This window comes from Nicotiana tomentosiformis, chromosome 11 (assembly GCF_000390325.3).
Source record: "Nicotiana tomentosiformis chromosome 11, ASM39032v3, whole genome shotgun sequence".
NCBI classification, from domain to species: Eukaryota; Viridiplantae; Streptophyta; class Magnoliopsida; order Solanales; family Solanaceae; genus Nicotiana; species Nicotiana tomentosiformis.
The window spans coordinates 108,003,115-108,075,203 of record NC_090822.1 but is presented as its reverse complement, the minus strand read 5'-3'; the positions used below and the strand labels follow the sequence as shown (position 1 = coordinate 108,075,203).

The 72,089-nt window shown below is 35.7% G+C and overlaps 4 protein-coding genes across 19 annotated transcripts; 1 reads left to right on the top strand and 3 right to left on the bottom strand.

Annotated features, from left to right (window-relative positions):
- Positions 1-9,783: 9,783 nt before the first annotated feature.
- On the bottom strand, positions 9,784-10,324 carry LOC104103337 (uncharacterized). The gene is made up of 2 exons (XM_009611237.1): positions 10,103-10,324; positions 9,784-10,005 (listed from the first exon to the last, which is right to left on the bottom strand). Exons 1-2 carry the CDS (start codon positions 10,322-10,324, stop codon positions 9,784-9,786), a joined length of 444 nt encoding a protein of 147 aa, XP_009609532.1.
- Positions 10,325-30,662: 20,338 nt separating this feature from the next.
- LOC104086305 (heavy metal-associated isoprenylated plant protein 3-like) lies at positions 30,663-31,892 on the bottom strand. The gene is made up of 3 exons (XM_009590543.4): positions 31,725-31,892; positions 31,380-31,616; positions 30,663-31,257 (listed from the first exon to the last, which is right to left on the bottom strand). The coding sequence occupies exons 1-3, from the start codon at positions 31,882-31,884 to the stop codon at positions 30,938-30,940; spliced, it is 717 nt and encodes a 238-aa protein (XP_009588838.3). The 5' UTR covers positions 31,885-31,892; the 3' UTR covers positions 30,663-30,937.
- Positions 31,893-43,439: 11,547 nt separating this feature from the next.
- Positions 43,440-56,824, top strand: LOC108945506 (uncharacterized). 16 transcript variants are annotated; one of them, XM_018771523.3, is made up of 5 exons: positions 43,440-43,705; positions 44,177-44,230; positions 44,776-44,824; positions 54,330-54,407; positions 56,343-56,824. In XM_018771523.3, the coding sequence occupies exons 1-5, from the start codon at positions 43,608-43,610 to the stop codon at positions 56,442-56,444; spliced, it is 381 nt and encodes a 126-aa protein (XP_018627039.2). In that variant the 5' UTR covers positions 43,440-43,607; the 3' UTR covers positions 56,445-56,824. The 16 variants fall into 16 exon arrangements, 5 of the variants coding, with proteins under 5 accessions (XP_018627039.2, XP_033512579.1, XP_018627038.2 ...); XM_033656688.2 differs by having other exon boundaries at positions 44,171-44,230; XM_018771522.3 differs by having other exon boundaries at positions 43,465-44,064.
- LOC104098370 (probable CoA ligase CCL7) lies at positions 53,426-60,213 on the bottom strand. Its single transcript, XM_009605088.4, has 6 exons — positions 59,078-60,213; positions 58,279-58,468; positions 57,805-57,950; positions 55,219-55,286; positions 54,981-55,083; positions 53,426-53,672 (listed from the first exon to the last, which is right to left on the bottom strand). Exons 1-6 carry the CDS (start codon positions 60,071-60,073, stop codon positions 53,559-53,561), a joined length of 1,617 nt encoding a protein of 538 aa, XP_009603383.1. The 5' UTR covers positions 60,074-60,213; the 3' UTR covers positions 53,426-53,558.
- Between the last annotated feature and the right edge of the window lie 11,876 nt (positions 60,214-72,089).

Genomic DNA, 72,089 nt, shown 5'->3' with positions numbered 1-72,089 from the left:
TGTAGCAGATGAAAAAGTACTGCAGCAAATGAAAATGTACGGATAGCAGAAGAAAAATGCGGACCACATAATTTTGTCTGCGGCCGCACTTCAGGGATTCTGCAGATTCGATGGTCTGACTTCGGAAGTTTATATCTTTTAATCCACGATGAATTTGGAGATGATTGAAAAATGAAAGTTGTATTCCTTTGAATCTAGTTTTTAGAAACGTATAGAAATAATCATTTGGACATTTATACAGAAAGTTATCGGTTTGTGATGATTTTTTGTGGGGTTTTCAAGAAATTTATCAGGGTAAGTGATTCTAACTCAGATTTGGTTAATATACATGAGTATATCATCGTTTTCATCATTCAATTAGTAGTTTGAGATGGAAATTTGAGGAAAATTGTAGAAATTTCATAAAATGAATTTTTGGGATTTGAATGTCGATTCGAAGTCGAATTTGAGTGAAACTAGTATGGTTGGACTCAGAATTGAATGGGTTATCGTATTTTGTTGGTTTCATCATATTCCGAGACGTGGGCTCCACAGGTGATTTTTGGAGTGTAATTTCGGATTTTATGGGAAAATATTAGTACTTTGATATGGAATTATTCATGTAAGTTGTATTGACTGAAACGAATTAATTGTGACTAGATACGAGGCTTCCGGAGGCAAATTTGCGAGGCAAAGGCATAGCAGAGTAAAGGATTACACGGTTTGAGGTTAGTAACTCTTCTAATCTTGGAACTGAGGGTATGAACTCTGAATATACGTATTATGTGAATTGTTTGGAGGTGGCGCACGTGCTAGGTGGCGGGCGTATAGGCGTGCACTATAGAAATTGTGACGTAATTTGTTCCGTGGAATTTTGTAGTCAAATAATCTTGGCATTTTCTATGTCGTTTTATATGTTAAAGAAATTGAGCTGAAAATCATATTAAAAATCATGCTGAGGCTATGTGCCGGTATTATTAGGATCCACATAGGCCATATTATTGTTAAATTATTTGTTTAAATTGAAATTTCATACTCAATCATGTTCATTCATTTCACATCATCTCTCAGTCTCTGTTGCTATTTATAGATTCATCATATCATCATTTTGAGCTAGTTTCATGACATTGTGAGCCCAAGAGACTAGAGAGATTGATGACTGAGTGAGGCCGAGGGCCTGATTGTGAGGATAATTATGGGATCGGGCTGCACGCTGTAGCAGGACAGATTGGCTTATTATAGCACGTGAGTTGTCCGTGAAGATAAGATATTGATACTATAGCACGTGAGTTGTCCATGCAGATTATAGTGCTTGGGATGAAGGAGCCCCTTCGGAGTCTGTACATACCCCCTGTGAGCACATGTACCTACTGAGTGCGAGTGCCGAGTGCTGAGCGATTGGGAGGTCTGAGCGATTGGGAGGACTGAGTGACTGTGCGGACTGAGTGATTGTGAGGACTGAGTGATTCTGAGGATTGGGTGACTGGGAGGACTGAGTGAAATGATACTCTGATAGTATGCATATGGTTTTATCACTGAGTTGCATCGCATTGACATGCACATTTGGCATACATGCATAGAGATACATTTTTTCTCATGTTGTACGTTATCACGTCATTCATGATTTCTCACACATATTGGCATATGGGCATAGTGATGCATTTTCCACTGGCTATCTGGAAAGAAAATGAAACTTCTTATTTATTATGGAAAGGATTTGTTTTGGGAAAATTACTGTTTTCAAACTTGCTCATTTTTTTTGGCAACTTCGGTAAAAGACTTGAGTTTTCACCGATACACTTGAGAGGCAGAACTATTTTTAGAAATCATGATTAAGCTGAGCATTTTATCTCTGGGTTACTTCTTTTATTACTTGCTTTATGTTGTTATGAACTGTTGTTGCTTATGGGAGTTGGACTCTGACCTTGGTACAAACTCGTCACTACTTTCAACCTAAGGTTAGGTTTGTTACTTATTGAGTACATGGGGTCGGTTGTACTCATACTACACTTCTGCACCTTGCGTGCAAATATTGGATATTGATGTTGATGTGCTCGATGGGAGCCAGAATTGAAGAAGTACCTGCGTTCCGGTGGTAGTTGTCTCTTGTTCATGGTAGCCTTAGATTCATAAAACTCTGTTTATATACTTTTCAAATAGGTGATATATTTACTTCATACCAGCTTTGTAAACTCTATTATTTTAAGCTCATGATTTGTTCTACCAGTCCTTGGGGAATGTATAAGATTTAGATATTTTCTTTTACTTAATTGTCTTGTTAAATTACATTGGAATTGGATAGTGAATAATTGGCTTACCTAACGGGTTGGGTTAGGTACCATCACGACTAGTTAAATTTTGGGTCGTGACAAGTTGGTATCAGAGCTCTAGGTTCATAGGTTCTACAAGTCATGAGCAAGTGTCTAGTAGAGTCTTGCGGATCGGTATGATGACGTCCATACCTATCTTCGAGATACTACAGGGCATTTAGGATAATTTTCCATCTTTCTTTCTTTATCGTTTGTAATTGATTCAGCATGAAATATAACTCTTTACATTCCTTCCACGCATTCTTGTGTGCATGTGAGCACTCGGTATCAGTTGTGTATCGTCGGCTTGTGATTTCAGGGATGGCGTACGGGATGTGTATTCTGTGTTTTGGTGACGGGCCGGTCTGGAGGACTTGAGGCCAGGTTTGGACTGTAGCTTAGGCTCGGTAGCTTCAGTTGTAAATTGTACATTTGGACTCATATGTCGGGTATTATCCCTATAAGTGAAAAATTTATGGCTCGATGAGCGGTCGAATGGCTATATGATGAGTATGATGCGATTGCAGGATGTGTTAAGATGGATTCAATGTGACGAGAAGTGTTTCCTTGGAATGTAAAGAGGGCTATTGGGTGCTTGATTTTTGTTTGATGTGACATACACTCTCGAATTGTGAGTGTGTTGAAGGATCTGTCATGCAGTTTAATTGTGGAGAGAATTAGATTTTCATGTCTTTTTAATGAGTTTGGACTTAGGAAGATTAAGTGATTGCATAGTAATTGTGGATGCGAAAGGGTATAACAAGATGCCAATTTGAGGCTGAGGAGGTGGGTTATCTCCTGGAAAGTAATCTACGTAGGTGTGTTCCTTGTAATGTTGAGTGGAGAGTTTTTTTCTGCCAGCGGGGCATAGGTGTTGAGACTTGAATTTGAATCTGGTTGAGAAAATTGACTTGAGTGTCAAGAGAATGAATGCGAGTTTAGCGGATGATTAAGGTATTTTTATGATTGACGTTGCATGAGCTTGAGAAAAATTTTCGTTGAACTGACTACGGTATTATGGCAGTAATAGAGTATGGGTATTGTGAGTTATCAAGTATTTTAATTTATGGCTTTGAGCCAAGTGAGGGAGCCTGCTATTGACAATTCAATTTCATGGTTATATGTAAAGGTTTAGTTTTTGGCTGAGGCATACTTGTGGGTTAGTTATGACTTGCAGAGGTTGAGATCGAGGATAACTCGAATAAGAAAATTCCTGGATACGGGTTATATATGAAAATCATGGAATGAGTGAGTTGTTATTTGTGAAGGATGTAGTGCGCACGGAGTATGAATTTGATTGGTGGTGTTAAGGCAGGGGTACTTCTTTGGGTGTTGTTGTGCTAATGGGGCATGTGACTTTCGGCCCGTTTGGGCGGTGCAATTGATATTTGAGTAGAGTGGACGACTCTTGAGAAATTTCTAATGGATTCACGATTTATATGTAGCGATTTGGAATTTTCAAGATTTGTATATGGCTAGAAACTGAGAGTTACATTGGATGGTGTCGAAACTTGTGGCATTTTTATACCATTGTGGATTATGCATTTCAACATCAAGAAAGTGAAGGAAACAGTTTTAGGTTCACATAAGGTCTTTTTAGAGTGGGTGTCGCGATTGTGGTGCTTTGGGGTGCTAAAGATAGAAGTCAGGGGCTTAGGGGGCTTAGGGGCCTTAGGGCATTGTGGTTTTATACTAGGGTCTCTTGTGTGCTGAATTTTGGTTAAGGATCGCAGTGTTCCAGCAAGGAGAAGTATCAATTTGAAGTCAATTTGGAAGGGACTTAGAGAAATAGGACAGCGTGGTAGTAGGTTGGATCAGCACAGTAATGGATATAATCGGTTCTTTGGGTACTTATGATGTGGCTAGTCTCCACAGGTGTTTCGTGGCGATGCTCTTGGGTTTTGGCGACCTGTGTAGCTGGGTTGGGTTAGAAAGATTCGGTTCTGATATCTTGGTTATGTGCAAATGGACTTCGAAGAGTTCTCAATGGTTTTTACCACAGTTCGAGGAGTATATTTCCTACTGGCGCGAGGAATATGTTGCGTATTGGGATTTTCTCCGGGATGAGATCAAATGGAAGGTTTCTGACTGATTGGGTATGTATTTTTCTTGTGACTCAGAGTGTTAATGAGGTTCTCGTGTTTTCATAGGATGGACTAATAGAGGCTGTGCGTGGAGTGAGATTGGTATTTGCATGTGCAAGTATACGATTCAGTTTCAAAAGGAAGGTCATGAGTTTATAGAGCACATTCGATTTCAGATGTTGGCACTAGTGGTATTACCTGAGAAGAGTGTACATTCAGAAGGGCACACTCTGTTTTGACTTACGGATGTTTCTTTGGTATTGCGATATTCGTTTGGTTGATTGACTGCTGATATTCAGATTTTTGCTATGTGGCGCAGGTGAATTATAGAAGTATTCCTCGTGGTATGATCGTGCATGAAAGATGTGTTAGTCATTCTAGTGCTTGAGTTGGGATCAGTTACGACGATTCATGTGCTCGATGAATTTGGAGACTGGGAGTTCTCAAAAGCATATTGTTTCGGGTTGCGGCATGTTTGAGGTGAGTATTTTATTTAAACTCAGTGGAGGCACTAGTTGCATTAATTATTTGTGATAGCTACGCGCTATAAGTGTGCATATATGTGAGGTTTGAGCCAACGTGCGGGCATCGGGGCAAGTATTTATACTCGAAAGAATGCTTAGGCTATGATATTCCTAGAGTTGACTGTTAAGCATAAAGTTATAACGTTTCTCGTGTTCTTACCTTTGTTACGAACTATCTGGGCTACATTTGAGGTTACAAAGAGGCTAATTCCCTGAATAAATGGGGTAGTTACTATTTCTGCGTTAACTTGCCCATTTGAAGTGTGATAGCAGACCTTGCACATGCTTACACTATGGCGTGTTATTTATACCAGTTCAGGAGCATGAGAATCTTATTTCATTATCATATACAAGTGTACTTGTTTAATTGCTCCTGTATGATATGCTGGGACTAGAGGCATGTGACCATGCCAGACGATTCATATTATTGGCACGTGAGTTGTTCGTGCCGTGTGTCGGAATTTTATTTCTATGATAATTTATCTGATTCATTAATTTCCTTCCTCTACAATTGTGCACATGCGCCTACGGTTATCCTCTTCATGAAATTTGAGGAGTTGGTTGTAACATTGTGGTTGTGGTGGTGCTTGTTGAACTTGCAATACGGTTCTCTTCCTTGAGACATCTCCCATATTTGGGTACACTAATTGCGCAGTTGTGACTGGAGTTATATTGATGTGGCGTGTCTGTGGAATAGTTGTATTTAATAATATAAGGTCGTTGGACCTAGAATGGGAACTATCATGTTTGATTACAGTATATTCGGAAGGATAATATTGAAAGTCATCTTAGCAAGTGATTATGGTTCTGGTTGGGGCGAGAGAGCTCCATGACTTGTTGATCTGATAAGGGGTCATGAGATTTCGCGTGTTTCTTTCATTATCAGCAATGTACGAAAGTTTTGGAACAAGGTTTTGTTTGTTATGGGGTTTTATACTAGTACTTGGTTGGTTTTTGAGTAGTTACTGTGATCGGGAATGGTGCTGCGAGTATGCAAGTTATGTGGTATGTTATGTGATTATATCGGGGGTTATGGTTATGGCTTGATACAGCTTGTTCAAACTTATACAGTGTGTAGATTGAGACACGGGTCTTGAAAGAAATTCTGGATGTTGGAAACTGGGCTCTAAGTCTTGCGGACTAAGGTTAAAGTAATGATATTTAATGTTGTCAGGCCTATATGGAATAGGGTGGCATGGGATCACCCTGGTTATATGCGTGGTAAGATGGAATAGTGATGTGATAGCTTGGAAACAACTCTTGGCACGTTTGAGGACGAACGTATGACTAAGTGGGGGAGAACGTAACGACCCGGCCAGTCGTTTTGAGTATTACAACCCCATTTCCCCATTTACTGCTCAATTTATGGTTTACAATTATTTTATGACTTACCGGGTTAATTGGTTCGGGTCCGGTGAGGTTTTAGAATTAATTGGAATACTTAGTTCCAAAGTTTAAAGCTTAAGTTAAAATAGTAACCGGATGTCGACTTATGTGCAAACGACCCCGGAATGGAGTTTTGATGAATCCAATAGCTACGTATGGTGATTTTGGACTTACGAGCGTATCCGGAAAATTATTTAGAAGTCCGTAGCGGAATTTGGCTTGAAATGGCGAAATTAAAATTTTCGGGAAGTTTGACCGGGGAGTTGACTTTTTGGCATCGGGGTTAAAATCCTATTCTGAAAATTTTCAAAGCTCTGTTATGTCATTTATGACTTGTGTGCAAAATTTTAAGTCATTCCGGATTGATTTGATGTGTTTCGGCACAAGATATAGAATTTGAAAGTTCAAAGTTCATAGATTTTGATTTGAGGTGAGATTCGACGTTTTGATGTTGTTTGATGTGATTTGAGGCCTCGAGTAGGTCTGTGTTATGTTATGGAACTTGTTGGTATATTTGAACGGGATCCCGAGTGGCTCGGTGAGTTTCGGGGTGAGTTTTGAGTGATGTCCGGGCATTTCGGCACTCTGATGTTGTTCTGGAACGTTGAAAGTACGGACCACACAATTTCATGTGCTGAGGCACATTTTTGAGTGCTGTAGCAGATGAAAAAGTACTGCAGCAGATGAAAATGTGCGGACCGCAGAAGAAAAATGCGGACCACACAATTTTGTGTGCGGCCACACTTCAGGGGGGTCTTGCAGGTTCGATAGTCTGACTTCGGAGGCTTATATCTTTTAATCCTCAACGAATTTGGAGATGATTCAAAAATGAAAGTTGTAGCCCTTTGAATATAGGTTTTAGAAAGGTATAGCCTTAATCATTTGGGCATTTCTACAGAAAGGTATGGGTATTTTACTGAAGCCTGGTAGTGCAGAGTTTTGAAGTGCAGCCGAACAATTTGGAGTGCGACCGCAGAACCTAGAATTTGCGGACCGCACAAAATTTATGTGGTCAGCACAATGAGGGGTCAAATTGTGTATTATTAAATCGTGGATTTTTCAAAAATTCATCGGGGTAAGTGATTCTAACTCAGATTTGGTTAATATACTTGAATATATCATCGTTTTTATCATTCAATTAGTAGTTTGAGATGAAAATTTGAGGAAAATTGTAGAAATTTCATAAAATAAATTTTTGGGATTTGAATATACGTAATAATCTTGGAGCTGAGGGTATGAACTTTGAATATACGTATTATGTGAATTGTTTGGAGGTGACGCACATGCTAGGTGACGGGCGTGTGGGCGTGCACTATAGAAATTGTAACGTAATCGGTTCTGTGGAATTTTGTAGTCAAATAATCTTGGCATTTTCTATGTAGTTTTATGTGTTAAAGAAATTGAACTGAGAATCATATTAAAAATCATGCTGAGGCTATGTGCCAGTATTTTTGGGACCCACATAGGTCATATTGCTGTTGAATTATTTGTTTAAATTGAAATTTTACACTCAGTCATGTTCATTCATTTCACATCATCTCTCAATCTCTGTTGCTATTTATTAATTCATCATATCATCATTTTGGGCTAGTTTTATGACCTTGTGAGCCCGAGAGACTGGAGAGATTGATGACTGAGTGAGGCCGAGGGTCTGATTGTGAGGATAATTATGGGATCGGGCTACACGCTGTAGCAGGACAGATTGGCTTATTATAGCACGTGAGTTGTCCGTGAAGATACAGATATTGATACTATAGCACGTGAGTTGTCCATGCAGATTATAGTGCTTGGGATGAAGGAGCCCCTTCGGAGTCTGTACACACCCTTGTGAGCACATGTACCTACTGAGTGCGAGTACCGAGTGCTGAGCGATTGGGAGGTCTGAGCGATTGGGAGGAATGAGTGACTGTGCGGACTGAGTGATTGTGAGGACTGAGTGATTCTGAGGATTGGGTGACTGGGAGGACTGAGTGAAATGATACTCTGATAGTATGCATATGGTTTTATCACTGAGTTGCATCGCATTGACATGCACATTTGACATACATGCATAGAGATACATTTTTCCTCATGTTGTACGGTATCACGTCATTCATGATTTCTCACACATATTGGCATATGGGCATAGTGATGCATTTTCCACTGGCTATCTGGAAAGAAAATGAAACTTCTTATTTATTATGGAAAGGATTTGTTTTGGGAAAATTACTGTTTTCAAACTTGCTCATTTTTTTTGGCAACTTCGGTAAAAGACTTGAGTTTTCACCGATACACTTGAGAGGCAGAACTATTTTTAGAAATCATGATTAAGCTGAGCATTTTATCTCTGGGTTACTTCTTTTATTACTTGCTTTATGTTGTTATGAACTGTTGTTGCTTATGGGAGTTGGACTCTGACCTTGGTACAAACTCGTCACTACTTTCAACCTAAGGTTAGGTTTGTTACTTATTGAGTACATAGGGTCGGTTGTACTCATACTACACTTTTGCACCTTGCATGCAGATATTGGATGCAAATATTGTTGTGCTCGACGGGAGCCGAAATTGAAGACGTACATGCGTTCCGGTGGTAGCTGCCTCTTATTCATGGTAGCCTTAGATTCATAAAACTCTGTTTATATACTTTTCAAATAGATGATGTATTTACTTCATACCAGCTTTGTAAACTCTATTCTTAGAAGCTCATGATTTGTACTACCAGTCCTTGGGGAATGTATAAGATTTAAATATTTTCTTTTACTTAGTTTTCTTGTTAAATTACATTGGATAGTGGATAATTGGCTTACCTAACGGGTTGGGTTAGGTGCCATCACGACTAGTTGGATTTTGGGTCGTGACAGTTTTCTATTTCGATTTGATTTTGAACACCCCTAATCATGACGGACTACATATCTACAAAGCAATAACTCGCAGACTTGATGACTAGATGTCTTGGAACAGCTCAACATGAACTAATGCTTTCCAAGTTAGGAGTGTTTAGTTCTAGTTGAATGTCTTCCACCCTCCAACTTGAGGGGGGTGTTGTGATATTTAACAGAATAACACAAAAAAGATAGTGAGGAGAGTATTTGCAATAAGTAGAAACTGGAGGGAACTAGTCTATTAGTAGTAAGTTAGGAGGTTGTTAGTTCACACTGAGATATATAAGGATGCACAAATTGAATTTGACTAACTCATGAAAATATCTTCTCTCTTCGTCTAAATCTTCTCTCTACTTTTTCTAGCTACTGATTGTGTTGGTTTATGGATTGCATGGAAAAACTTTGAGACCTCCATTGTTGATCACTTAATAGATTAATTGTGCTTAGTTAACAAAATATCATAGCAATTTATAAGCCCTACCAATCGTTTGTATTGATCCTCAGTGAGACAGTGACCTTGTAGTTGACTAGTGTTGCCAGCATCATCATCTACACTTGCAATGTTAGCATAAGTCCTGGTTCCACCAAATTGAGGCTTCCATTTGCTTTTAAAATCGGCTAGATATCCGATTATTTTGTATTAATTCTCCTTCAAATGGCCTTTGTATCCACAGTGTTCAAAAATAAACCCAGTCTTCTTAGGTTGGGTCTCTGTTGGTGTTATCACACCTAACGCCCTCTGACTTTCTTCTTGAGTTACAATTGTGTATGACTCTTTCACAGACGCAACTGGCCTTCTTAGTAAGACATTGCTTCTCACATTACTGTAACTCTCGTTTAGTCCCATGAGAAATTGGAGTTTCTAAATATATCAATGATTCATAATCACAAGAGGATTTAGGTGTTAACATATCTAATTCACTCCACAGATCTATCGTTTTTGAATAGTATGTGATTACAGAATCAGTACCTTCCTTCAATGTGGCTATTTCTGTCCATAGGTGATAGATCATTGTCAAGATGCATCTATCGAATTTCTCCTTGAAGTCACTCCACAATTTCTTCGCATTTGAATAAAATACAATATTCGGCATCAGTTCATTTGCAATAGTACTTCCAATCCACGACAACACAATTGTGCTGCATTTCTCACATTGCTCTGCCAATTCTCCCTTGTACATGCTCTTTACATAACTTCCATCCACAAATCCAAGTTAACTCTTACCTCTAAAAGCTAGTTTCATTGCCCTACTCCAAAAGACATAATTTTCTGGCCAAGTGAGTTTTATCGGAATCAAAATTAGTCCTGGAGCATCTGATGCTTGTAGAAAAAGTGAATGATTATGCTCGAGCAATGTCACCTCATTTCCTGCCATAATTGAGAAAACATTAGGGCTACGTTTGATTTTGATCTGTCAAAATTTTGTCACAGTACACGTGTCACGACCCAAATCCCATAATAGGCCATGATGGCACCCAACTACGCTTCTAGGAAAGCCAACGCGTGAACCTCCACTTAAGTATCCATTTTAAATTTTTAAAATCAGGAATTTTATTTAATAAATAGAATAAAATCTAGCACTCATAGAAACTTATGCTTTTCTTTACCAAATTTTCGGATATAAATAAATCGTAAAAGTAAAGTGATAATAAGTTCATCACACCGATGAGCCTAAATGTGTTCAAACAAAGACGACAACACCACATATCAAACAAGAATTCCACCAAGTCCGAAAATATCCAATCTTGCTACTTCATCAATCGAAGTCCGAACATTCATAGTCTGATTGCCTCTCCTCCATTGGAATTAAATGCCGAATCTCTAAACTAAGAACCAAGATATACTCCCCTTGGGACATTTACTGATGTGACACATAAATAAGCACCCTACCATTCACACGAGCACTACGTTATAACAACGGATGAACATCACAATACACTATGCATAGCCTCGAAACCATAGGCAACTCTAACACTTGGCTGAAACGACGGAACACCCCTCCACAAGGCGATGATAATAGTCTTCCCGAATACGCGAGGAAAAACACCCTACACCATATATGCAATACCACTACAACTCCTCGATGCCCAATTGATAACATGCACTCAACATCGTATAAGAATAAGTAGGAAGGAAATGAATGCATAAGCTTCAATGAAATCAAACCGCATGACAAGGAATAAAGAAGGGAAGTTCTCCTAACAGCCTTGTAGCCTTTCGAAGATAAGTACAAATGCCTCTGTACCGATCCGTAAAACTCTACCAGACTTGCTCATAACTCGTGGGACCTAAGTGAACCTAGCGCTCTGATACCAAACTGTCACGACCCAAATCCCATAATAGGCCGTGATGGCGCCCAACTATGCTGCTAGGCAAGCCAATGCGTGAACCTCCACTTAACTATCCATTTTAAATTTTTAAAATCAGGAATTTCATTTAATAAATAGAATAAAATCTAGCACTCATAGAAACCTCTCCTTTTCTTTACCAAATTTTCGAATATAAATAAATCATAAAGTGAAGTGATAATAATAACGTGAAATAAAATAATGAACATCCACTGGGAACCCCTAAAACCCGATGTCACATGAGCATGAGCATCTACTAGAACAATACCACAGTTCCATAACATCTGTCTGGAATATAAAGTAGACAAGATATAATAATTGAATAAGATGGAGACTCTGTGTGTTGTGAGTCGTAGAGTAGAATGTAGCTCACTATAAAGTCCCCTCAGCAGTTGTGCCAATTGGCCAAGATGACCACCTAACATAAATGCCTCAATACATGCACATTCAGTGCAGAAGTGTACGTGAGTACGTAAATCAACACCTACCCAGTAAGTATCTAGCCTTACCCCGAAGAGGTAGTGAGGAGAGGTCGACATTGACACTTACTAGTGGTCCAATAAATTAAATATAATAAGGTAGATAAGTATGAAAACACGGTAAGTAAACAGTGAGAACATATATAGCCAAATAATCGTTCTACAACTGAACAGTAAACACAAAGTCCTGTAGAAAAGTATGAAATATGGTAAGTAAACAGTGAGAACAGATATAGCCAAATAATCATTCTACAACTGAACAGTAAACACAAAGTCCTCAATAATTAGATTCCTCCTCAAATGGAATACGTAATGGTCAACACCAAATCAACGGTCACATCTCAAGTCAGGAAACTCATGAGTACGCGGACTCCTTATCAAGCATTTCACGCGATTCTATCGAGACGAGCGGCCTGATCCCATAAGAGTATTTTATAGAACTGCTAAGGCGAATGGTCCAATCACAAAAGAGTATAATACAAAATCCTACCGAGGCGAACGGCCCGATCCCATAAGAATATGTTACTCTGCCGAGGCGAACAGCCCGATCCCATAATATTATACTTAAGAATATACTACTCTGCCGAGGCGAATGGCCCGATCCCATAAGAAAATATTACTCTGCCGAGGTGAACGGCCCGATCCCATAAGAGTATTGCTGAGGCATTCAGTCCGATCCCATTAGAATATAAAACTATGACAGGTCACTAACCCCACTCATGAATATACGTGTGAGTTATAAAATTCAAGAAAGATTAGCTAACGAATACGCACAACGTGAAAGAAATCCGTAAAGGAAAGTACACTCACGACTAATCAAGTAGCTCGTCAAGTATCTAAAATGGCAAGTCTGATACTCTACGCGAGTCTAGTCACATGCTAAATGTAAATTAAAGCATTTAAACAGGCAAGAATAACTCAAATTGTATAATTAAAGCATGGCAGGAGTCTAAGTCTACCCGAACATAATCAAGAATTCTAGCATACGCACGGACACTCGTCACCTCATACGTGCGTAGCTTCCACAACATGTAGCACATAATAAATATAACACCTACGGGAAATATTCTCCCTCACAAGGTTACACAGGAGACGTACCTCGCTCCAAAATCTGATAACCGGCTCCAACACCTCTCTAACTCCTCAAACCGATGCCAAAAGATCCGAAACTAATCAAATAACATGCAAACCAATCAAAATATACTCCAACACTCATAATTTAACAATTTATAACAATTCTCAACTCCGCTCGAAAAGTCAGCAGAGTCAACCCCTAGGTCCACGTGCCAAATTCCAAAAATTATTGAAAATAAATATTACCCATAACCTATATAGTCTATATCCAGAAACTCATCCAATTTCGTCCATAAATTGACGCACAAATCAAGGATTTAACATTTCTCAATTTTGGGGCTTAAAATCCCAATTTCTACAATCCAAACACGGATAAAAATATTAACCAACGGAAATAATCATGGAGAAAATCAAAATAAAGGTTATATATTTACCCCCCCTTGTTGGGACGAGAACAACGCCATAAAAATCACCTCAAACAGAGCTCTGGAACTCAAGATATGCTCAGAATACTAAAATGCTCGGTCTGCCCATTTAAAACACTGCCTAGGTGATTTTTGTTCATTGCCTTCGCATGACACCTTCGCGTTCCCGAAGAGTAATTTTTTGCGTTGATCGGTCAACCGAGAAACCCTTCTTCGCATTCACGAAACCTCTCTCGTGTTCGCGAAGAACAAAAGTTCGCACCAGAAACCATCAATTTTTCCCGACACGGAAATGGGTATAACTCTCTCATACGACCTCAAAATTCGACGATTCTTATTGTTATGGTTCCATAATTAAGATATGGATCTAATGGTTCAATCTAATCACAAGTCAAAGGTCGTTTTATCAATATAGTACATGTTATTCCCAAAGAAACGATGTTGAAACATCAAATAAGAGCGCGACACAACCCAAACACGTCTGAAACACACCCGAGGCCCCCGGGACCCCACCCAACCATACCAACGCATCCTAAAAAATGATACAAACTTAGTCAAAGACTCAAATAACATCAAACAACATAAAAATTATGAATCAACGATAAAATTATTCTCCCAACTTTCAAGCATTCAAACTTCGATGAATGTGTCTGAACTATATCTAGACATTCTAGAATGACGCCAAACTTTTACGTATAAGTCACAAATCATAATACGAGCCTATTCCAAGGATCAGAACATCAAACTGGCATCTATAACACCAAATTCCTCTTCAAACAAAACTTAGGAAATTCTAAAAACCATCAAAATGCCAATTTTTCACAATAAGCGTCGAAATGCTCCCGGGCCACCCGATACTTAACCCGAACATACGCCCAAGTCTGAAATCATCATACGAACCTATTGGAACCTTGAAATCCGGATTCTGAGGTCGTTAACTCAAAAGTCAAACCTTGGTCAACTCTTCCAACTTAAAGCTTTTGAATTGAGAATTTTCCTTCCGAATCAATTCTGAACTTCCCGAAATTCAATTCCGACTACGCGTATAAGTCATAAAACATGAAGTGAAGCTACTCAAGGTTTCAAACCACCGAATGACATACTAGAGCTCAAAACGGCCGGTTGGGTTGTTACATTCTCCCCCTCTTTAATATACATTCGTACTCGAATGTGCCAAGAACCATTCCAGAGTTGCCCAAAATCACTGTTTAACACCTTATGCACCTACCCGTGCCGCCAAAACACATATGCGTACATTAGCTTAAGCCAAACTCAAGATCCTTCCTACTACCTTAGCCCACAAGCCTTAGAACCAAATTCCAACATCCAGAATTTTCTACCAGGTCTGATTCTAACATACGCAATGCCGTATCAATCTCAACACACTATACCAAAACATGATCATGCACTCATGATGAATTCACACAATGCATCGCATAATTCGTATGCTCATAATAACATCCTCCAACCACAATAGCTGCAAATTCAAGAACTCGATGCCCGTAATATACCTCATAACACATATAAGCCCTATTCCAACCCTTGCAATACTGCAATGATGAAAGAGATGTGTAGAAACTCATACCCACCTGCAAAATCAATAGTTCATGGAGTCTCGCTGCTTGGCGAGAAGCATTACCTAACTGATTAGTGACATTTTCCCTCTAATATACATTATATAAATCTGATTGCACTAATTCTAGGTCTAACAACCTCGTCCCACCTAGTACAAGATGCTCGGGAAATAAGCCACCTCAAACACCATCTAAAATCTCATACGACACCATCAATGTGCCAACAAGCCACAACTCGAATATGACCAATAAGGAATAACAAACCTGAATACAATACTATTTGGCCTGTGTAATGAACAAAAACAACCAAACCAATGCTATGAACCTATCTTAGAGATGAAAAACAAAACACACAAAATAAGTATAAAGATCTGTACTCAACATCTCACTATTGCAGCGTGCAACCCAATCTACACATCATACCCGAGGCGGCATGCCACGCGATCCGCACATAACAATCAATAAGGAAATACCCATCGAGCCAAAATGCTCATACCCACAAAATGCCCGAATATCGACCACAAGCACACCAAATGCATAAACACAACCCTAGGGAGAAAGATAGTGCCATGCACTACAAAATGTCAAGCACGACTAAGGTGCAATATACTCGAGAGCCATCTCTCTCACATAACACCACAAGCTACACGGGATCTCAACACATGTGTGAATAATCAAGCCGTCTCATGACACACATAGCATAAAGAGTAGCACCTGAAATAGGCGAAGGTAGGAATATCATCCACCATGCCTGAAGACCCATCTATAATCAATGCTATGCCGAATAAGCATATCTAATTTGGTATAAAATATACATTCACATTAGGCCTACTAACGGACCCTAATCCGATTCTGATTATCCCATACTGAGCCAATAACCTTTCAAGGATCCACAATGACCCTATTTATGACACATACGAGCAGTCGTCAAATCCGGAACAAACTCACACAGTCCACAACTAAAGGAATAGGGCGCCTCTCAGGAATAAATTAACTCTCCTATTAGCGACAGTACCATAATCTCCATACCTGATTCCAATCTCTAACACTCAAATGACTAGTGTGTCACACTTATACGATCTTCCCATGGGATATACTCCCACAACCTTCCGCACTAGGTAGTAAAATCTGAACATCAATAGCCATCGACCATGCCACTTCTATAGTGCTAGCCAAGCATCCGTATTTCAATACCCAACACCTCTTCCACAAACAAACCATCCTCAGGTTGCCCGAAAATAGTGCCAGCATACTCCGAACATCTTAAATCCTCCCCCTCTCCTCCGAGCTCATGACATCCTTATCAAAACCGATCTGCAACCTCGATCCTCAACTTCCAATTTCCATGCCGCTACATGAGGGTATAAAAATTCTATCATAAACCCTGAACCATTAGTAGGATTAACACTTTATCAACTTAGAACCTTTCACTTAACTTATTTCAGAAGAACCACCATCCACAACCAACTTCCCATAACCATAGAAAATGCAAACCTCAAATTGTGGTCTAAACCGGCATAACTCTTCCGGGATCCATTTAGACATTACCAAGACATCAAAATCAAACACCTCCAAATCAATCAAATCACAGTGGTTGTCAAGCCCGCACGTACAGCCACGAATCACCTGTATAGCCTTATCACACCGAAGGAACTGATTATCTCCCCAACCATGTTGATTTAAACCATGACTAACTAACTCAACCTCTTCCAATTTGCTCTTTACTTGCCATAGAAATAATAGCTCTATACAAACACGCAATGGACCTCCAACAACACTCATTCCGAGTGACCCAAATCAATAGACCACGTTGTCTCAATGCCCATAAGTCATTTCATACCTTCCTCATGCAGTCTATAGTAACTCCAACTGATACACCTACGCTGATTAGATCTTTTGCGAATTTGAAGTTGTTTCTCCTATTTTTTTCTAACACTGCACCGCAGACCCGTTGATAACATAGAAACTCCAAGTACCCTTCACAATCTACTACCTAACCCAATCCTCAGTAACATAACAAACCTGAAAATCCTTAAGCACCGCACCTAAAATATCAAATCCACTAGAACCATTATTAAGAGTCAGCCACTCTCACCTGGTCCCGAATATAAAAAAACTCTAGTGCTCTGTTAGCACATGATTACTCCCAAAGAAGTAACCGGATGAATGTATTTCCTTGTACATTACATCCATAAAATCCCCTGCTCAAATTACCCCTGATGTTTTCTTCCCTTAGTAATAACTAATCCACCAACATACTGATAACCCGAAACTACAAAGGCACATTACCACTGTTGCTCCCAAACACACACGTAAGTATATGTGGTCGACAAGTAATATAGGATTGTAAGTCCAGATATCGTACCCACAGGGACTTATGATTAACTATTTACTAAATTAAAATAAGACAATTAATCTATTCAACCAATTTTCTAAAGTATGAATACTTAATTAAAATTAATCTATAGTAACAAATTAAGAGATTAAAGAAAATAACGACAAGCTTAAAAACGAATTCAATGTGGGTGAATATTCTAGAGCTATGGGTTAGCTAACAATCCCGTTGAGTTTTTCACTTAAATCGTCTAATTAATTTATCTGGTTTATTTATTGACAGGGTTAATATTGCTCGTAGCCTTCTCCCGAAGTACAACTCGCCTATTCAAGCTAATCTAATGCCTATATTCCTATGGAATTAGAATTAACAAGAACGCATTAATAATTTTTGTATAGTAACCAAGCAAGGAAATTAGGTATATTCATATCCTAACCGCAATCCCCCTCCCCCCCCGATGCTCGAGTTCAAGATCTTGCTCTACTCAATCTTATATGCAATCTAGAATTTTCTCTCCCGAGTTCAATCCTAGATTCGTAGATAGTATTCAATAGGTGATATATATATATATATATACACACACATTGTTTGAGCCTAAGCAACTAATTTTGTTTAAATAACAGAACACATAAAATCTGTCCTTTCCAAGCCTTATTATGAATGAATTGGTAATTTCACTAGAACAGTGTAATGTAGTACCCCTCACGTTTGGCTCGTGATTTTTTGCTTGTAATAATCATCAAGCAATCAAATAATTAAGCGCAAGATTGAATAAATAAACCAATATGATAAACTAATAAGAACAATTCAAGCTTCAAACTACAACGTTCATGTAGCACCCAAAACTCTAGAACTAATAAACTATGAGATTAAAGGAAAAGAAGAGAAGAAAAACTAGTTAGAAGCCTCCTCCAAGCGTGATGTTCTTGCCTCCGGTCGCAAAACTCCCCGGTCGCCAAAAACTCCCCCTCCAAGTGGCATTTTTAGGTCCATTTATATGTGTAGGGAAAGACCTAAACATGTAGGCCAAGTCCTAGTCAAACCCGAAAATGAATTAAGTCTTCAAAACTCGGATTGGACCTGGTCCCAGGCCTGGCGTCTCCAGCCTAACGCCAGCTTCAGCCTGGCCTTTGCCTTGCAACGCCAGCCTAAAGCCAGCTTCAAACCTGGCGTCGCCAGGTTCTCTTATTCACTGCTCCCGCGCACGCTTTTGACTTGTAGTTCTCCTTTTTCTTCTACTTTCATCTCCAATTCACCTACACATAAAATGGACCCTATTACACGCAAATAAGGTGTACTTTATCATTAAAGCGTATAAAAATGCAAGACGAATAATGTGCTAAACTATGAATTATAGCCACACATCAATACCCCACACTTGAATATTGCTCGTCCTCAAGCAATCAAACTACACTTATAGACACAACCTATTAAGCAATTCCCTTAACTCATTATACCAAGAATCTTGAAAATAGACTAAGCATAAGGGTGTAACATCTTCACCTCAAGATTTTACTCACAAGTACCATGCATTATTTCACAATTCACTTACTTACTCTAACATAGAGGTCAATGACATTACCTTTCCTTCATTAATCAAGTGCCCTCACACAATAAAAGAGAGTAGTTCCACACACAATAAAATTTTAAGAACAATTAGGAACTCAAGTTAGAAAGAATTCACTCACTCTCAGAAATAACATTCATATGCTACAAAAGATGCACCATAGGCTTGCCCGTAGTGTAATACTCGACTAATCGAGCTCATTCAATCTAAGATCAAGTAGGACTTTCATTGGTTGTAATGTAGGTTGTGGGTCAGGTAGGATACATTTGGATATAAGAGTGACTACACCTTCCTAAGCACTTTAATACATACACTTTAACATGTAACCCCACACTTATGTCAAACTATAACTCCACCTTCACATCCATGTATATTAACTCCATACTTCTTTAAGCATAATTACATCAAGAGTTACCACTATCAAGGAATATTTTTCACAACAATACAACTTTTTTTTTCTTTTCTTTCTTTTTCAATTCAAGTGGATTTTCTTATTTTATTTTTTTCAAAACAGTGCACCTTTCTCCTTATTTTATTAGTTCCACTCAAAAGCCAAACCAACCACCCCACACTTTAACTTTTACAAAGTTCATAATAATTCAAGTGCTCATGAGAGGTGAAAAGGTTCAAATAGATGGTTAATTCAAACAAATGGGTAAGGCTTGTAATGTGGTTGCCAAAGAAACAAGATTACAGGCTCAAAGGGGTTAACTACAATACATAACAATAAGGCGGGTAAATTATATAACTGGTTCAACAAAGAAATGCCTATATCACTTCTAAGACAGAACAAAACTACTATTTCGCTTTGCAAACACACGGGGCAAGTTCTAGACATCAAATGCAATGCACAGAATTACACACAAACCTCACACATACATGGCACATAACTCACTCAGGATTGGACTCATCAAGACATTCTAGTCAAAGCAGTTAAGCAAAGTTAAGATCATACGATTTAAGCTACTTATACAAGAGTCAAAAACTGAGCCTAAGCGTCACAACCAAAGTACTCACTATTCTCAGGGCATAACAAAGTCAAGAGATATTGCTGCAATTTAATTCATCTAACAGTGGCTCCTACTCCTAAAAAAATGAAACTAACTACACGTGATTCAAATAAAACCATTGGAAAAGAACCGCGCCACAAAGAAAAACCAAGGGGGAATTATTACACTACCTAACAAAAGAAAATCTTTTCAATTTTTTTTCTTTCAACTTAAATACCTCAAGAAACATGTCGAATGAGATCCATCGTCGGGAGAAGTCAAATTTTCCTACTTTTTTCGTTTTTTTTTCTTCTTTTTTTTCGATTTTTCAATTTTTTTTAATTTTATTTTTAAATCTATTACTAATTATCTAGATAATTCTCCCACCCCACACTTAAAAGAGTGCAGTGTCTCCAATGCATAAATAATCAAAACAATAACGAGGGTGGACAAGAAACTCCCTGAAAGACCAAAGGCCGAAGCAATAGCAGCTCACGGGTACTCAGACTTCCCCAGGTACGGTCCTTTGTGTGGCACCCCACACTTAGTTCTCACCATCTAACTCGCTCTTACACTCTTCCAATGGAATTGTCTCTTATGTTTATCATCCTACAAAACAAAAACAAATACTATAACAATAATAAGAAAGAAAAGAAACAGAAATAAACGAAAGCAATAAAGATGGGTTGCCTCCCAACAAGCGCTTGTTTAACGTTACGGCACGGCGCCACCACTTTCACCACTTTTCCTTCCACTTTAAGGATATGAATTGCGCCCCCAATTTTGCATCAATTTTTCTATCACATTCCTGGGGAGGTGGTGTAAAAATAAAGGAACCAAGCAATAGGTATCGCATCTTGCACTTCTTAGCCTTTAAGTGAGGGATGTCATTTTGTCTCCTTGGTATGACAAATTTCAGGATATAAGCACTTTGTTCCTCATCTATTGACTCCTCCATATGCTCAATTGGATCAATTCCCATGTCACCAACCAAACACAATGTTGAAAAGTGTTTAGAATGAGGTCCAATACGCTCCAACTCCAAAATTGCATTATTTTTGACATCCACTATTTTGCACTCTTCGTCAACCTTGACATCATTAATAATATTTTGGTCGAATAGTTGGAATTCCTCTTTCTGCTCCACATGCTGGCCAGTATCCACAAAAATTGATTGTAGGGCATCAGACACCTCAACCTTTTTATTAAATTGAGCCTGCATGTCATGGATATCTAAGCCAAATTGGTCTATCTCTTGCCTAAGCTCAGTTCTTTCGTCTATCAGCTGTTCTTCCATATTTGAAAAACCATTACGTAGAACCCCATGAAATTTTACCAGTTGAGCTTGTTCTTCTAGCCAAGATTGGCTCACGATATCTGCTTTTTCAAAGTAATCTTCTTGTGGGAACTCGCTTTCTTCGTCGAGTTGAGGTTCTTCTTGGAAATTGGCCATTAATTCGTCCATTCTAGCCTGGAGTCTTTTGATTGCTAAGGCATCAAGAACTTGTTTCTCGGTTACTTGGTTTATCATGTCCATAATAGCCTTTTGATTTTCATCTTGTTGCTCGGCTACTTGCCTCATTATGTCCATAATACGAGCATCATGTTCCATATCCTCCACTTCATTGCTCCTATCAAACTCATAAACATTATTAGAAATATTATATTAAGAGCTCTGATACGGATAATAAGAATTAGGACAACCATCCCAATGGCCACCTTGACAACCACACATATTACAAATATTATACACATAAGATTGACATGCACAATTTTGCCACAAGTGTGGTCCTCCACAATATGGACCAGGATGACCATAATAAGAATAACCAGTATTCGACCAATTATCATTCCAAGATGTCATGTCAACAAAGATAATAAAATATTAAATTATGATAAAAATAAAAAAAAATAAAAACTTGAATAGACAAAAAGTAAAAATCCAATCTAGTAGAATAGTTAATTTCTAAGTCCCCGTCAACGGCGCCAAAAACTTGTTGCTCCCAAACGCACGCGCAAGTATACGTGGTCGACAAGTAATATAGGATTGTAAGTCCAGATATCGTACCCACAGGGACTTGTGATTAACTATTTACTAAATTAAAATAAGATAATTAATCTATTCAAGCGATTTTCTAAAGTATGAATACTTAACTAAAATTAATCTATAGTAACAAATTAAGAGATTAAAGAAAATAACGACAAGCTTAAAGACGAATTCAATGTGGGTGAATATTCTAGAGCTATGGGTTAGCTAACACTCCCGTTGAGCTTTTCACTTAAATCGTCTAATTAATTTATCTGGTTTATTGGTTGACAGGGTTAATATTGCTCGTAGCCTTCTCCCGAAGTACAACTCGCCTATTCAAGCTAATCTAACGCCTATATTCCTATGGAATTAAAATTAACAAGAATGCATTAATAATTCCTGTATAGTAACCAAGAAAGGCGATTAGGTATATTCCTATCCTAACTGCACATTTGCCCCCCCCCCCCCAGAGTTAAGATCTTGCTCTACTCAATCTTATATGCAATCTAGAACTCCCTCTCCCGAGTTCAATCCTAGATTCATAGATAGTATTCAATGTGTGATCAAGCAATCAAATAATTAAGCGCAAGATTGAATAAATAAACCAATATGCTAAACTAATAAGAAAAATTCAAGCTTCAAACTACAGCGTTCATGTAATACTCAAAACTCTAGAACTAATAAACTATGAGATTAAAGGAAAATAAGAGAAGAAAAACTAGTTAGAAGCCTCCTCCAAGCATGATGTTCTTGCCTCCAGTCGCCAAAAACTCCCCATCCAAGTGGCGTTTTTAGGTCCATTTATATGTGTAGGAAAAGACCTAAACGTGTAGGCCAAGTCCTAGTCAAACCCGGAAACGAATTAAGTCTTTAAAATTCGGATTGGACCTGGCCCCAGGCCTGGCGTCGCCAGCCTAACGCCGGCTTCAGTCTGGCCTTTGCCTTGCAACGCCGGCTTCAGCCTGGCCTTTGCCTTGCAACGCCAGCTTCAGCCTGGCCTTTGCCTTGCCAGCCTAAAGCCAGCTTCAAACCTGGCGTCGCCAGGTTCTCTTATTCACTGCTCCCGCGCACGCTTTTGACTTGTAGGTCTCCTTTTTCTTCTATTTCATCTCCAATTCACCTACACATAAAATGGACCCTATTACACGAAAATAAGGTGTACTTTATCATTAAAGCGTATAAAAATTCAAGGCGAATAATGTGCTAAACCATGAATTATAGCCACACATCAACCACGTGACCCAATCATAGAAGGTAGGCTCCCCCACTTAGCTTTAAGCCACAATCACATAAATCCAAAACCCACAATGACTCATCCTCCTCAGTTACCATGAACTCGCACCGTTGCTCACCCAAATTTCTCATAAGTTCTTGTTGCCCTAATCATAACACATCCCGAATTATCAGCCACAATCGCACACTCGATCTCTTGACAGTCGTACCATCTTCTTTAAGCAATCCAAGACACATTGCAATACATGCATCCCATTGGATAGAAGGCAGAACTCTTTATTGGAACTTCAACAGAAGTCATGCAACCCCTAACCTTCTCACAGGATATAGCCCACATGTGTAACCTCATACCGAAATCCTTGAACGACATAGCCATAACTATATCCATTATGAAATCAGTGATTCTCCTAGGTCCACACTCATCCACCAACTACAAGAGTCTGTTCATCCCATTAGTATCAATTGAAGTTCCAATAATACGTTCCAAAACTCAAAGTCATGTTGCATCCCAAAACGATAATAAAGCTTACACATCCTTCTACATTCCAAGCAAACGTTTCCCATCACATTCAAACTTCCTAAGCAAACTACTCGATCTATGCCTCTCGTACTTGACTTGCTAATAACTCATCTACCGCGAGAGATAACCCTTTATGCCCTTCCTCATCCTTCGCTACTAAAATACAGCCTCAAATCATAATACATCTTTGTAGCCTCCGAACTAATGAATTTCCACCAACTCTAAGCCTCCATAAAGATCATCTTTCTCAAGCCATCAACACTAGAAACACTGATTCGACCCTGAAGCTGCCACACATCGCCATCTCTAATACCCGCTTCTTAGGTACCATTTCACAACACCCCACCCCGAAGGCAAACCAATGAAGACCATCACACCGATGAGACTAAATGCGTTCAAACAAAAATGACAACCCTACATCTCAAACAAGAATTCCACCAAGTCCAAAAATATCCAATCTCGTTACTCCATCAACCAAAGCCCGAACATCCATAGTCTGATTGCCTCTCCTCCGCTGGAATTAAATGTTGAATCTCTAAACCATGAACCAAAAAATCCTCCCCTTGGGACATTCACTACTGCGGCACATAAATAAGCACTCTACCATTCACACCAGCACTATGCGATAACAACGCATGAATATCACAATACACTATGCATAGCCTCAAAACCATAGGCAACTCTAACACTTGGCTGAAATGACAGAATACCCCTCCACAAGGCGATGATAATAGTCTGCCAAAATACGCAGGGAAACATATCTTACACCACATCTACAGCACCGGTACAACTCCTCGATGCTCAATTGATAACAGGCGCTCAACATGTTATAAGAATGAGTAGAAAGGAAATGAATACATAAGCTTCAATGAAATCAAACCGCAGGATGAGGAATAAATAAGGGAAGTTCTCCTAACAACCATGTAGCCTCTCGAAGATAAATATGGACATCTTCGTACCGATCCGCAAGACTCTACCAGACTTTCTCATGACTCGTGGGACCTAAGTTAACCTAGCGCTTTGATACCAAACTGTCACGACCCAAATCCCATAATAGATCGTGATGGCGCCCAACTATGCTGCTAGGCAAGCCAACGCGTGAAGCTCCACTTAACTATCAATTTTAATATTTTAAAAACAAGAATTTTATTTAATAAATATAATAAAATCTAGCACTCATAGAAACCTGTGCTTTTCTTTACCAAATTTCTGAATATAAATAAATCATAAAGTGAAGTAATAATAATAAGTGAAATAAAACAATGATCCACTCGGAACCCCCAAAGCTCGGTGTCACATGAGCATGAGCATTACTAGATCAATACAACACTGAGACAACATCTGTCTGGAATATAAAATAGACAAGATATAATAACTGAATAAGATGGAGACTTCATGTACTGCGAATCGTAGCGTAGAATGTAGCTCACCATAAAGTCCCCTCAGTAGCTGCGCCAATGTGCCAATATGACCATCTAATGTAAATGCCTCAGTACCTATATATTCAATGCAGAAGTATAGCGTGAGTACATAAATCAACGCGTACCCAGTAAGTATCTAGCCTAACCCCGAAGAGGTAGTGACGAGGGGTCGACATTGACACTTACTAGTGGTCCAATAAATTAAATATAATAAGGTAGACAAGTATGAAACATGGTAAGTAAACAGTGATAACATATATAGGCAAATAATACGGTCTACAACTGAATAGTGAACACAAAGTCCTCAATTATCGGATACCTCCTCAAAGGGAATACGTGATAGTCAACACCAAATCAACGGTCACATATCAAGTAAGGGACTTATGAGTCCTTGGACTCCTTATCAAGTATTTCGCATGATTATGCCGAGACGAGCGGCCCGATTCCATAAAAGTATTTCATAGAACTACTGAGGAGAACGGACCGATCCCATAAGAGTGTGATACATAATCCTACCGAGACAAATGACCTGTCCAATAAGAATATGAAACATGATACTACTGAGGCGAATGTCCCGATCCCATAAGAATATGTTACTCTGCCGAGGCGAATGACCCGATCCCATAAGAGTGTGTTACGTGATACGACCGAGCCGAACGGACCGATCCCATAAGAATATGTTACTCCGCTGAGGCGAATAGCCCGATCCCATAAGAGTGTGTTACATTATACCGCCGAAATGAACGGCCCGATCACATAAGAGTATTGTTGGGGCGTTCAGCCCGATCCCATTAGAATATAAAATTTTGACGGGTCACTGACCTCACTCACGAATATACGTGTGAGTTATAAAATTCAAGAAAAACTATCGGACGAATACGCACAACACGAAAGAAATTCATAAAGGAAAGTAGAATCACGGCTAATCAAGTAGCTCGTCAAGTATCTAAAATGTTAAGTACTGTACGCGAGTCTAGTCACAGACTTAATGTAAATTAAAGCATTTAAACATGCAAGAATAACTCAAACTGCATGATTAAAGCATGGCGGGAGTCTAAGTCTACCCAGACATAATCAGGAATTCTAGCATACGCACGGACACTCGTCACCTCATACGTGCGTAGATCCCACAACATGTACCACATAATAAATATAACACCTACGGGATAAATTCCCCCTCACAAGGTTACACGGGAGACTTACCGCGCTCCGAAATCTGATAACCGACTCCAACGCCTCTCTAACTCCTCAAATAGATGCCAAAAGATATGAAAATAATCAAATAACATGAAAACCAATCAAAATATACTTCAACACTCATAATTTAACAATTTATAACAATTTTCAACTCTACTGGAAAAGTCAACAGAGTCAACCCCCAAGCCCACGTGTCGGATTCTAAAAATTATTGAAAATAAATATTACCCATAATCTATATAGTCTATATCGAGAAAATCATCCAATTTAGTCCATGAATCGACCCTCAAATCAAGGATTTACAATTTCTCAACTTTGAGGCGCAAAATCCCAATTTCTACAATCCAAATACGGATAAAAATAAAACCCAACAGAACTAATCATGGAGAAACATCAAAATAAAGGTTATATATTTACCTCCTTGTTGGGACGAAAACAACGCCGCAAAAAGCACCTCAAACGGAGCTCTAGAACTCGAGATATGTTCAAAATACTAAAACTCTCGGTATGCCCATTTAAAACACTGCCTAGGTGATTTTTGTTCTTCGCCTTCGCGGGACACCTTCGCGTTTGCGAAGAGAAATTTTTACGTTGACCGGTCAAATAGAATTCCTTCTTCGCATTCGCGGAACCACTCTCGCGTTCGCAAAGAATAAAAGTCCGCACCAGAAACCAACAATATTTGCCGATATATAAATGGGCACAACTCTCTCATACGACCTCGGAATTCGACGATTATCACTGCTATGATTCCGTAATTATGATACGGGTCTAATGGCTCAATCTAATCACAAGTCAAAGGCCATTTGCTCAATATAGTGCCCTTTATGCCCGAAGAAACAACATCGAAATATCAAATAAGAGCGCGACACAAGCCAAACACGCCTGAAACACACCCGGGACCCCACCCAACCATACCAATGCATCCTAAAATATGATATAAACTTAATTGAAGTCTCAAATCATGTCAAACTATATCAAAACTACGAATCGATGATAAAATTATTCTCTCAACTTTCTAACATTTAAACTTCGATGAACGCGTCCGAACCATATCTCGACATTTCGGAATGACACCAAACTTTATGTACAAGTCACAAATCATAATACGAACCTATTCAAAGGCTCAAAATCCAAAACGGGCATCGATAATATCAAAGTCATATTCAACCCAAACTAAGAAAATTTTAAAAACCATCAAAATGCCAACTTTTTTTCACAATAAGCGTTGAAATGCTCCCGGACAACCCGATACTCAACCTGAACATACGTCCAAGTCTGAAATCATCATACGAACCTATTGTAACCTTCAAATCCAGATTCTGAGATTGTTTACTCATAAGTCAAACCTTGGTCAACTCTTCCAACTTAAAGCTTTCGAATTGAGAATTTTCCTTCCGAATCAACTCTGAACTTCCCGAAATTCAATTCCGACTACGCGTACAAGTCATAAAATATGAAGTAAAGCTACTCAAGGTCTCAAACTGCCGAACGACATGTTAGAGCTCAAAATGACCGATCGGGTCGTTACAACACGCTGAAACCTTTGCACCTCATGATCTCTGCCTTGATACCATGTTACCTAAGCTCAATAAGCTATTGAAGGTCTCAAAGTTTTGCCATGCAATCCATAAATCAACACGGTCGGTAGCTAAGTAGAAGTAGAGAGAAGATACAGTCGAAAAGAGAAAAAATATTTTTATTAGTTAGTCAAATACAACGTGTGCATCCTTATATATCTCATTGTGCACTAATAACCTTCTAACTAACTACTAACAGACTAACTCCCTCTAGTTTCTAATTATTGCAAATTGACCCCTCACTAACTCTTTTGTTTATTATGTTAACTATCACAACACATATTGTTAGTTTATCTGAACATGCTATTATTTGTTTCTTTTTTTCTGGATTGTACCTTATTATTGGAATTGGGAAAGTAACCTTACAATCTTTAATTACAAAGAAGATCTTAGTACACACTTCAATTAAGAACAATACAAAGAACCAGCAAAATTCCAAGGCAGTAAAAGAGAACAAATAACGAATTCTCTTCTCTAACAGGCACAAGCATGCTAGGATCATTATAATAGTCCTCATGTACAAACGCATAGGTAGAAACTGGCAATGAATGAATGTAACGGAACTGCTCAGTACTCTGCTCGGCCTTGTTGCCTTCAATTCTGCCACTTTCTTCTTTTTCCTCCACTGCAGCGCCAGATTCTTCATTTGGTTCAGGCGCGACTAGTTCAACTCTCTTCTTCAGTTTCTCCTTTAGTTTCTTTTGCAGCTTCACTGGATTCAATTTGCCAACTAATTTTACCATGAACTTTGTTCCCTTCTGCTCGACTGAAACCCCTGATGAATTTAGGCCTTTATTATCATGCAAAACTTGAATGCATTTGTGAATTCTTGATTTGCAACCTTTACAGGCACAGTGCATGTCTATTTCAAATTTTGCGGTGACATTTTGATCGCGTTCTTCTTCCATCACTTGATTGGAACACGAGATATGTAGAATGACAAAAGTGGTTGTGTGTATTTTTTTCCACAAGCTCTGTGCAGCTCTGTTCTTGTAAGATTAAGAAGGTGATGCCTCCATTTTTATACATGTTATATAGTGCGCAATATCAGGTTAAATGTTTTAAGACATTCCACAAATTTCAAACCGCGTGCATGGTACTGAGAAATTGCCTTCCAATTTAAGGGCAACTGTCCTTGTGGCCGTGCATTTTACTCACTCGGCTTATTACGCGAGTGTGAATCTTTGACTTTTGTGTTGTGGGGTTCCTAGCCTTTAACTCCTACCATAATCTTTGCATACAACTTTCACTCTCAACATTTTGGAAAAGGTTGCTCCTATATAAAAACAGCCAAGGATCAAGCCACTAAAGCAAGGCCTTTAGTCCCCAAATTTTGAAGGCCCCAAATTTATTTTTTATTTTTTAACTCGTATTTGTATTGAGATCCTGACTAATCTAAATTCGTACCGCGTAAGACCTAGTAAAAGAGAGAACACGTTTTAATATGATTTTTTTTAACCACAGGACTCGAACCCAATATATTTAATTAAGGTCAGTTGGATCAAATACATCTCACAACAATCTTTAGAGGCAGGGTCTAAATATATTGGGTATGTTAAAATAAAAAATAAAATATTTTATAAAAATTCAAGATAACTTTTAATTAAGTAGTGATGTAACCGTTTGAGCAAAAAATGAAAGAGAATCACTCCCCCTAAACCCTTGTCGCGAATATAAAACTTTTCATTATTTAAATTTTACGAGTGACATCATTAGTGAGGTATCTATATGAATTTGGTTCTATTATCTAAGATCAACAATATCTTAGGAGAGACTAAATTATTTATAAAAGAAACTATTAACAACTGATGTTAGGCCAAAATTCTATATTTTTAGCACATTACTCGCCCTATATTTTGTTGGTTTAAGTGAGTTATTGTGTGACAATTGCGCTAAATTGTGTTGTTCTAACTTCTATGTGTAGGAATATCGGAATGAATCATCGATATTATGATAATTTTTTTTTCCTTCTGAAAAGCCCCAAATTAAAAATTGGCTTTAGGCCACCAATCTTCTTGGGCCGCCCTGTATAAAAAGTCAAACTTCAAAGAGTGTTTGTATGAAGTCACCTATGTTAGGATCGTTTTACCCCACCCACCCCATGTGGGATTTTTCGGAATCCAGATTTAGTCGGGCCCAACGTAGGTACTGAACACCAGATGAAAAACCTTTAAAAAAATTCGTATCGGTATATACCATTTACATAGGTGATCGAATTTGTTGTAGCTCTCTAAATATACTATTTCACATAATGATCAAGCGGATAAAATATCAAAGGATTAATATTTTTTCATTTGTTCATTTTCCACTTACAAAATTTGGTTATATGAAACGGCAATTCGTGGAATTAAGAAAGGTAAAGTTTCTTCTGGTTTTCAGATACATAATAATAGACGCGGGCGGATCCGATGGAACTGTATTCATATAAGGGCTTGAGGATTTTACAAATAAAAGTGTGGTAAACATTAGAAACCTTACTCAACGCGAATTAATTCACTTGGACTCCAATAATGATACAAGACTTAACCCTTAATCTTCGTTCCACAAAAATGAAAACGAATGAAAAATCTAAATTGGGACGGCGTATCAATTTAACATTGAGTAATAAAGCCACGCATTATATGATACTAATAATGTGTCTCAAATGAATGGTTCAATATATGTCGACAAAAGAAATTAAACACATATATCTCCTTAAAGGAAACATAAACTAAAAAGGACAAAAGAAGAAAAGAAACAATAGATACAAAATAAATGCAGAAATCAAAGTGATTTAGAAAGCGTTAATTACAGCTCCTAAGACATTGATCTGAAGAAGAGATCAAATCCAAATATTCTTTCTTGTTATATAATAAAATTCTTCTATTAGATTACTCCAATATATAATATCTACACAGTAAGGGAATATGAAACTTTTAGTATTCTATAAACAAAGGCAGATTAGGCAGATTAAAATTTAATTAAATTCCTAATCAGAGTTCTTTAATTCCTCCTTTTCTCCTTCTTAAACTCAGCAATTAGCTCACATAATTCTGCAGTATTCAGCTTCTCTATAGACAAATCGATCACAATATTCTGGCCCATAACCATGAACTTTTGGACAGCAAATTGGTTTCAAATCACATTCCAGGACAAAGCAATCACAATATTGTGGCCCGTAATAACCATGAAAATTTGGACACCAACAAATTGGCTCCACATTTTCTTCCTTTTTCTCCTTTTGAACAATCTTGACTGATTTTTTCAGCTTCTCTTTCAGTTCTGTCACTAGACACTCAATGTCCATTGCCCCATCCACTGTCACCAAGTTCTTTGACCTATCTATAAATATTCCTTGAAACCCTTTTTAATATCATATAAAAATAATTCAGTCAATTAGAAAAAGTCCATCGAATAATTGAAAAGGAAATTTAAATATAAGAGGTAGAAAGGGACCATGAAAATTGTAAAAACGAAATCTTTACCTTCGGTTTTGGTGACAATTTTTTGCATTTTCTTAATGCATTTGTCACATCCAAGAGATATTTCCAGCATGGTTTTCTTGGAAATCTCTTTCTCTTCATTTGGCTTTGGAGAAATTAGCTCCACCGATTTCTTCAATTTCTTCTGAAATTTCTGTTGAAGTTTTAATGGTTCCACTTTGCCAGTCACTGTGACTTTGAATTTCATTTCAGTTTCCTCTATATTCATTGACTTTATACCTTATCATAATTATAGGCAATTTTAAAGAACAATCGATTAGTAGAAATGAAAAGAATAAAAACCTAAATCAAGACATATAAAGATCGTATATCGGTTAATGTTCATACCATACAAATCTTGTGTACACTTGGAAATTCTTTTGAAACAATTCTTGCAGTCACAATGCATGTCTATTTGAAGAACCACTTTAACGTTTTCTTCTTCTTTCTTCTTTCCCTGCTGTTTGGAACTCATTTTTTTTTCACATATCACAGCAAAATGAAACATTATAAAACAAACTAAACATAGACATATAAATAGTTACCAAAGAAAAAGGAACCCGGTCTCAACTTCCATTTACGGGCATTGCGTGTGTTTGGTTTGTAAGAAAAATGGTGTTACAATTCCTATATCACTTTTTTTTAATTACTTTTTTACTGTTTTAGCTAAGTTAGAAAATTTCCATATAAAAGCAAAGCTTCCCGCAGAGGTAATAATAATAGAGGACAAAAGATGGAAGTGCATGCTTTGGTAGTATTAGGTGGGTTTTTCTGATGCTTTAAATGGAAAAGTTTCCACTTATAATAGAAAAATTAATCCATGTATAGAAACTCGACGATAAGAACTTAAAAGAGCATAGTATTAGGTGAGTTTTTCTGATTAATGTATTGCCTATTAATAGTAATCACGTACAAATATCTCACAACTTCTTTTGAAGTCAAATACCAGGTCTATATCAAAATCAATTTCACCCACTTTATCTACTTGTAACATGAAACTTAAAAATTTCTTTTTTGTCACTAGAACAGTTAAGTCACAATTTTTTTTATCTTAATCATATTAAAGTAATTGAGTTTTACCCTTTCTATCAGTAAACATACTAATTTTGCCCATTATAACCATAAAATTTACCCATCAATGTGATTTTATATATATATATATATATATATATATATATATATATATATATATATATATATATATATATATATATATATATATATAGTTTAATAACTTTACCATTATAGTACTTAGCTACTTTAATGTGACAAAAGTTATTTTGTAACTTTATTTTAAAGTAGTCAATTAAATTGAGTTTCTTTAATGCGACAAAAAGTAATTTTATGACTTTATTTTTATAGTAAGTAAAATGTGTTTTCACAGATTGACATCTGATCCAAACTAGTATCCGCCAAAAAGTAACCGAAATATCCCTTGAGGAATCGGGCAAAAACGTGAAAAATGTACATACATACTTTTAAAAAGGGTAAAGCCAAACATAAAAATTGGTGCTATTTACTTGTTAATATGATGACATGCTATAATTAAGTAATGATTTTAAGTCGGTTCGCTTGGATTACGCTGAAGTTCAATGAACAGATATCTTGGACTCGAATTAGAAATCTTTGGTTAAGAATAAAGGAGTATTTATTATTTTACCACGACCAAGGGCAGACCCACATGGTGTCAAGAGGTTCAGTTGAATCCGCTTCGTTAAAAATTTATACCGTGTATTATATACGGTCAAAATCGATTCGAGTCAGTCGTACGGACTGATCAAGACGATAATGTTTCGATCAAAGGATATCTACATGACAAGCTCGGTCAAGATCCGAAATAAGGGCAGTTAACTTCGAGCTCTAAGACCGATCAAATGACAAGCTCGATATTATTATCGAGCCCATACCCAAATCGAACTACGAGACAAAGCGGAGATTATCGAAGATGCATGGACCAACCAATATTCACCCTGAATACCGAGACCCCAAGTCAGAATCAAGCTCGGACCAAGGCCGGGGGCTCGATCCAACACCGAGCTCGAGCCAGTATCGAGCTTGCAGATTAAGGCCGTTGCAACCGCACTATGTGAGAGAATCTTGGCGAAAATCGAGTAAAAGACAATATATCATGGGCTCTCCACTACGTATTTTTTATTGTATATAAAGTAGGATCCCTCTCCTATAAGAGGGATGTCAACAAAAGATCAGGGAGAGGAAAAAAGAGGGAATCCCTAGTGTTTATTTTACTCATTCTTTTTGCTCACTATTTTCATTCTCATAGCTAAAGAATACACATATTTTTATTTCTCTACACGATTTATATCAAATTGTATCGCATATCCTTAGAACCATATATAAATCTAACGTTATCCGATTTTTCGAGTAAACATGTATATAAATAAATTATATTTAAAACGGAGAAGATGAGTATATAAATAATATTTGAACCCACTTAAACCAAGTGAAATCCCTGTTGAGATAACCGGATTCGAATCCATACGATGCATATTGCCATTTTTATTTTGTTTGCATTTGGAACGGCGTGTGTGCAAATTAACCATACGGTACAGTACGCGAAGACAAATTGTATTTCAAATCCACCAAGTTTCCCCTTCTAAATTCCTAGTCATTTTTCTGTTTCACTTTATTTTCTTTGCTTGAATACAACAAAAACTATTCCATAGTTTAATCGGCTTCAAAAACAAAACAAAAAAAAATTATCTACAAAGTGAATTTTGGTTCCTTCTTTCTTAAATTTTGATAAAACATGCGAGTATATTTATTGAAATCATTTATTATCTGTTAGTTTAATAATTTAATTATTAATGCCTAATTATTTTATACTAAATTTTTTGCTTTGGTGTATAGCTCTTTTTTCACTAGTTATTGATTTAGCATTTAGAAATCTTTTTAATTCTCTTTTTTCGGCAAGTAACAGCTTCTTAGTAATAACAAAATATTTAAATATCTTAGGGTTAATAAACTTTTGTTAAATTAAATAGAAAGTAGATAAAGTTGTTGGACCTTTTTTAAAATATTTTCAACTTTGTTAAAATCTTAGAGTGCCAACTTTAAAATGTTGAGATTGCATTAAGCACAAAAAGAAGAAAAAAAAGTTATCGAATCATGCTTGTCATAATCGACAACACTTATACTATTAACTACCGTCATTATTTATTGAATTCGCTTGTATAAAATTTTGGGATCCGTCACTAACCACGACTCTGGTTGGTAAATCATATGACGTTGATTTGAAGAAAGAATGTTGTAATTTGTAATATATCATAATGCAAAAAGGCAACAATTGTTTATGAATTGCTTAGTTTTCATTAGAGACCATTCTTTGTTTTTCGCCCGTGCAATGTGTATGTAAAATTAATATTTAGTGATAAAGTGGCAGCAACGGGGGAATAATAACACAAAACCCTCCTTTGGATACTCAGACATGAAATCTCATAGCTCAAACTGCAACCAGGATGATTTCAGGCTACAGAATTCATCGAATTATGATTTCTATGGTTTCTTATATTAAAAAGAATATATCAGTACTAGTACCTTATATTATCTCTCTTTTTCTTTTTCTTTTTCTTTTTCATCAAGCTGATATGCATAATATATATAGGCTTCTTCCTCATACATTTTCTCTGTAATTTCTTTTCTATGCCAAATAAATCGAATGATTAATTTAAATAATCGTCTATCCAACCGTTTAAATTAAAAATTATTGGCACATATTTAATATATGTATATCATCTAGAAAAAATAAAAAATGAATTGCCTCCTATTTGTTTAAAGATCTCCAAAGCAAGCACATGAAAGTTTTATACAAATCCAAGATAGAAATGATAACATGTAGCTACTCTAAAGAGCAACTATTTAGAATTAGTTAGTGTTCTGAATTTTAATTTTTCAGTTTAATTTGTCGAGACACAAATGTATTAAATTATCATAAAATTTAAAAAATTTAATTTTAAATTTTAGGATAAAATAAGTACTTATTAATCCCTAAATAACAACCCAAAAATGGCCATTTGTGTACTTCCACACAAATCTAGGATTCAATGACTGGGTTAGCCCATATCTGTGGTTCGACCCAGGTTCAGTCCATCTACCTGTTGCCCTCTTCCAAGAGACGACAAATACAAAAATCTTCCACTATCGTTTTCTTTTCTCAACAAATGAAAAGAACAAACGTCACTGGTCAAATTATAGCCTTCCAAATAGTTTAATAATTATCACCTCCAAAGACATGACCCCACTCTCTAGTCAATTTGAGGATCATTAATACATCGTATATTGTACAATAATGTAAAACAAATTTTCTGAAATTGTTATAAATATATTATATTATGTATGTTCATTTAGCACTCCGTTATAAATAATCTTTCTGAATAAGTTTATCCATATTGAACTCCGCCGTAAATATGTTTATATATTTAGTACTCTATTGGAAATAAAGCTCCTAGAGAAGCTTATCAGTTTGGTACTCTGTTGTGGATAAATATTACTCTTATAGAAGATTATCTATAACTGGTACAATAACAGCTTACAAGAAACTTACACGACAGCTTGCAATAGGAGCTTACAAGCAACTTATACAGCAGCTTATAGTAGCAGCTTGCAGTAGGAGCTTACAAGCATCTTATACAGCAGCTTGCAGTAGCAGCTTACACAGCAGCTTGCAGAGCAACTTCCTTTCTTCTATAAATAGAAGAGATTTCAGTTCATTATGTACATGAGTTTGAAGTTGAATAATATATCAATCTCTCTATACTTGCCTTCGGTTTATTTACTTTATAACACGTTATCAGCACGAGACTCTGCCATTTTGAACACTTACTTCAAATTTAATTTCTATTTCAGTGTTCATCTCCGTTGTAAGGCGACGCTATTATCTCCGTGGTTAGATCTTATTCATTCTAAGCATCATAAGGCAGATTGTATCCGTAAGGTGGTGAGTTTTTCTTCTTGGCAGTAGTGATGTAGATATCACTTACATCTGGAGTGGCCAAATTTGCATAAATTAATTTGAGCCTTTTTCTTATATTTTAATATATTTATCATCGCTTGCTTGGTTATATGTTACGTATACAGTACCTATTTTGGTATTTGTTTTAATCCTAATTATCTTAATAAAGGACTACAAAGTGACTAACATTGTTAGATCCGCTTAAACTCTAGCAGAGTTTGCAAGAAATATACAACCACCAGAAGTGGTTATATTTCGTATATCTCATTGTAACTATATTTTGTTAACCACTAGAAATGGTATACGCCTATGACCACCAGAAGTGATAATTTAGGCTTTCTATGGTTACAACTGAAGATAAGCTAGAGAAATATTCTCTATATTACATGCACGCCTCGATTTGCTCCTGAAGTAGTAAAAATTTTAAAAGAGGTTAAAGCATCACAATTTGATATGATTAATGCGCGTTTAGATAATTATATTCGATTTCCTAAAGGATGAGAATTTTTGATAAATATTAATTCATTCCCCGAAGTGAATGTGACAATATTAATAAAGCTCGTAAATATGAACGCGCTCTTGATGTAAATATATTACAATTCACCTCTAGAAGAGGTAAGATTGAGAGAATATATACTCAATATTTCGTATTTTAAATTTGCTCTTGAAGAAGTAACACAATTGTAATTCCCTCCTGAAGTAGGAAAATATTATGAAGAGGTGTTTTATTTTGATTAAACAATTATTTTATATTATTTATTTGATTATGATTTTCTCTCATGATACCAGAAGTGTCTAAGCAATATTTGATAGTACAAAATGTATCAACAACTCCTGAAGAGATAACTGTTTTTCCAGAATACACATTACACCAGTAGTGTCTGATAAATATTAGATTATGCATAATAAATGAAGGCTCTCGAATAGCTTATATACAAATATGTCATTCATATTATATGATTATAGTCAAAACATATGTTGTAGTAAATCTGAAGTTTACTAATGCAAATGACTATCATATTGAAACTACAAATGACCGGAAGATTGAAAATCTTCATGTTTTCACAATCATAGGAGGTAAAATAATATGAATGTGAGAAGTGACCCGCCTTATTCTTCAATTTGTACTATATCATGTATCACAGTAAACCAGAAGTTTACTAGTGCAAAAGCAGTCACATTAAATCAGAAGTTTTACTGAAGCAAAAGTAGCTACAGTAAATCAGAAATTCGCTGATACAAAAGTAACCCCAGTAAATCAGAAGTTTACTAATACAAAAGTTTATGCCATAGTAAACTAGAAGCTTACTAAGAGATATCACATGCCATGATAAACTTGAAGTTTTCATTTGCCATTTTTAAATGAGCTATTTAAGAATTCAGATGAGCATATACTGAAGAACTAAAAGATTCTTCAAGAATTATTTTGTGTTGCTTGTTCTCATAATAAATTGATTATACCAGCTAAAGTTGGGACTAAAACCCCTGAATTATGAAATATATAAAAGGTGAATATGGGCACATTCACCTATCATGTGAACCACTTATAGATGCATATATGAGATGGTTACATGTGTGTTTATTGTCAACCTGCAGTTTAGCATTTGAAATTACTTTTCTCAATTAAGAGCATAATTTTCAGATTATGAAATCAAGATAGTTCATCTTGATGATGTTGGTTTATGTCCAAGCAAGTTTAGCATTAAATACCTCCTATTAATGGCTAAACTATTGCTTATAAGAACAAAGTTTTATGTGTTGGTCTAAGATGTTCTAAATTGCATACAACAACACTTGTATGCATCAGACCAACAATATATGATAAGTTCTCCCCTCACAATTGGTTTAAGATCAGAAATCAAATATTTTTACTATCTAATAACTTTTGATGTGTGGTATATGATTAATTTCTCTACCATAATGCACAAAAATATATTTCACAAAGAAGATTAGGGATATATGTTAGTTTTTCTAATATTTGAGGGATGAAATAAACAGCTGGAAAATATGATATATGAATCAAATTATTATTAATATGATCCTCACTTAAAAGATAATTCAAGTCAAATGCCAGAAGCATTCGCTGATCCAAAATTAAATATCATATTTCAGCTGTAAATGCTCCTATTAAAATTAAAGTCCTCGAAGGATAAAGTTTACTGCACACATGAAGCGTAGTAAACCGATCGGTTCCAAAGGTAACAATCCTTGAAAATTGATAGGAGCAAATGATCAAGATGATCATAATGAGGAGGAAATGAGCTCTAGAAGAGCCCACAACATAACATTTCATGAAACTACAGATGAAGTTCAGGTACTTGAAAATAAAAAAAGTGATGAGATCTCAACAAGTTATGTCGCTTAGGAACCGATACAAAATGATTGTCGACGATATATTTAATCCAATATAGTGCAAGATATTATAAAAGATTGTGAGGATCGGACCTGTAGTCTAGACACTTGAAGATGTCGTGCCATTTAAATGCAAGCTTATATGACTCATTTGATTAAATCTATATGAAGATTCCTGAAGGATTTAAAATGCTTGAAGCATATAATTCAAAGTCTCGAGAAATGTACTCGATCAAATTACAAAGATCTTTGTACGGTTTAAATCAATCTGGGCACATGTCATATAATCGCCTCAGTGAATATCTGCTGAAAGAAGGTTACATAAATGATGTTATTTATCCATGTATTTTTATAAAGAAAATGTCATCAGAATTTGTTATACTTGTTGTATATGCTGATGACATAAATCTTGTTGGAACTCGAGAAGAGATCCAAAAGGAAATTAAATATCTTAAGAAAGAATTTGAGATGAAAGATCTTGGAAAAATAAAAATTTGTCTTGGTCTGCAAATTAAATATTTAGCAGACAAGATCTTTATCCATCAATCTGCCTATACAGAAAGGGTCTTTAAACACTTTTACATGGACAAAGTGCACCCATTAAATACACCAATGGGTGTTCGATCACTTGAAGTGAATAAGGATCTATTGCGACCTCCAGAAGAGGGTGAGGAACTCCTTGGTCTTGAATACTCTATCTCAGTACAATTAGTGTACTTATGTATCTTGCTAATGCTAACAAAGGTGGTACAGATCGTATTGGTTATGCAGATGCAGTTTATTTATCCAATCCCCATAAAGCTCGATCTCAAGTCGGGTATGTGTTTATATGTGGAGGTAATGTCATATCATGGCGCTCCACAAAGTAATATATTTTTGCCACTTCTTCAAATCATGCTGATATAATAGCTATTCATGAAGCAAGTAGGGAATGCGTATGGTTGAGATCAGTAATTTATTTTATTCAAGAAAAATGTGGGTTGGAATATGATAAAAAAAAAACCACAATATTATACGAAGACAATGCTGCATGTATAGCCAATTAAAGGGAGGATTCATAAAAGGAGATAGACCCAACCCATATTTTACCAAAGTTATTCTTCACACATGATCTTGAGAAAAATAGTAATATTGTTGTGCAACAAATCCGTTCAAGTGACAATCTATCAGATTTATTCACTAAATCTTTACCAACTTCAACTTTTGAGAAGATAATATACAAGATTAGAATGCAGAGACTCAATATTTGAAATAAAGTTTTCATCAAGGGAAGTATAATACGCGGTGTACTCTTTTTCCCACAGGGTTTTCCTTATAAGGTTTTTAATGAGGTAGCTAGCAATACGTATTACTAGATATGTGTACTTTTTTCCTTCACTAGAATTTTTTCCACGGGGTTTTCCCTAGTAAGGTCTTAATGGGGCACAATATCTTTTAATGAACATCCAAGGGAGAGTGTTATAAATATATTATATTATGGATGTCCATTTAGTACTCCATTGTAAATAAACTTCCTGAAGAAGTTTATCCATATTGAACTCCGTCGTAAATATGTTTATATATTTAGTACTCTATTGGAAATAAGCATCCTGAAGAAACTTATCATTTCGGCACTCAGTTGTGGATAAATATTACTCTTGCAGAAGATTAACTATAACTGGTACAATAACAACTTATAAGAAGCTTACACAACAACTTGCAGTAGCAGCTTGCAAGCAGCTTACACAGCAGCTTGCAATAGCAGCTTACACAGCAGCTTACACAACAGCTTGCAGTAGCAGCTTACACAACAACTTCCTTTATTCTATAAATAGGAGAGATTTCACTTCATTATGTACATGAGTTTGAAGTTGAATAATATATCAATATCTCTCTATACTTGTCTTCGGTTTATTTACTTTACAGTTTTTATTTTATAACATAAACGATTTAATTGTATTAGTAAAATATTTTATACTGTTTGGTGAGCATTAACATTCACTCAACAATATGTACCGGTCTTACTTTCTACTCTCTCTCTCTCAAAAAAAAAAAAAAAAAACTCTACAAACATAAGCGGATTTAAAATATAAATTTGATGAGTTTTGAGATGAATTTAAAATTAAATATTATATATTCGAATTTAAATTCTAGCACACCTTATTTGACTTATTGGGTTTTAAATCTATTATTTTAATAAACTTTTAATTATATATAGAGACCCGAGCTATAACTTCTAGTTTATTGAATCCTTAACTAAAGCACTATATTCGGCTATGAATAATTTCAATATTTTATGTTATGAGCAATAAACTCATTGTATTTTGAATTTGCAGTTTAGTTTTATGTTTGTTAAAATTTTAATAATCTTTTATTATATATTATATTAAGTGTAAAAAATGGAGTATTAAATTTAGTTGAGCTGTACATTCCATCCGCCTATGTGTAAAACAGTAGTACAAGTCTTCCTTTTACTTTTTTCCGGTGCGGTGCAGAGGTACTTCTAAAATAATCATTGAATCCATAGTTATTGAGTTTATAATTAATTTTTTTTATATATTTAATAAAATTTTTGATAAAAATATAAAATCTAAATAAAAACTACTGAATTAATCTGAAATTATATTTACTTCTCTAGCTCTTTAGTCTGTTTGGCCAAGTTTCTCTAAGCTGAAAAGTATTTATTTTTTAAAGTTGAAGTGTTTGGCTAAACTTTTAGAAGAAAAAAAGTGCTTTTGAGGAGAAACATAAACCGTTTTGGAGAAGCAGAAAAAATTAGTAATTTCTTTTCGAAAACACTTTTGAGAAAAATATATTTAAAAATATTTTTTAAAATTTTAATCAAATATTTATTGCTGCTTAAAAGTACTTTTCAAATTAATTAGTCAAATATAAATTATTTTCTACCGATAATTTTTAAAAAATACTTATAAAAAAATATTTCTAAAAATAAACTAATTTTTGCTATTCTATTTGTATACTACTATTCCATTGAAATGGGGCGTCCAAAAGAAAAAACGAAAAGCAGAAACAGAAAAGGACAGAAGTAATAAACCACGTGGTTGGGCAGTCATTTCTCCACGTGGCGAGATGTGGTTAGCGGAAGCATAAAATCCCACGTGGAGGACATGGTACCTATCACATGGCTATGCTTATGTACTTTGTTGGACCATGTAAAAAAGCTCTGATAAAAAAGTTCCTTAAGCTTAGGTCCTTCCGTCCTTGATAAAGGAATAGGGACAAACAGTACTTTCCTTTTCAAATATCAAACAAATGCCCCTGTAAATACATGTTTACCCATAAATTTTGTCTATATTTTGTCAAAGTTTCAAATCTCAAATCCTAAATTTTAAAATCAGCTCAATAGCTGGTTTTGGATCAAAATATCACTATTACATTTTTTAAAAATTATCTTAAATTTTTATATTTTATAAAAGAGCCCACAATTTATTATTTTATAACAATATTATTTCGTCTTCTCGGTCACTTAATAGTGTATCATGTAATTCATTATAAAAATGATAATTTAGTATCAAATTTATTTATGTTCAGGACTATGATTTACGATAATATAATGAATGTTATTGATAATAGTACTGTTGGGTATTTGTGATAATTTTTAGAACTTGTGGGTATAAGTCATGTTTCATATTTTTCCAAACCAAACTTCACCCAAAACAGATGTCCAAACACATTTTCATCTTCAAATCAAACTTCACCAAAATCAAATTTTTCAGAATAAATTTAAAAATCTATGGTCAAACGCTACCTTAAATTATACTATACAATTGACAATAATATAATTTTTTGGAACTATCAATGTAATTTTTAACTTATAGCACAATTATCATTTTATCAAAAATTATGTACATATTTTTAGAACGACAGTGCAAATAACTTAAACTCTAATAAAAAGGATCGTTTGGTACAAGAGATACGGATAATAATTATGGGGTAAAATTTAAGATTGTATTTATTTTATTATATAATTATAGATATTAATTATTTCCAGAATAAATTTTACACTAAAATAAGATTAATTATTTCATACAAAAAGCGTGATATAATTGTTTATCCTATCATTGTACCAAACTACCGGTTGTTTGTCCTTGCCCCACATCACATAATGTCTTTCTCCACTGTATCTTTCACACACTCCACTCTTGACCTAATTCCCTACATTGGACAGCCTTTTATCATGTTGACACTTGACACCTTTGGTCATGAATAATATTGCAAAAACTGATTTAGCTATTAGTAATATTTATAAATATCGAACTTTAATATTTAAATATTGGTGAGAGATTAAAAATACTTGAGTATTTCAAACGAAATAGTAATAATTTCATTTAGAAGTTCTTAACATTTGTTTCAAGTAAAATCTATATACTTCATATAGCAAATTCTAAATATATTTTTTAATTAACTTCAGCTTCAAATACCTTTTTTAGCTTCAACCGCTTGTACAAATGTGCTTACAAGGTTTATCTCGACTTTAAAACCATCAAAGTTTAGAATTGTACAGTGTATGATATCTTGTTGTTTCTTAATTAGTATTGGTGCACGTACGTATGAAATGTACTGCATAGGAGCAAAAATACAACACTAATAAGAAGCACATTTTAAAACCCTTGATATTGAATGAACCAACTTATAAAATTGATAAAAATAAAGGAATACACATACACTTAGTGTAGAATATTTATTTTCATCTTATAATACTAGTAAATGTTTACTCCTCAGATATTTTTTAAAAGTACTACTGTGTACACATTCTATTTAACAAGACAACTGTCAATGAACTGTGAAAAAGACGGAAAATCAGACCAAGCTTTTGTATATAAGAAATGCAAAGCTACCACACCAGGAAGATACTAAGAAGAGATCTAAATTCCTTCAATTTGCTGTTTAGGAATGACGAGTAACAAGTGATGAAAACACCAGAGTGTTTCCTTTATCTGCATTTACACCTGCACCTCCTACATCACTCTCCACTTTTTCACCATTTTTTCCTTGGTTTTTTAATCAGGTAAAAGTTCTTAGCGCAATAGATTCAATTTTCACTATTCACTTTTCCATCGATTTTCACTATCTACCTTCCCCTTTCCGGAGGCGGAGGTATGCATTCAGGTGAACTCAATAGCGGTAATACCTTGTATATGTATTACAAATCTACTAAATATTCATAAATTATTTATTGTATATTTAATTGAGGTCGATGCAAGAATTCATAAACTTTAAATTCTGGATTCCCATTTGTCATTTCACCTTGTCTCATGTAATGGAAAAGAAAATAATAAACAAAAAAAAAGAGAGGAAAAAGAGGCTTCATTATGATAAAGACATGAAAGTACAATGGATTCAAAGGAGGTGCAGGTTCAAGTGCAGGTGAATGACATTTTGGAAATCCTGAGACTATTGATGCTCTTAATTATATATATTTAAGCCTTCTAATTAAAGAAGAGTAATCTTCAGAGTATGATGGGTTGTTTAGTTTCAGGCACAGCAGCCAAAGATTGGAATTTAATGGTAGCTCATTGGAGATAAAGCAAAGGTAAGGAATTCCTTATTCTTGAATAAAATAACCTACGCATATTATTTGTAAATTTCATCAAGATCTATGTAGTAAGTGTAGTAAACAGGTCTAGGATATACATTTTTTTTTTTTTTTTTTTTGAAGATTTTTGCAGATTCAGACTAAAAGTCTTTTAGGGCTTTAGAATACGTCTAAACCCTAACCTCCTTTTAGCCTTTATTCGTGAACGCATATTTTTCACAAAAATTTGTGACATGATGAAAATGATCTATAAATTAATTGTATCTTCAAGTCTAATTCGATCTATTAGCAATAGACTGTTTGTTTCCATTTTGTTCTTGAGGTATATCTACTTGTTTCTACCAAAAAAAAGTAAAACAAAAACAAAATTATATTTGCTAGCTCTAAATTCAGCCACACCAACAATTTTATCTTTTGGATTGATTTACCTTTAGTTTTCCCTTCTCATTCTTCATATATATTTTAACGCTGCTTCATTAGCATTACGATATTATGAGTGATATATAAAATAACTTTATTTAATCTAACTGTAATTAGTGAAGGGGTCTATCCACCAAAGATGGCAGCAAGAAAGACGGGAACACAAATGAGGTAATTTATGTTTTCTTTTCACCATCAAAATAAATTAAAATGAAATTCTGAGTTTGATGGAGATTTTCTTATTTATATAATATATCCTGGTTAAAATATTTTGGTGGTAACTAACGAATGACACAGTTTAATCATTAAAGTTTAAAGATGAGACGAATTAATTAGTCGTTCTTTTACTCTTTCTTGAAGTACAATGGTTATAAGTCTGAATGCCAGCCATAGTGAAGATTCATAATATAAAGTCAATTTCATAATATAAAGTCAATTCCAATTAGCTTGGGATTGACTAATTGTTATTGAACTGTATTTGTAAAATAATTCTGGAGAAGATAAAATAACATATAAATAGAAATGTAAACAAAACAGAATTTAATCCGAGCCCACTGAATTCACAGTGTTTCCTTAAGGAATTTAATCCCCTCATAGTAACCCAGGTTGTGGATTATTTCCTCCCAGGATAGAACGAATTACACATTGGTGTAGCGATACTTCAAACACCAGTGTTTCAGCGAACACAAAGATCGGTAGCAAATCACACTTACTGGTGCTTTGTTTGTAGTTAAAACAATGTAGAAGAAAGGAGGAGAAGTCAGAAATTTGTATGAAAAATCTAAGAGAATGGACTGGTATTTATAGTCAATGTTGAGCTCAAACTTAAGAGGTGCAACTCTTCAAATCTGAAGAGGTGCCAACTGTTTCTTCAAATCTGAAGAGGTGCAAACTGTTCTTCAAATCTGAAGAGGTGCAAACTGTTCTTCAAATCCGAAGAGGTGCAAACTGTTTTGTAAATGTCTTTTACAAAAAGCGAAGGGCATATACTATTACGTTTGGATTTAATATTAATATTTCGTTTACAAAAAATTGGATATTTAATAACAACTCTGTTAATATTTACTATTAACAAATAAATTTGGTTTAAAAAATTAATCAATCAATTGACCAAAGCCGAAGCCGTAGCCGAGCGAGCGACGACGATGACGACGAGAGGCTTGCCTTCTTCTTAACTCTTTAAGAGCTAGAAGAAGTGCAATTGTATATATATACCCATCAAAATCTTTTCCTCTTCTAATATGGGACAATATCCCTTTGTCAATGAGGGAAATTCAAATATTTTCAATTTCCCTCCATTTCCCATTCACCCTCTTTTAAGTTACATTTAAGCTTAAAATCCCAATAATTTTAAGCTACATTTAAGCTTAAAAACCCAACACTAATTGTTGGGAAAACTACAATAATTACTATTAGTGAATCCTTTTTTCACAGAATAGTGGCATTTCCTTGTCAACTCCCAAAATTTACTAGCGTATGTACGTTCAAAGGTGAATTAGAATTTTGAGTTTATAAGTTCTAAATTCTACAAAAGGCAGGTTTATGAGTTCGATAATTATATTATTTATACATGTTTGATAAATTTCTTAACAGAAATACAAAGTTTTGTATTGAGTTACACCGAACTCGTAATTATATATGTTTTCCCCTATAATTTGTTCTACACCCGCTTATAATGAACTGAATTTCAAAATCTTTCATAATTTTATGATATGATTTACCACAAGAATATATAAGGAATTGCTGATAAGTAACTCAACTTCGTTTTTGTCATAATCCGAAGACCACCATCCTCATGTCAATGCACTAACTTCTTGAGCATTATGTTTAATTAAGTATTATGTATGAACAACTCTCCTTGTGAAGTCTTGAATAGTAATATCAAATACGTACAGTGTGAGCTCATAAACCTAACTAACTATTGCTAGATAAATGATAAATTGTGTATATATTGTAGACAGTGCAGCATGATTGTCTTTCTAGTTTTATACTATAGAATAATTCAGGTAACTTGGTATTATTTATCCCATCTTTACTAGTTTTTTTTTAAAATTCCGTATTAGTTAATACATGTATTGACTTATACCATAACTTAATTTTGTAGAGCTTTATCTATAGTTTAAGATAGGAATAACAATATCATGATTAGTTATATATGGATAAAATATTTGAAATGCCCATTATTTTTCTTCTTTATCACTTCAAAATATAAACCACGATCTGAAAAGACAATTGTTATTGATTTATGACTTTGTTGTACTAATTTTTAAGACAATAATCCAAATATTTAACAAGAAATAATTTCTGCATTACAATCCCAGTATTATTAATTCCTGCAAACCAAATGACCCCTCAGTGTAGTTTAACTAGCAGGATATTAGTCTAATTTCTAGGTTGTTAATCCAAGTTATCTATAATTATTATTAGATGAAATGATAGTAGAAATACTGTCAGTTGTACAGAAGCCTAAACTCTCATTCTTAGTTAAGTAAGATTTTCTGTTGAGTTGTCATTCTTCAAATTAAACTCTAATCTTTGAGAAATGAGACCTCTTCACACACACACAAGGACTTTGATAAAAGCTGCTAAAAGGCAGAGTGAGACCTACCTAAACTGACAAAGCGAAGACCCCAATGTAAGTTTTAGATGATCTGTACGTAATTTCTCTGTGTCACTGTGTGTGTATATTATTTCGCATCTCTTCTTCACACTGACAAACAATATGGAGTACTTGGATTTGTGATGAACCTGACAATCATTGGATGCTTTTTTATTCCTTTTCTTTTATTGTGGATAACTGGTAAATCCATCATTTCTTTGCACATTATTGCGTCATAACTTATAAATAATGCTCATATTGCTAGTGAATGCCATGACTCAAGGCCCATAATTAGTGTTTAAGATTGAAGACTCCTTTATTTTCTAAAATCTTATAATATAGTTGCAATTATGGAACATAAAGTTATAGTTTTCTGAAAACACTTTAACCTGCTTTTTATCAACTCAACTATGCTTCGCTTAATTCCTATATATGATGTGTTCAATTGGCATGTTAGTATTATCCTTCTCTATTCCACTGCAATTTGAGTCTTATTGACTTCCATCCATCGATGAAATATCAACAAATTTAAAAAAGTATTTAACATCTATGGTTTCTTTATTCAATCTTTTGACACCCCCCCCCCCCCTTGTGGTATCAGGGTTAATAATCCTCTTAAACTATGTTCTTTTATTAGCATGAGAAAATAAAATGTTTACGCCAACACCTTTTTCTATCAGCAGATTTTTTTTAATTTATCTTCCGATGACTAATACCTGCTTTGGGCCCGATTTATCTAAAATCGCGTCGGAAAAGTTCTACTTTCTATCTGCAGATATGGTCCTATTTATTCTATTTATTTAAGTAATTTTGGGTTTTTTCGGGCAAGTTATACATTTGGCCGCTTGGCCAAAATAATTACATCTGTGAGTCGCATATACAAAAAACATGTATAAAATAAATACATTACATATTAATATATAAAAAATATATATTTTGTCGGCTATTATTTTTTGGAGCAGTTATACTATGTAACTTTCCCTCTTCCCCTTGGCAATATTGAATTCAATTTGCAACATATTATCTTCAGTAGTATGGTTGAGTCTCGGGTATCCCGTGAAACTGCTTTAAAGTATAAAGTCTCTGTCATTCCTTCGTTCGGAAATATTCTGTTTTCTAGTCAATAACAGTTAAAATCAAACTTTCCACCGAAGTATATTTCGAGCTTTAACTGCAAGAGAGTGTTCGTAATTTCGTATAGAAGAGTATTGGATTGATTTCTGTTCCTCATTTTTTGTTTTTAGCTCCGAATTATGCTCTCCGATAGTTGTTTATTAAAAGAGTTAATTAAGAGCTTTCAGCTATTGATAACATGCCTTATATAAAAGCCATAACATTTCTGATCGTTAGAGATACTTTTGTCTTCCCTTTAGTTCATACTGAAATAAGAAGCTAAATCAAATTGATGGTATGCACGCTCTCAAGTTTATAGATTTGTGAGGGTAAAATAGGACTTCATTATTGTGACTAGTTATGTAGAAGTGTAAATAAAAGAACTTTTTATAAGATTTGAAATATTGTGTGAAGGTAACTCTGTCAGAAACAAACTTGCGCAATATTTATTAGCATCATTATTGCAAAACAATATCTCTCGACTAAGCGAGAAAGTATCGTATTATTGCTAAGAACGTTGGTCATAGTTCCACATTAAAAGAAGTTAATAAACGAAATTATATTTTTTTTAATTGTGAAGCTTAGTGCTAAAAACATCGAGGACTATTGGTACTTGGATAAGAGATTGACATTTTAACAACAAATTAAAGTCCGAATTATTTAGTAGTACCAAATAAGGTTGTTATATAACATATTAGGTCCCGAAATGACACTATTGCCTCAACTTATAATGTGAAGTAGGGATGTACAAATCGAACCGAAAAATCGCACTAAATCGAAAAGTCAAATCAAATCGATTAAAAAACTCGACTAGGTTTGATTTGATTTGATTTGGTATTGAGTAAAAAAAAATTGAATCAAACCGACATATAAATATATAATTTATATATATATTTTTAAGATTTTTCATAGAATTTTGTTTTAAAAAATGTCTAGAAATATTTAAGATTCTCTTATGGGATGTAATATTTAGTAAAATATGAAGTGCTTTATCTTTATTAGCTTTAAATAATGGGTTGTATGATCACTTTCTTATCAAGTGTTAGTGAAATGTGTCAATCTCTTTGTTCTTCCATATTCATATGTCAAGATCTATTACATTCTTATATCTTTTTCGAATTTGAAGTGGTATTTTGATAAAATCAATATAGGTATCATATTGATTTTATGTTTAATTATTAAATTCAGCTAACCTTGAAAGTGTACATCAACAAAAAATTATATATTGTCAGACAACTAAAATAATAACTATCATATATTACTAAGAAAATTCTCCCATAAGAATATGTTAATAGATCATACGTTTGTCAAATTTTTTAAATTTTTACTAAATATATATTTACTTATAAAAAATTTAACAAAGTAAGATTGAAATAATATTTATGCAATAAAAAACCCGGTAAAATCGAATCAATCCAAACCGATATAGTTGGTTTGATTTGGTTGTGATAAAAATCGAACCAACTCGGTCTATGTACACCCCTAATGCGAAAGATGACATCCAACAGACAAAATTGGAGAGAAAATAACACTGCATGGCCGCCTAAAAAATTTAATAGCCCAAAATTTTGCACTTTACCCGAAATGTCACTAGAATAAATTTAATATCAAATCATAGCCATTAGCACAACTATTGCTCACTTAACTAAAATCTCTCATATCTCTATATCCGGACAACATCACATACTCCTAAAAACTTTATTATTTATTATACATGTTTTCCAACCTAACTTTATCTTTTTCATCCCATTTCTCAAGAATAATTTTTTATCTTCTAGAAATTACTCACATCTTTTTTAGTCTTCTTCTCCTTCATTTTCTTTCTTTGTCTATTTCTCTCTTCTTTATTCATTCTCCTTTTTCTATTTCCCACTTCATATCTAGATTTCTTTCTTTTTATTTTGCATTTTATATGGAAAAGATTCTTTTGAGTATATAGAAAAGTTGCCAAAAATTCAATTTAAATTTCAAAAGAATTTCTTCGATTAATACTACGGTAATGATATTAGAGTGGCAGTAGAAGAGGTGAATTTTTGACAACTTTTCTATAGATTTGTGAGGGTAAAATAGGACTTCATTTGCCGTATTATTGCTAAGAACGTTGGTCATAGATCCACATTAAAAGAAGTTAATAAACGAAATTATATTTTTTTAATTGTGAAGCTTAGTGCTAAAAACATCGAGGACTATTGGTACTTGGATAAGAGATTGACATTTTAACAACAAATTAAAGTCCGAATTATTTAGTAGTACCAAATAAGGTTGTTATATAACGTATTAGGTCCTGAAATGACACTATTGCCTCAACTTATAATGCGAAGTAGGGATGTACAAACCGAACCGGAAAATCGCACCAAACCGAAAAGTCAAACCAAATTGATTAAAAAACCCGACTAGGTTTGGTATTGAGTAAAAAAAATAAACTAAACCGACATATAAATATATGATTTTTATATATACTTTTAAGATTTTTCATAGAATTTTGTTTAAAAAAATATCTAGAAATATTTAAGATTCTCTTATGGGATGTAATATTTAGTAAAATATGAAGTGCTCTATCTTTATTAGCTTTAAATAATGGGTTGTATGATCACTTGTGTTAGTGAAATGTGTCAATCTCTTTGTTCTTCTATATACATATGTCAAGATCTATCACATTCTTATATCTTTTTCGAATTTGAAGTGGTATTTAAAAAAAATCAATATAGGTATCATATTGATTTTATGTTTAATTATTAAATTCAGTTAACCTTGAAAGTGTACATCAACGAAAAATTATATATTGTTAGACGACTAAAAAAATAACTATGATATATTACTAAGAAAATTCTCCCATAAGAATATGCTAATAGATCATATGTTTGTTAATTTTTTAAATTTTTACTAAATATATATTTACTTATTAAAAATTTAACAAAGTAAGATTGAAATAATATTTATACAACAAAAAATCCGAAAAACCTGGCAAAACCGAACCAATCCAAACCGATATAGTTGGTTTGATTTGATTGTAATAAAAACCAAACCAACCCGGTGCATGTACACCCCTAATGCGAAGGATGACATCCAAAGGACAAAATTGGAGAGAAAATAACACTGCATGGCCGCCTAAAAAATTTAATAGCCCAAAATTTTGTACTTTACACGAAATGTCTAGTGGAATAAATTTAATATCAAATCATAGCCATTAGCACAACTATTACCGTCGGAACTAAAATCTCTCATATCTCCATATCCGGACAACATCTCATACTCCTAAAATTTTTATTATTTATTATACACGTTTTCCAACCTAACTTTATCTCTTTCATCCCATTTTTTCAAGAATAATTTTTTATCTTCTAGAACCAAAAATTACTCACATCTTTTTTTTTTGTCTTCTTCTCCTCCATTTTCTTTCTTTGTCTATTTCTCTCTCTTCTTTATTCATTCTTCTTTTTCTATTTCTCACTTCAGATCTAGATTTCTTTCTTTTTATTTTGTATTTTATATGGAAAAGCTTCTTTTGAGTAGATAAAAAAGTTACCAAAAATTCAATTTAAATCTTAAAAGAATTTCTTCAATTAATACTACGGTAATAATATTAGAGTGGCAATAGAAGAGGTGAAATTTTGTAGTCAAGCTCTGTATATTTCTGTTGGTGTTTTATTGGGGAAATTCAATTTTGTGAGGAAATGAGATTTTATGGTATTTCTTCTTCTTCTTCTTCTTCTTCTTCTTTTTCTTCTTCTTCTTGTTATTATTATTATTATTATTATTATTATTATTATTATTATTATTATTATTATTATTATTATTATTATTATTATTATTATTATTATTATTATTATTATTATAATTATTGTAATTTTGTATATATATATATATATATATATATATAATGCTATGTATAAAAGTTGTATATACATTGTATCCTAGGTTTGGCAATGCACTTTGTGTATATTGAGTGTATTCTGAACGTGTTTGTATATCCAAAGCGTATATTGAGCTTTTTATACATGAATATATAGTGTATATATATTACACAATAAGAATATATCATGTATGTAAACTATATAATATTTATATATACTATACACAAATTATATACATAATTTATACACGATTGATGCATATTGTGCAATTATAATTTTGTATAAAAATTTATATAAACCGTTATATATGTATAGAAGATGTATATTTATAGTTAAACAGTATATAAAAGTTTTATATTATATTTCCCGAGTTTGACAATGTATTCTTAGTGTATTCCGAGCTGTTGTGTATTTTAAGTGTATAAAAAAATATATTGTTCAACGATGTATAAAAAGCGTATAGTACGTGTACGACCTATACATCACCTTGTTGTTGTTCTTCTTCTTATATCATGGGTATTTTTGCTTATGTAATATTATATTTTTCAAAATTGGATCACTAAAAATTTAAAATTCTTTGTAAAAGTTACAAAGGGGATTATAATTCATGTATAATAGAAACAAGTTTGGTGGTTGTGGAGAAGACAATTGGGTTTGATGAAATTTTGGGGGTTTTTAGAGGGATTTCACTAGATATGAAGGATTTTGGGTGTGATTTGACGAGATTTCAAAATTTTTAATTACTAACATTAATTTTAAAAGAATGTTAGGCTAGAGGTTGGGCTAGCAGCTATTATGGTTGCATTGAGGAGCCAGAGTCTCTCGTTGGTTTTCTAGGTTTCACTTGCTAGCCCTTATAATTGTATTTGGACTATGAATTGTATACCTTATTTTGTGGCTACCAGTTGTCATTAGTTTTCACCGAGTGACTACAAATAAATTTCTCTCAAAATTGGATAAATAGTCGATGCAATTATTCCGGACCATACTCCATAATATCGTATTATAATATTAAACTCCATTTTGGAACAACAAACCAAAAACCACATTTGATTCATTGAAAATATTTTTTCTTCTGAAAGTCAGACTATTTCCGAAAATATAAAACAAATCAAATGTATGTTGTTACCAAAACTAACACAAAATTGACTTGGAAATGGTCCATAGAACATGTAAAAACAAAAACAAAAACAAAAACAAAAGAAATAAGCAGTTCCAACAGTGAACCTTTTATTATACATGTTACTTCTAATTTCACATCATCTTACAATTCTGCTACAATTCGAAAATACAGTAGATGGAAGTGCATTTAACATCTCATGAATAAACTGTGCAGATCTTATAGTTTTGATCGAACCTTCTCAATTAGTTCTCTTCTTAGGATTTTCCCAGAGGCTGACTTGGGGACACTGTTTACGAATGTCACCTTCCGCAATCTTTTGAAAGGTGCAACCTGCAAGACACATGGAAATTACATGTAAATGTTCGATTGTATTTGGTACAACAGAAGTCATTTTAAAAAAAAAAAAATGATTGATAATGATTTCCACCTTTGAACCTACTACAGCATGTGAAGTGACAATTAGTAGTATTATTTAGTAAATCGCACATCCCGAAGATGGTCCCTGCTACACTGCTTAAACCACTCCCAATAATCAATCCAAGAGCAGATCTCTAAATGGTTAGGACAAGATGCGGGAAGCGAGAGCTAGATGGTTTGGATATGTGAAAAGGAGGAGCGCAGATGCCCTGGTGAGGAGGTGCGAGAAGTTGCCCCTGGTGGGCTTAAGGAGAGGCAGAGGTAGGTCGAAGAAGTATTCGGGAGATGTGATTAGGCAAGATATGGCGCTGACCCTTGATAGGAAGATGTGGAGGTCGAGAATTAAGGTAGAAGGCTAGTAGGTAGTTGTGACTTGTGAGTGTTTCTTTTACATACCAATAGTATTAGTGTTAGTCTAGTGCGCTACTATTGTTAGATTTATAGTTTTACGTGTTGTCCCCTCTGCTTCGTTTTCTTGTTATCTTCTTGTTGTTAATGCTTGTGCTACTACTTTATTTTCATCTTGCCTTGAGCCGAGGGTCTATCGAAAACAACCTCTCTACTTTTCAGGTAGGAATAAGGTCTGCATACACACCCCACTTGTGGAGTTGCGGGAATATGCTGGAATTGTTGTTGTTGATTTTCCAGGTAAGCTACTAATTGCTTTTTTATGCTTCTGACACCCTCCATTACATGAACACTAAAGGGTCGTTTGGTATGAGGTATAAGAAGGTATAGTGCTGGTATAAAAATTTAATACCACCTTAATACTTTGTTTGGTTAGCAAACTTGGTATAAATTAAACCGGAATTAAAATTAGTACCGGAATAACTTATACCTTGTAGAGGGTGGGGTAATTAGTGCCGGGATAACTTATACCTTCTTAGAAATTATGTAATTGTCATTTTTAATACAACATACCAAACAGTGGATAAAAAACAATACCAGAATAACTAATCTCATCATAACTTATCCCGGCATAAGCCGTATTCAAACCAAACGACCCCTAAGTGTGTCAAACTGGATAATTCAAATAGTGATGGTGCACTTATATGACCCAAGTGACATCAATATCAATAATTTAGTCTTCTCTAACTTATCAAAGCCCCCGCTGATTAGGTATGCTTTCTATTAGCTAATAAAGAGATATCATCTAAGCCTGCCGTGGAGGTGCAGGCATCATACGAATATCTAAGAGATGTCACTGTTTCGCGATCATACCTGATCTGCAATGAACTTCTGAACATCTTCTTCAGTCAGAGAGCTATTAGGCGAGCGAACAACATATGCAATTGGAACCTCACCAGCCTCAGCATCAGGAAACCTATAAGAAAACTCTTAACTTCATATATTCTTGGATCATCTTTTCAAATAACAGGAAAGTATCACATGACATTTTTGTGGATAGCACATGATGTTCGAATAAGTTAGCTTCAAAATTTACTAGAGCAAGACTTACGGTATGACAACAGCATCTAGTATTTCAGGATGAGAAACAAGTAGACCTTCAAGCTCTGCTGGTGCAACCTGATAAAGATATAAACTTGAATTATCGCCCTTGATTAATTGATATGAAAACCAATATGCATCTGGAAAACACTAAATAATCCATCCATAACATGAAGCTCCATCTGTCTAACTGTTCAAAACTCTTAATTTGCTTATAGAAATGAAAACAGACACTTAACAATAGCTTCTGGATAAGGTTATTTCCAGTAAGTTACGGGGAATCTAAGGTAAATCCTTTACCTATCCTATCAACTTGCATATATATATATATGCGCACGCACACACATCAGAAACCTGCAATTGGAAAAAGAGAAGGGGTAGCTGCTGCCAATAACAAGGATTATCTCATTCCCACATTGTAACCCTTAAAAAAAAGCATGTGCGAAGATTCTTGTATTTTGCTTATATTGTTCTCTTGAAGTTTCATTTTAATAAGACTGAAAAGGTAGTGAAGATGGATAATTAACACACATGATGACTCCAGTAGGCCAATGATGGACCTTGAAACCAAAGAATCCAGCATCTCAAACACCCCTCTTCTGCTTTTGGAAGATATAGAGGGTAAGGTTAATTTACTTTGTTTATGAGCTCATATAGAGGAACTTAAAGGGGTCGTTTGGTAGGAGGTATTAGAAAAAATAATGCAAGCATTAGCTCTATGCATTACTAATACCTTGTTTGGTACATGTTTTCAACATGTGTATAACTAATACCATACTTGGCATTGTCCTATGCACAAGTAATGCATAGAAAACCATGGCATTAGTAATACCAAGTCTATTAATGCATGCATTAGCATGGTTAAAGACAAAATTGTCCTTAAAGTCCCTTAAAGCTAGAGAATATGGAGGGCATTTTTGTAAACAACTATTTTTCTTAAAAATTATGCAATGCATTATAATTTTAATACACCACACCAAACAGTAGATAAGAAATAATATCTGCATAACTAATGCTTGCATTACTAACCCATGCATTACTAATCCATGCATTACTAATACACCTTATTCCGCACTATTCTTATACACCCTACCAAACGATCCCAAAGTGGTTTAGCTTTACTGCATAATTCAGGGTAAAAAGGCAAACTTTGATGAAAGAAAACATTCTTGGCATCCCGCAAACCTGAAGGTGGAAGTAGAGATCTATCGTCTTACGCATTGCCAAGACCACTAAGAACTCCTAAGGGTACTGCAAATGGAATTTTTATCTTAAGGGGTGAGAGGCAAGATTTACAGGAGAAGAAAAGATGAGAGCAGTAAGAAGTATCAAAAACAGGCATCCCGTATTATGCGATGCAACACTTAGCTCTTTCAACTTTTTTGCTACACCCAGAAGGCTATACTTGGAGTTCAAAGGGAGCGACTGTAAACAATTAACTTTTCGACTATATACGGGTCAAGGTAGAGTTTATCCATTTAAGTGCGGAGCAAGTTGATGATGTTTATAGATTGCTTCTTCTTTGCGTATGTAATGGAGTCTATCTCCAGGCTCCAGAGCTATTTTAAATGTAATGAGTATCGACAATCTTCAATTTGACTAGAGAATTAGGTATATATTCCTTTTACTTCTTTTAAAGGAGATGAAAGAGAGGAGAAGAGTTCACAAGAATAAAAAGGATTAGTAAACAAAAGAACCTGCCATTATATACAGCTTGTAGATATATAGACCTTCAAGTTGGATTTCCACCAACACATGGTATAAAGCCTGTTTAAGGGTATCGAACATACTGGAGGAATCCCGATAGTTGAAAAGATCATGCTGTGGCCAGTTGTGAGAAATTAATAAAGATGATCCTCTTTGGAAATCAAACCAAAATGTTTTTCAAGAACTTCTCCTCAAACAAAAACCAATTTGGTTAAAAAAGATACTCCCTCTTTTCAATTTAGATGACACACTTTCCTTATAATTCTGTTCCAAAAAGAATGACACATTTCTACTATTGGAAATAATTCAACTTTAAACTCTTTATTTTATCCATTTTACCCTTAATTAGAAAATTTTTATAACCACACAAATGCCATGGCCCCACAAAGCTTTTACCCCTTAATCTTTTAAGACCACAAGTTTAAAAAAAAAAAAAATTTCCTTAAACTTCGTGCCTAGTCAAACTAACTCATCTAAATTGAAACGAAGGGAGTACTGGTTTCCTGATATCAGACCAAAACGTTCTAAAGCTTGTTCACAAAAACTAATCCAACATGCATCTTTTCCGCTAATTTATTACCAAAAATTAAACCAAAGCAAAATCCAAAGACTACAAACAAACCAAGAGTTCCTCATGTGAAAACTTAAGTTCAAGAGAACGAAAGCAGTTCACATAGTAAATAAACAGACATAATTTAATAAATCAGAAAGACACAGTGTTTTTTCTCCCTTCAGCATGTCAGATTTTGGCCAAGAAACTAATGCTATATTCACCAATTCAGGGCAAGACAGCATGTACAAATATAGATACAGCAAGTCCAGCTAAGTCTTTGCTACTTTTATGTTTAAAACCTGGAGGAAAATTTGCCATCACTAAAAAAGAGGGTACCTGAAAACCTTTGTACTTGATCAGCTCTTTGATCCTATCAACGACATAGAGCATTCCTTCCTCATCAAAGTATCCAAGATCTCCCGTATGAACCCAACCCTGATTATCTATAGTGAGCTTTGTGGCCTGTGGATTATTGAAATAGCCTGAAAATAACAAGACTCCATAAAGAATACGACATAAAACGCAATGCCTGCCCATCGCAAAATGAGAACCAATATTCCTCACAGTTAACATAATCGAGTAAACTGTCATATGAAAACAATTCATTTTCAGAATAACAATTATTGCCTTGTCCAAAAGAAACATAGTAGCTCAAAAACACAGTTCGGCAGATCTACATGGAACAAGGTACAAAGTGCAATTTCCGTTGTACCGGTTTTACCTTTTATGATAGCAAAAGAATAGAATTCTATTCCAGGATACATGAACTTCTTACAAACATAACTACACCAAATTTAGCAAAGATTGTACCTTGCATCATGTTGGGACCACGCACCCATATTTCTCCTAATTGTCCAGGAGGAAGAGGCTTCAGTTTATCAACACTAACTATTTGAGCTTCGACTCCAGGAACCAAGGTCCCTGCTGATCCAGTGTGTCTCGGTCCAACATATGGACTCTCCACTGCCACAATCCCACATGTTTCTGTCATGCCATATCCCTGAAATTATAGCACTATGTACTATTAGAACCCACATGATTACTCCTAAGGTACTTACCAAATCTCATGACCGTTCATGTAAAGCTATTCATATTGCCCATATGGGCTGTCTGGTTGTTCATTTATTTCTCGCGCCACTATTTTCGTGTTAACAGAACATTGTAAACAGAAGCATCAAAGGTCACTAAAGTTTTGATTTTTTTTGACAAACATAATAAGAGAAAAGTTGTTTTGATGTTTTGAAGGAAAATACCTAGACAAGGAGAAGTACTATTACTGAAAGGTTAAAACAACAACGACTACAATTAACACACGATCAGTTTCAAACTAGTTGGGGTCAGCTATGCAATAGTCTATATCTATTCTCATCCATTTTGATATGTTCCATTCCAACAAAAAGGGCAGCCAGTTCCACTAAGTTCCCACTTGGCAAAGGGTCTGAAAAAGATTAGATCACATTGGGTCTATTGTATACAGCGTTACTTGCATTTCTGCAAGAGACTGTTCTTATGGATTGAACCCTGGTCACATGGAGACAACTTTGCCATTGCGCCAAGACTCCTTATCATTCCAATATTCGGGGTAGAAATAATGCAGCAAACAAATTACCTGAAAAACAACAGCCTGAGGAAAGTTCTTAGCGCAGTCCTCCATCAAGTCCTTCCCTAAAGGTGCAGCCCCGGACCCAATATTCCTCAACGACGTTAAATTATACTTCTTCACCACAGGATTCTTAGCCAACGCTAAAACAACCGGAGGCACAATCCATAAATGCGTAACCCTATACTTATCAACAGTCTTCAAAATCATTTCCAAATCAAACCTAGCCATAGACACAATAGCACTACCCCTTTGCAATTGTGCATACATAATAACAGCTAGACCAAACACATGAAACATAGGCAACACACACAAAAACACATTATGCATTTCACCCTTCAAATCTTGATCAGCAGTTACCATTAAAGATGCAGCAATGAAATTCCTATGACTTAAAACTACTCCTTTACTAATCCCTGTTGTACCTGAAGAGTACAACAATGCAGCAGTATCACTCTGTTTTATCCCACTATTATCCAAATTCACATACCCTGCTTTATCAACTAACTCAGTAAACGTTACGCCACTAAAATTAGAATTTTTCTTGTGACCCAAAAGCAAAATAGGTAAATTAAAGCCACTAATTTTATCAAGCAACTCGGGGACACTAATAATAAGCTTTGGTTTACAATCTTTAATTTGCTTAGAAAGTTCAGAAATAGTGTACATAGGATTCACAGTTGTAGCAATGGCACCTAAAGCAATAACACCAAAGAAACAAAGAGGGAATTGAATAGAGTTAGGTGCAAAAATAAGAACAACATCATTTTTCTTGATACCAAATTGGTGAATTAGGCCATGGGAAATTTTGGAAACAATTGTTTTGAATTGAGAAAAAGTCAAAGTTTGACCAGAATCAGCATCAAAAAGTGCTGGTTTTTCAGGGAAAGATGAAATATTTCTGAAGAGAAAAGAGACCATAGAAAGATTTTGGTCTTTTGGAAGAAACAGAGGAGGTCTAAGTGATCTGTATATTCCATCACGCCCATAACCAGATTTTTCCATTGAATTGAACACTGTTTTTTCTTGATTTTTATGTAATGCTTTTTCTGAAATTTCAGTGGGAAATGAATTGGTATTTGGGATTCTTGAATTGAGGAGAAAAGATAGGAAGATGACAAGGAAATATATAACGTGTTATGAAGATTAGATAGACTAAAGACAGTTTGTTGAGTGCCGAGTCCACCATAATTATTTAGAGAAAGTCAAATATTTTTGTCCTTTTCAAACTAATTTGGCTACTAACTACTAAAAATTTATAATATGAAATTAATTTACTATAGTAGGTATAGTATTTGGCAACTGACTACTTAAAATTTATACTATGAAATACAAAGTTCCTGTTATGTTTATGATTGGGAAATATTCAAATTCGTCTCTGCATTATTTGCAATAATTTAATTTTGCTCTTTGTTATATTTTTGGTAGATTTATATCCTTGCAGATAGTAAATTTTGTATTTATTCTTGTTATTAAGGGAGCTCCGGCATGAAACGAGTAGGCCGATGAGGTCTAAATTTTTCGAGAAAAATGTTATCTATTAATTTTTACTGTGATTTTAAAATTATTCTCGAATTTGAGCTTCATTAGAGACGAAGTAAAAAATGAGACTTTTCTTAATGACGAGTTAATGTTAAACCAAAAATTGAATGAAAAATCTACCCAAAGTATAAAGGCAAATTTGACCCTATAGTTTGAATGTGTTTTGATCTATTACAATATTGATATTTTCCGAATAAACAATTTTAGGCCATAAAACAAAAAATATGAACACGAATATAATCACATGGGAATTTCCGAATTAATTGGAAATTATCTGGTGAATTTCATCGTTTTTGCGTAAATAAAACTCTTCACATTATTAATAATGTCATTTTCTTAGAAGCATATTGTAATTTGCAATGTTGGAGGAAAATGTGAATTTTGTTTTCGGTATACAACTCTTTGGTCGTGTATCTTGTTTACGTTTAATGAGACGGAGACCAACCACAAAATAGGCCACGCTTCTTTGTTTTAGTCCACATAATATCTAATTACAAGAATAATTATTCAACGTAAAACAAACTAAATAAGTACGTAAACAACAAGTATTTAAACATAAATATTTATCACTTAATTATATCAAATAATATACCTATTTTTTATTTATTACTTTTACTTTACTACTTATTAGAAGGGGAATAAGCAGGCACCAGGTCAACAGGCCTGCTCGGCACCTCAAGGGTCTTTAGGTAATTTCGCGTGAAAGGGAACAACGTGATTGGGTAAAAAGGCATCTTAATTATCCAAAAGCTTTTATGAGACGTGGGTACAACTGCTCTTTGTTTATCATTTTGCAAGAGTAAAGAATACAACTGATAGCCATGTGTGTGTTGTACAACTCTTCAAAAATCATGGGGAGCATTCAATATCCACGTGGCTAATGTTACATCAATTGCATTCGTAAATCATTTGACTGGTGATATTGTTTGATTTAATTTAAGTACAGTAGATATAAATTAAAGATTGGAAACTACATACAAATACATAACATGATTACATGAAATTTTTATCTTAAGATCTTACATAAAAATATCTGTAAACATTTTTGTCATTTGTTGGCAATTTGGAACTTTTTATGTAATTAACTTTAGAAATAGTTTTTATCTTAATTATTTGCATTGTTTTTTAAAGATTTTTATTAATTATTTTTACTTTAAAACTTTTCATTAGAAACTTGATCATGCAAAGAATTATGAATTTATGTATTTAAAATCGGCTTTTGTCTTTATTTAATTTTATACGTCTTTTGATGAAAGATTTTAAGATTATTAGAAGATTTTTTTAGTACCGACCGTAAATAAATTGTATCATACTTGAAATATTTACTATATTCTTATAATATTTCATCTAAAGCAAATAAGATATATATTGAAATTCATGAGGGGAAATGAACATAAGCCAATACAATAATGAAATATGCTTCAACAAATGATTGAACTTTAGCAGCAAAAAAAGTGTCACGTCTTCCACAAAGTTGAAAGATCAAAATGTCGACCTACTCTCAAAGTTGAAATTGAAATGCCACTCGTGCCAAGAGCTTTCACCAATTTAGTATTGATTTTACGGGTAGTACATGGTAGTAGTAGTGGCAAAATAAATGAAAAAATTTAATACATTCATATTATTCACTAAAAAATGAGTTAGATAATAAACTTTTTAAAAATGAGTTAAAAATGCATAAGATTCATATTATCCACTTTAAAAATAAAAAAATTAATGGATAACCAATGAGTTTAACTTTTATATTTGCAAAGACTCGAATCGAGGGTTGTTTAAGTTTAGAAAACTAAAAATTCTCCCAAGAGTGATCATATTCAATAAGCCATAGATAATATGAATATTCATATTATCCACCAGTTAACTCATTTTCTATTCCAATTGGGTCGGATATTGTATTCATTTTGCAATACACATTTTTGACCCGTCCATATTCGACATAACCCGCTCATTTACCACTCCTACATAATAGTATCCAATAAGGTGAGGTCTAAAAATTATTAAACTAAGTTTTCACACAGAGAAAGATTTTCTTAGCTCAATAATGGAATCTACATGGAGCTGAATCAGAAAGACAAGATTGAAAAGGGAAGCGAAATTTCATAGCTATTAGGTTACGAAAAAACATAAATACAGCACACAGATATTATTATAATAAATTGATATGATTTGATGTAAATATTATATATAAAACTTATTAAATGCTCCATACAGTAAACAAAACGAAAAAATGCACACTGATGTTTTACTTTTTCTTTTATTATTCAACACAGATCGTGAGCAAATCAATTGTATACAACTAGTAGGCAAATAAATAAACTAATGAGCCTCTTTATCTAGTTCTTTTTCCTTTCTGTTAACTACTCCAAAAATAATTTCCACTCCAAAAAGTAACCGAGAAAAGGAAAGCAAGACACATAGTGGGTGTTTGGACATAAAGAATTGTAAAATTTCGTATTTAAAAAATTCTAAGTGAAATTGGTATTTGAAAATTAGAGTTATGTTTCGACATGAATATAATTTTGGGTCGTTTTTTAATTTTCTGAGTAATCTGAAGTAAATTTTGAAAAATAATTTTTTGGAGTTTTTCAATCCGAAATTCATTTTCATGCGAAAATCGAAATTTTCATGACCAAACACTGATTTCGAAAAAAGTAAAAAGAAAAATCTAAAAAAAGAATTTTTTTTTTATGGCCAAACGGGCCATAATGTTTTACTTTTTTTTCTTCCTATGAACAATCCTGAACTTTAGAAAATCAGTCGTTTACGACTAATAAACAAATAAATAAACTAATGTAACCTTTTGCCTCATATTTTTTATAATTCTTTTTTAACACTTTCTTCACTATTAAACTCAAAGTAGTCTTTAAAACCTCTCGAATTCCTCCACATCTAAAGTAGGATACAATGAAAACAGTAGTACTAAATAAACATGATATTGTTGACTATTTTTTTGATTTACATGATAATTGCACTTATGATTTCTCAATTATTGATAAATTTTATTTTTTAGTTCTGGTGATATTTCATTGAGTATATTTAACTTTGAATTAATTAAAATGTGTTTTTTGTCCTTTTGCATAGGAAATGTGTTACAGTAAGATTATTTTTGAAATAATATTATCCTAAATATGGAGTCAACAGTAAAATTTTGACATACTACTTCAGTAATTAAATGGTTTAAAAGTTAACAATTCGTTAAATTTGTGAAGAATCACCAGAAAGATCAACAAGTACATATTTAAATTAATTGAAGGTTTATCTGCTTATCAACTAAAATTTAAACAATTTGAAGGTTAAATATGCTTAACTAGACAAAAGTTAGAATTTGTCAATATTTCATGGACGAAAATACATATTTCCCTTAATTTAAACTGTTTGCCCTTAAATTGATAACAATTAAATTTGTACGCGGTTTTAAGGATGCGTGGATTCATTCAACACAAATAATCAAAAATATTAGATAAATGAGTTAAAGACAAAATGAACGATCGAACCAGTTGTAATGTTATGGCCTGGCCCGAGCCTATGTTGAACAATAACTTTGCCCTCGATTGGATCCTTGGTTCGAGCACAGTTTTGCATGGAGAATAGAACAATTAAATAAGAACTTTAGCAGTAGCTAGATAGCAGAAAATAAATTTGTATTGCTTTGATTTGCATGTTGCAATGTCCCTTACAAAATAAAAACTTCCCCTTCATATAGTAGGAAAGTTTTATCCCTAGTACAAGTCTAAAAAAAGGTAAAAATCTTCATTTCTCGTTAATTATTGATCTATAACCGACATCGAGCGAGATCTGCGCTGTGATATCCGGTTAGGTACGAATATCACAGCCCTCTATCTGTCGTGTGTAACCGTTTACCGTGTTTTCGGAGGTCTTAGAACTCGTTCTGGGTCCGGGGAGCGTCGCTTTATCATGCGTGATGATGAACACATCGTTCACCTTTTATGAATCTCGATACGAAGGGCTCCGAGCCTGTCACGACCCAATTTCCCCTCCGTATGACGTAGTGACGGCACCTAGTCTCTATGACTAGGTAAGCCTAACATTTGCGAAAAAATAAAATGAAAGCATAAATTTAACAACTGACTGTAGTAATAACACCATAACTGAATACCATGTCGCTTGGCATGTACAATAACCAACTCCTCAATATACTACAGTACATTCCTGAAACCCGGAACATCGTGAATCATAAACTACAGAAGGAAAATCTAGTGTCTCTATACATCAGAGTCTATAAAGAAAAAATAATAATACAGAAGATAATGGACATGGGGAAGAGTAGAAGGGGACTCCGAGGTCTGCGGACGCGGCAGATATACCATGAAGTCTCCAAAGCTGTCTCGGCTCACTGACAGTGCGGCTAATAAGGAGCACCTGGATCTACACACGAAAAATATGTGCAGAGAGTAGCATGAGTACACCACAATCGGTACCCAATAAGTACTAAGCCTAACCTCGATCGAGTAGTAACGAGATCAGGTCAGAACCATACTGGTATATATAATAATAAAGCAAGGCAGGAATGAAATATCGCAGTAGAATAAAGACTGAAATTTAACAAGAAAGAATTCATGGAAGGTAACAGCTCAATACACAGAGATAACAATAGGGGATCTCCAGAGATACCGTCTCGTAGTCCCAAATGTAAATGTGTAGGGGGATCTCCCGGAATACCATTCCGTAGTCCCAAAGTAAATATGCAAGATATGGGGATCTCCCAGAATACCGTTCCGTAGTCCCAAAGTAAATATACAAAATATGGGGATCTCCCGGAATACCATTCCGTAATCCCAAAGTAAAAACACAGATCAAACGACAAATATAACAGTTAACAGTAAGATTTTTACGACTATAGTGATAAAGAACAAGGAAAAAGCAGAAAATCAACTAGGCATGCTTCAAAGAGATCAAGTAAGCAGTTAAAGCATGTAGACATATGATATTAGACTAAACAGGATAGCTATACATATTGGAATAACTCAATTAAGAATGAAAGCAGATTAATACTCATTAAAATGGTATAACTCAAAATAAAAGGAGAACAGGTTGCTGCTAAGTAAAAAGAATCGGGTTTTACAACAACTAGCCCGTGTACGTACTCGACACCTCACGTACACGGCGCTCACATATCACAATAGTTCCAAATCCTAAGGGGATTTCTATTACATAAAGTTAGGCAAGCCACTTACCTCGAGTCAGGCTCAATCAATCCGTAAGAATGCCCTTTCCTCTATTATCCGACTGCGAATGGCCCAAATCTAGCCAAACACAATTGCATATCATGAATACAACCATAATAAACTCATCTAATTAATGCGAACAAAGGCCGCTTCTGCGAGCCCGCATCTGCGCTCTTCTTCCATTTCTGTGGATCTATGGCCGCACTTGCGGTCCCAGCTGGACAGGATCAAAACCGCTTCTGCGGCGCCGCACCTGTGGCCCAGAGGGCGCAAGTGTGATTACACCAGGTGCAACAGCTCCATCAATTGCATAAGTCCTAAACTTAGTCCGTTAAGCACCCGAAACTCACCCGAGGCCCCCGGGACCTCGACCAAACATACCAACCAATCTTAAAATACCATACGAACTTAGTCGAGCCCTCAAACCACATCAAACAACACTAAAATCACAAACCATCCTCCGATTCAAACTTGAAGAACTTGAAACTTCCAAATTCGACGATCGATGCCGAAACTAACCAAACCATGTCCGATTGACTCCGAATTTTGCACACAAGTCATATTCAATATTATGGACCTACTCCAACTTCTAGAATCGAAATCCGACCCCGATATCAAAATTTCCACTACCGGCCCAAATCTCCAAAAATTCGACTTTCGCTATTTCAAGCCTAAATGGGCTACGGACCTCCAAAACACAATCCGGACACGCTCCTAAGTCCAAAATTATCCAACGGTCAAATCCGGAGTTGCCTTCATACATTTTCGATTACGGTCAAAAATCCTAAGACTTAAGCTCTTGTTTTAGGGACTAAGTGTCCCAAAACACTTCGAAACCAAAAATAAAACTTTCCGACAAGTCACATAAGCAGAAAAAGGTACGGGGAAACAGTAAATAGGGGATATGGGCTATTACTATCAAAACGACTGGCCGGGTCATTACATCATCCCCCTCTTAAAATAATTGTTCGTCCTCGAACGAGCATAGAGACATACCTGAAGTGGTGAAAAGATGAAGATAACAGCTGCGCATATCCTGCTCGGTCTCCCAAGTCGCCTTCTCGACCGGCTGTCCCCTCCACTGAACCTTCATAGAATCAATGATCTTTGACCTTAGATTTTTGACCTGCCTGTCTAAAATAGCCACTGGCTCCTCAACATAAGATAGATCCTTGTCCAAGAGGACTGAGATGAAATCCAATACATGAGCCGGATCACCATGATACTTCCAGAGCATCGAAACATGAAATACCGGATGAACTCTTGCTAGGCTGGGAGGTAAGGCAAGCTCATAAGCAACCTCCCCAACACGCCACAATACCTCAAAAGGACCAATGAACCTTGGGCTCATCTTTCCCTTCTTTCCGAATCTCATAACGCCCTTCATAGGTGAAACCCAGAGCAAGACCCGCTCTCCAACCATGAATGCAACATTGCGAACCTTTCGGTCTGCGTAACTCTTCTGTCTAGACTGGACTGTGTGAAGTCTACCCCGAATCACCTTAACCTTTTCCAAGGCATCCTGAACCAAGTCCGTACCCAATAATCTGGCCTCGCCCGGCTCGAACCAACCCACTGGGGACCGACACCGCCTACCATACAAAGCCTCATATGGTGCTATCTAAATGCTGGACTGATAACTGTTATTGTAAGAAAACTCCACAAGTGGCAAGAATTGGTCCCAAGCACCCCCAAAATCTATCACACAAGCGCGAAGCATATCCTCCAGTATCTGAATAGTGCGCTCGGACTGTCCGTCCATCTGAGGGTGAAATGCTCTGCTCAGCTCCACTCTAGTATCCAACTCCTGCTGTACGGCTCTCCAGAATCATGATGTAAACTGCGTACCCCGGTCAGAGATAATAGATACCGTTACGCCATGAAGCCTGACGATCTTACAGATGTAGATTCGAGCTAGTTGCTCGGAAGAATAGGTAGTCATCATAGAAATGAAATGAGCCGACTTGGTTAGCCTATCCACAATCACCCAAACTGCATCAAACCTCCGCGGAGTCCGTGGGAGCCCAAAAACAAAATCCATAGTGATTCTCTCAAATTTCCACTCCGGAATCTCCAACTTCTAAAGCAATCCATGCGGCCGTTGATGCTCATACTTCACGTGCTGGCAATTTAGACATCGGGCCACATACTCTACTATGTCCTTCTTCATCCTCCTCTACCAGTAATGCTGCCTCAAGTCCTGATACATCTTTGCGGCACCCAGATGAACAGAGTACCGCGAGCTGTGAGCCTCCTGGAGAATCAACTCACGCAAACCATCTACATTGGGCACATATAGCCTGCCCTGCATCCTCAATGCACCATCATCTCCAATACTGACCTCCTTAGCATCACCGTGCTGGACCGTGTCCTTAAGGGCAAGCAGATGAGGGTTGGTCATCATACTGACGCTCCCTGATACGATCATAAAGAAAAGACCGAAAGACCACACAAGCCAATATTCGACTCGTCTCAGAAATATCCAATCTCACAAATTGGCTGGCTAAGGCCTAAACATCCAATGCCATGGGCCTCTATGATGCTGGTAGATATGCTAAGCTCCCCAAACTCTCAGCCCGGTGACTCAAAGCATCGATCACCATATTGGCCTTCCTAGGGTGGTACAAAATGGTGATATCATAATCCTTAAGCAGCTCCAACCACCTCTTCTGACGCAAATTAAGATCCTTCTGCTTTAACAGATGTTGCAAACTCCGGTGATCAGTGTAAATCTCACAAGGAACACCGTACAAATAATGCCGCCAAATCTTCAAGCCATGAACAATAGCTGCTAACTCAAGGTCATGGACATGATAGTTCTTTTCATGCACCTTCAGCTGTCTGGACGCGTAGGAAATCACCTTACCGTCCTGCGTCAACACCGCGGCGAGACCAATCCGCGATGCATCATAATATACAGTATAAGACTCTGAACTAGTAGGCAATACCAATACTGGGGTTGTAGTCAAAGATGTCTTGAGCTTCTAAAAGCTCTCCTCACATTCCTCTGTCCACCTGAACGGAGCACCCTTCTGGGACAGCTTGGTCATAGGTGCTGCAATAGATAAGAAACCTTCTACAAATCGACGGTAATACCCCACCAAACCAAGAAAACTTCGAATATCTGTAGCTGAGGACGGTCTGGGCCAACTCTGCACCGCTTCAATATTCTTCGGATCCACCTGGATCTCCTCACTCGATACTATATGGCCTAAGAATGCCACTGAGTCTAGCCAAAACTCACACTTTGAAAGTTTTGCATATAACTTCTTTTCTCTCAAGGTTTGAAGTGCAGTCCTCAGGTGCTGCTCATGATCCTCCCGAGTCTAAGAGTACACCAAAATGTCGCCAATAAACACAATGCCGAATGCGTCAAGATAAGGTCGGAACACACTGTGCATCAAGTGCATAAAAGCCGTTGGGGCATTGGTTAGCCCAAAAGACATAACCAGAAACTCATAGTGACCATATCTAGTCCTAAAAGCAGTCTTCAGGATATCTGGCTCCCAAATCTTCAACTTATGATAACTTGAACGCAAGTCAATCTTGGAAAACACTCTGGCACCCTGTAACTGATCAAATAGGTCCTCAATACGAGGCAATTGATACACGTTCTTGACTGTGACTTTGTTCAACTGGCGGTAATCAATACACATCCACATAGAACCATCATTCTTCTTCACAAATAAGACGGGAGCACCCCAAGGTGACACACTGGGCCGAATGAAACCCTTATCAAGCAACTCCTGCAACTGCTCCTTCAACTCCTTCAACTCAGGAGCAGCCATACGATATGGAGGAATAGAGATGGGCTGAGTGCCCGGCAACAAATCAATGCCAAAATCAATATCTCTGTCGGGAGGCATGCCCGGAAGGTCAGCTGGGAACACATCTGGAAAGTCCCTCACAATTGGAACTGACTCAACTGTAGGGGTATCAATACTGACATCTCTCACTTAAGCTAGATACACATCACACCCCTTCTCAACCATTCGTTGAGCTTTAAGAAATGAAATAACTCTGCTGGGAGTATACTCTAAGGTACCTCTCCACTCTAATTGTGGTAAACATGGCATAACCAGCGTCACGATCTTAGCATGACAATCAAGAATAGCATAATGGGGCGAAAACCAGTCCATGCCCAAAATAATATCAAAGTCCACCATGCTGAGCAATAATAAATCGGCCATGGTATCAAAACCACTAAGAGCAATCAAACACGACCGATACACGCGGTCCACAACAAGAGAATCTCCCACAGGAGTAGACACATAAATAGGGGAACTCAAAGAGTCCCTCGATATGCCCAAATGCGGGGCAAAATAAGAGGACACATAGGAATATGTAGAGCCTGGGTCAAATAATACCGACGCATCTCTATGACAGACCAAGACAATACCTGTAATGATAGAATTAGAAGCGACTGCCTCTGTATGAGCAGGAAAGGCATAATATCTGACCTGACCTCCCCCTCTGGGGCGACCTCTACCTCCCCGACCTCCACCTCGGGCTGGTTGAGCCGGTGGGGTCGCAACAGGTATGGCGAGTGTCTCCACACTCAAAACAAGCTCTGGGAGGGTGTGGCTGCTGTGACTGGCTCGGGCTAGGTCTGCTGGACTGGCCACTAGGAACACCCCGTGCAGGAGGCATACTAGATACTGGCTATGTGTAATAATGCTCCTGGGGCCTAGAAGGGGCTGGAACACCACTGGCAACTGGAAGAGCTTAATGAACGGGGTGTCTCACATAACCCCTACCACGACGAGCTGCTGAGACACGAGCTCCAGACTAATAACTAGTCTCTCGAGACCTCTTGGCCTCCCTCTCCTCTCTATCTCGGGCAAGCATGCCCTCCAATCTCCTGGCAATACTCACCACCTACTGATAAGAAATATCCATCTCCAACTCCCTGGTCATACTAATCCGGATGCTGGGGTGGAGTCCCTTAATAAACCATCGAACCCTCTCTCGAACTGTGGCAACCAAGGCCCGTGCATGTCGGGCCAAATCACTGAAGCGAACTGCATACTCTAACATAGTCATAGCACCCTGGCACAGCTACTCAAACTCTGTGCGCCATGAGTTCCTGAGGCTCTGAGGGACATACTCTCTTAAAAACATGTCCGAGAACCGAATCCATATAAGTGAAATTGTCTCAGCCGGACTACTCAACTCATAAGCACACCATCACTGATAAGCTGCTCCTCTAAGCTAGAATGTGGTAAAAGAAACCTCGCTCGTCTCTTCTACGCCCATAGTACGGAGAATATGATGACACTCCTCCAGAAAACCCTGAGTGTCATCTGTAGCCAATCCGCTGAAGGTAGGTGGGTGGTACTTCTTGTACCTCTCAAGTCTGAGCTGATCCACCTCAGAAGCTGCTGCCCTAATCTCGGGTTGAGCTGGAACTACTGGCTGCATTGGTGCAATCTATGGAACTTGGTCGACCTGAACCCGCTGCTATGGAGTATCGGCGATGGGAGTCTGTGCTCCTCCCCTGGCCTGAAATGTGGCAGGGGCAAGTGGAATCAATACAGCCTGAGCTAAGGTGCTGAACATGCTCAGAAACTGGGTTAGAGTCTCCTGGAGGGCTGGTGCAGAAACAGGTACCTCAGGTGTCTACCCTTCAGCTGGAGCTACTGGGGGCTCCTCTGTAGCAGCTCGTGCGGGTGCTCTGGCTGCACAACGTGGACATCCTCGGCCTCTACCCCGACGTCTCGCGGCTATAGCAAGGGGCGCGGGTGCCTGGTCATCAGATCTGCTTGTACGTGTCCTCACCATCTGTGAGAGAATAGAATACAGAAGTTTAGAATTTTTTAAGTCAACAATTTTCGCACGACAAGGAATCAAAGTAGTGAAATTTTCCTAACAGTTCCATAACTTCCCGAAGATAAGTACAGACGTCTCCGTACCGATCAGAGAGACTCTAATAAATCGGCTTGTGACTCACGATACTTATGAAACTAGAGCTCTGACACCAACTTGTCACGACCCAATTTCCCCTCCGTATGACGTCGTGACGACACCTAGTCTCTATGACTAGGTAAGCCTAACATTTGCAAAAAAATGAAAACATAAATTTAACAACTAACTGTAGCAATAACACCATAACTGAATACCATGCCGCTTGGCATGTACAATAACCAACTCCTCAATATACTACACAGCATTCCTAAAACCCGGAACATCGTGAATCATAAACTACAGAAGGAAAATCTAGCATCTCTATACATCAGAGTCTATAAAAAGAAAATACAGAAGATAATGGACATGGGGAAGAGTAGAAGGGGACT

Coding starts and splice junctions, on each gene's coding strand:
- LOC104103337 (XM_009611237.1), bottom strand. CDS start 10,324: ATGTACAAGGGAGAATTGGCAGAGCAATGTGAGAAATGCAGCACAATT. Junction 10,006..10,102: donor TGAAGGAAGGTACTGATTCT/GTAATCACATAC, acceptor TGATATATTTAG/AAACTCCAATTTCTCATGGG.
- LOC104086305 (XM_009590543.4), bottom strand. CDS start 31,884: ATGTTTCATTTTGCTGTGATATGTGAAAAAAAAATGAGTTCCAAACAG. Junction 31,617..31,724: donor GTGTACACAAGATTTGTATG/GTATGAACATTA, acceptor AATTATGATAAG/GTATAAAGTCAATGAATATA. Junction 31,258..31,379: donor AATTGTCACCAAAACCGAAG/GTAAAGATTTCG, acceptor GATATTAAAAAG/GGTTTCAAGGAATATTTATA.
- LOC108945506 (XM_033656686.2), top strand. CDS start 43,895: ATGCAAGAATTCATAAACTTTAAATTCTGGATTCCCATTTGTCATTTC. Junction 44,231..44,775: donor TCATTGGAGATAAAGCAAAG/GTAAGGAATTCC, acceptor TAATTAGTGAAG/GGGTCTATCCACCAAAGATG. Junction 44,825..54,329: donor AAGACGGGAACACAAATGAG/GTAATTTATGTT, acceptor TCTACTTTTCAG/GTAGGAATAAGGTCTGCATA.
- LOC104098370 (XM_009605088.4), bottom strand. CDS start 60,073: ATGGAAAAATCTGGTTATGGGCGTGATGGAATATACAGATCACTTAGA. Junction 55,287..57,804: donor TCAAGTACAAAGGTTTTCAG/GTACCCTCTTTT, acceptor TATCTTTATCAG/GTTGCACCAGCAGAGCTTGA. Junction 55,084..55,218: donor CTAGATGCTGTTGTCATACC/GTAAGTCTTGCT, acceptor GTTTTCTTATAG/GTTTCCTGATGCTGAGGCTG.